The sequence below is a fragment of the Spermophilus citellus genome (genome assembly GCF_964194105.1).
Source record: "Spermophilus citellus genome assembly, chromosome: 2".
Taxonomy (NCBI): domain Eukaryota; kingdom Metazoa; phylum Chordata; class Mammalia; order Rodentia; family Sciuridae; genus Spermophilus; species Spermophilus citellus.
Window position 1 is genome coordinate 153,685,685 of NC_138183.1, and position 72,089 is coordinate 153,757,773.

The following is a 72,089-nucleotide window of genomic DNA, read 5'->3' on the forward strand; positions in this document are numbered from 1 at the left end:
AAGCGTTGGCCAATTAGCATTTGGCCTTGACGGTTGATCCAAAGGTTGGTAAGGAAAGCCCAGCAGAATACCGGACTGTGGGAAGGAAGGAGGCTTTCTCTTTTTCACTGGGGCTGTTAAAATGATGAGATCTATACTGGGGGCCACAACAGATTGCCTTGGTGCCGCATGGAGTAAGGACACCCGTGGTTAGTAAAGGGGAAGGAAGAGTGGAGAAACCTATACAATCACCTGATTTGCAGCTAATGCTCCAGCAAGGTTCAGAAGGGGAGATGATGTACTTTTGAACAGATGGTGCTGGGTTAACCACAGGATCATATGGGGAAGAGTGAACCTTCGCCTCTAACCCACGCCATTCACAAAACTACCACATGAAGGAACGTTGACCTAAACATGAAAACTAAACCAATCGAGTTTCTAGATAACAGAGGAGAATATATTCACTACTTGGGGATAGTCTTGGGTTTCCTTCAGCAGGATATATATGCACACACAGAAAACTAAGCAAGCAATAATATTAAGTTGGATTTTATTAATTATTTTATTTTATTAGTTAAGAACTTTGGTTCATAAAGATACTATTAAGAGAGAGAAGCAGTCAGCTATAGGCTAGAGAAAGCAGTTTCCACTGGTCTATCACAAAAGGAACCTTAATATTCAGAATATTACATAATGAACTACAAATTAGTAAGTAAAAGACAGGCAATTCAATTAAAAATGCAGGTAGGGATATAAGTTGGGAAACCTGCCTCGGGAAGCTCTTTGGAAGTACCACTAAGTCTAAGCATATATATACTCTATTTTCTGGCAATTCAACCCCTGGGTAGACATATCATATAGAAACCAGTTGCTTTTGTCTACCAAATATATACACAAATATGCTCATAGGTACTTTATTTAACATAGCCACAATTGGAAACTTAAAGTCATTGTGTTCATCAATAACAAGTTGTGGTGTGTTCATATAGTGGAAAATACACAGCCATGAAGAGAATAAAGTCTTGCTACACAGAAGAAGGATACATTTCACAGCTGTGACCTTGACTTTCAGCCATATGACAGTAGCACAGAGCTACCCTTAAGGGCTATGGTGGCACCAAAGGAAGACTTATGGGATGTGGAAATTCTCTATTTTGATCTGGATGGTGATTTTATGTGGCAAGATTCACTGAACCATGCACTTAAGATCTGTACATATCACTATATTAAATTATTCCACAACTTGATTAAAAAAGGATAATAAAGAGAAAGAAGGGACTGATTCTTGAGAATATCATCTGAGCACCTGGATCCAGCCATGCCTGAAGATAAACTCCTGGGCTTCTTAAGAGCCAGTGAATTGCTTTAATTTCTGTGCCTCATTTATTTCTCTTGAGTCAGTTTGTGCTGAGTATTTCTCACCTGCTGCTAACACTGCCTTGTGTCTACCATCCCCCAGCTTCTAGGTCAGTTTTCCTCCTTTAGCCCAAGTAGAGGGGAAAGTCCTACATTAAGATGGGACTTGAGGGAGGCAAGTTTCTCAGTCTCTCTAATTCCACTAGCAGTACACCTTCAGCAGGACTCCTGTGGGAATCCTTTGTGCCTCAGGTGATGTCAGTGCTTTCCTCACACAGCAGGTCAGGTCCCCTGTTGTGGAATCTCAATGCCTTCCACTCCTTTCTGGTCCTCATTTGATTCTTACTGGTGGCTGTGACAGCCTTCGACCAGTGTCTGTTCTGCTCACTACCATCTTTACTGTCAAGGTCATCTGGAGGGTGTATAAAGTCCTAGGAAGCTGTGTTGTGGAGCCCCTGTTTATAGAAACAGTTTAAGTTAAGGGTGGTCAGCTCATCAGTACCATCCTGGGGTCTGTGTTTCTTGGGACCCCATGAAAGAAACATGGCCACAACCAGAAGCAGCAGCAGGCTCCAGATTCCTGGGGGACATTCTGTAGGTGTGAGTTGTCTGAGAATCTGGTAGCCCTGGGAGTGTGTGTGTGTGAGTGTGTGTGTGTGTGCACACTGGGGCACATGCCTGGAGGTGGGGTGGGGAGAACCAGGGAGGGGTTTGTGTAAGGCTCAGGATTCCTGAACTGGCCAGCATGATTACCCTCCAGATGTCTCTTCCCCACTAGGACAAATTCCAAATTCCAGTGGGTACCAAGCACTAGAGAGGGACTTAAAAGGTCCCAGGAAGATGTCCAGAGCACGAGGGTCCCTTTTGCCCACTTCTAAGATCAAGACTACCTACCCTGCGCAGCATTCAACACGTGGGAAATAGTCAATTCATATCCCTCTGAATAAATGAGCCAATGAAAAGGTTTCCTGAGTAACCCACTTGAATCAAAGTGTGAAATATGATATATCAAGAACTATGTAATGTTTTGAACAACCAACAATAAAAAAAATGAACTTTACAATTAAAAAAAAAAAAAGAAAAGGTTTCCTGAGGATTATATAACACATGGCAAGTGCTCAACAATATGGGGTGGTTTATTATTATTCCTGAGAGGCAGGAATCCTTTTGGCTCCCGAGTCCCCTAATGCAAGGGAGTTGGGTAATGGGGTCTTGTGACGATGGCTTGCTTGGGTCAGCTTCTCATGGGGTCGGGTTTGGGAACAGTCCCCATTGTGGCCCTGTCATAGAGGATAGATTCCCAAGGAGGCACAAAGGGGCCTGGAAATCAGGTCAGGGAGAAAAAGACCCTTTTGGGGTTATTTAGCGCTTGTTAATTGGTCACCTCGTTAGCAGCCCATCTGCAGCCTGATGGCGGCGAGTGAGCGGGCGAGGGGAGGGGCCGCCCTGGCCGCCGCCGCTCCGCAGACTCGGTAATAAGGACGGAGCAATTACCGGAACTTCGAGAGCCAATTCCCGTCAGGAGCGCGCCAGGCCGGGCTTTGTCCTACGGAGAGAAGGAAAAGGTCAGCGAGCTCCGTAGGAGGAGAGAAAAGAGCCCTCCGCAGCGCAGGAGCCTGCCCGAGGGAGGGAGGCAAAGAAAAGGAGGGCTCCGTGGAGGTGAAAAACTAAAGAAAGAATGACATTTGGAAGTTTCTCCGAATGAGAGGAGGAGAATAATGAAATAAAATTACAAGGGAGAAGGAGCCGGCGAACAAACCAGGAGAGACCAGGGAAGAGCGTCCGAGGGGCAGGACCACAGGAAAACGGCCACCGAGCAGCTCCGCAGGGGCCCCGAGGTCCCACGCCCATCACAAACCTCTCGCCCCAGTTTCTCCATGTGTCCAGTGAGGTCTGACCCCCTGTGGGTCCCTGGCTCTATGCCCTGCAGGGGTGTGAGGGGGAAGGGGGACTCCGCTACTTTTCTCCATCCCCTCCCACCTGTTCTGCTCTTGTATGTTCCTCTGAATGTCCCAGCGGCTGGCACCAAGGTGGAGCCCTGTGGCCAGCTCTGGTCAACCGGCTGTGAACAGCTCAGGTGTCATTTCTAGGCTGAAGCACAGAAAAGCCAGCAGATTACCCTCCAGGGAGGAAAGGGGAGACTTCCCCAGCAAGTCCTGGGAATCCAGAGCTGTTCCCCAGGAGGACAAATTCCAAAGTCCAGATCCAAGTGACTGAGGGGAACAGAGGTCATTGCTGCCCCATCTGGGATGTGGATCATGAATGTGGTTTGTTAGACACTGAGATGTGGGCTGGCTTGCCCCTTAAAGCATACCTCATCTGCTGGCTTGCCCCTTAAGCACACCTCACCTGTCCTGCAGACAAAGCGAGTTGTGGGTCAGTAGCCATCCTATTGCAAAGGACCAAGGCTGAAATAGAAGTCCAGGGCTGGGCCATGTGCCTGAACCAGGCGTGGTCTCTGCCCGGCTTGGCTGTTCTTGCAGTTCCTGGGAGTCCCTCGCTTCCTTGATATCTATGTCCACTTGTTCAACACCCTCATTCACTAAGATGAAAGGACGCCTGTCTCCTTGATTGGGTGGAACCCAAGGAACTGAAAGAAACATCAGTCTTTGTGAGCTCTGCCTGTGGATCAGCTCTCTGGGCCTGAGCACCATGGGCTAAGGTGTGGGGTCCTTCTTAATCCAGGTGCAAATGTCTTTCATAATGTGTGGTCTGCCCTACCAGATGGAGGCCTTCAGGGAATAAGTGGAACTGTCAAGCCAGCATTCTCCCTTCCTAAATGCCTCAGAACCTGCTGGGCTTGGGATCTCTGATGGATGGAATGATTTCCTCTATATTTCTTGTCCCAGGCACCAAATCAGTCTCCCATATACTCTCTCCTTCCCTGGGAAGAAGCAAGACACCAACAATGATAAACTCAAACTCTATCCAGAAAGACCCTGGCTTCAAGGGGTACATTTTTACATAGAAACAGGAGCAATATGGAGGCCCCAGTGAGAGATATGGGGACCCATCAGCTCTCTTCCTCTCCTTTCCCGATAGCCTTCCTGCCTGCACTCCCAGATTGCCTCCCTTCAGTTCCCTCCTGATTGCTGAATCTGTTCCAAGGCTCCGAGCACTGTCCCCAGATCCTTTGCTCCTCAGTTTGCCTGGCTCCCCTCCACCCTTATCACCCACAGCAGTGGGTATTCATTATTTAAACAACCTGGGCCTCTGAAGTCTTATTTATCCAACATCTTTCCACAGCATATGTCAAAATTTACAGTAAGTGCATTCATCCCATAATAAACATTTGGCTTTGCTGGTCCACCAGCGGCAGGGCTAATTAGGGAGAGTGATTCCCTTGTTATCTGAAGGGAGGTCAGATACAGCAATTAGCATCCTCGAATAGCTTTCATAATTATGACTTGGAGGCTGGGCCCTTTGTTGCCAGGTGGGGAAGAGAAGTTGGCAGGGAGGAAAGGGGAGACTTCCCCAGCAAGTCCTGGGAATCCAGAGCTGTTCCATTCAAAGCAGGCAAGCTTTTTTTTTTTTTTTCTCATATTTAGATAAACCTGTTTCTTTTTCTTCTTCTTTTTTTTTATTAACTTACTCATCACCCTATTCTAGCTCTCCCTCCTGATCTTCCACTTCTGTCGGTTATATTACCATTTTTTTTTCAGGACTATCAATTATTCATTGGTTCATTTATTCCTTCACTCATTCATTCAAAACATGCGTGTTGATATTTGTCTTTGATATTGATGTTATGCTCAATGCCAGGGATAGAAGGAAACAGAAGACTCTTCTCACTTTCAAAGGACTTATATTTAAGTGAGGTAGCAACCAATTACATTAGATAAATAGCTAACATGGTTGGGTTGGCAAATGTACTAAGTTCTTGGTGGCTCAAGAGAAGCAGTGATGTGTTTTATCTATTCCTGCACCTCCCAATGCATCTTCACACTTGCCTTATTCTCCCCTGGAGGTCACTTCTACCTCCTCCCCTTCCTTTCTGTTCTTACTGCTGTGTGTTGAAGGATTGTGAACAGGTCAAATCCCAGGTTGGAGCTCACAATGACTGCCAGCGCTGTCCTCCAGGGCTGTGCTCAGGGCATTCCAAGGCTGTGTCTGGGTCGGTGAGACTTGATAACACTGCCTGTCGGAAGAGAATTAGGAAATCTGGGGCCGTTTACAGCCTGACCTACCACCTGTGCACATCCAGGGCTCAGACAAGATGTATGCCTTGGTCTCCACACCAAGCCCCGCCTGTGCACGCTGTCGCTCTGTCACACTCCATGAGTCACATCTGGGGGTGATTCTTCACTTGAAATAGTATAGGTACTAGACAGGAATTAGCCTTTGAGATCTCTGGTGTCCCCCTTGCCATCCCCAACCTGGGTTAACACATTAGTGCTAACTTGTTGACAGATAAGCCTTCTAGGTGATTTATGGAGGGTCAATGCATTGACAAAACCTTCCATGTGATGAAAGTCTTTGCCATGTTGCCCTGAAGTCCCTGAGGAGATGATATGAGGCTAATGAAGCACACCTGCTCTCTCGCCACCTCTCTGCTGCTTCACTCAGCCCCGTGTTACAGCAATACCCCTGCCTCTTCCCTCTGTGCAACACCAAGCAAAACAGCCAAGTGGATCTTGGAGGGCTCCCAGCGTGGGTGGGACCAGAGAGATGGAAGTGGAATTAAGTTGTGATGCTCCCGCTGTTAAAGCTGCCTTCAAAGAGATGAGAGCTCAGAGAGTAGTCTCTTTGTGAAGAGGGAGGATTGGGGGATCTTGGCGGGAACAGGGAGCTCCATAGAGAAGTCAAATGTAGAGAATTTGAGAGCCCTGATCATTCCACAGATCAGACCTCCTATGATCCAAGTACAGGAGAACTGAAAGAATCTCAGGAACAGGGAAATGTATAGTCTGGGCAAGAGCCTCTGGGAGCCAACCCTGGTGACAAAGACTGTGGCTATCCATTCCCTAGGAAAGTTGGAAGGGCTGACAAAGACTGGAAGGCCCTAGCTATGAAGATCTGGAAACAGGGTGCTCAAAACCGTGAAAAAGTGAATCCACAATGTTTGGAAACTAGCATTGAGGAAATGTTCAGTAGGCAGGGTTCGACGAGAAAGAAGGAAAGTGCTACTGAAAATTGTCGATGCACGAGGGCATCACACATTTCTTCAGGCACGTGATCTGAACAGCTGCTATGTACTAAGAATAGCATTAGGCACTGGAGACACAAAGAGAAATAAGTCACAGTCCTTGGTGTGGGGGCCACAGAAGCCAGTCAGGATTCTGAAGTGTAGGGGACAGGGCAAGGAGGGAGAGAAGACACAGACTTGGACAGGTCGACTGGGGTAGGCAATGAAGTACTTAGAACATGGTGCTGGAGATTTGGCTTTGCCCAGAGGCCCTGGGGAATTTTACTTATGGGAAAACATGTGTTTCTGAAGGCTCTGGAGGCAGCATGGAGGAGGCTTATAAGGAAGTGAGCTGAGCTGACATCATGGAAGCAACAAGAGGACAAGAGGAATTCAAGGGACATTTGGAGGAAGAATTGATTTGAGGAACACCCAGAAGGCTGTCCTGCACAAGGAACCGTTCTCACTGAAGGAAACCACTCAACCTTGGCAGGGTAGGGAAGCAAGAGAAACTAGCGAAGAAGAATACCAAACGAAATGGGGAACCCATTCCCTCACCTCCTGTGAACATCCACTGGTAGTAAGAGGCCAGAGAGAAAAGCGCTGCCGGTAAGTGGCTCTGGGCTCAGGAGCACAACTTTATATTTATTAGTTGTGCAAGATTGACACATCTCTTAACTTCCCAGAGACTCGATTTCTTTATCTTCAAAATGGGTTCAAATTCTGTCTGCCTGATCCGATGGTTTTGAGGATGAAACGAAGACTACAGGTGTAGCACTTAGCATATGTCTCAATGAAGCAAGGTCTCGACAACTGCCAGCTACTGTATTTGTTACTGGGGATTAGTGGACAACAAGAACATGCAGGGTTCTTTGACTTGGAAGGCTGGAAGGATGAAGCTGGAAGCAGCCTGGTCAGCTGAGGATTAGCCTGCCAGCAGTAATACAATCATCTTAGAATCTAAGAGCTGAGCACAGCTGAATGTAGAAGCAATTCCTGGGCCTTTGCCTGTGCTGAAGTTTGAATGTATCCCCTAACAGTTCCCGTGTTGGAAACTTAATCCCCACAGTCATACATTAAAGGCCACTGGAGGTGGGCCTTTGGGAAGTAATTAGAATAGATGAGGTCCTGAGGATGGGGCTCCATGGTGGCACTGATAGCTTTGCAAGAAGAGGAGGAGAGGCCCGAGCTAGCCGCTTACTCCGCCTCACCGTGTGATGCCCTCTACTACAGTAAGATACAGCAGGAGGGTCTATCAGATGCCAAGGAGGTGCTGAGTCATACTCTTGGACTTTCAGCCTCCGGAAATGTAAGCAAAATAAACTTCTATTCATATTAATTATCTAGTCTCAGGTATTTTAGCACCAGAAAATGGATGGAGATAACTTGTGTTGCAAATTTTTCTCCTCCAACTTCTCTGAGAGATTTCTGTGTTTCCTGTATTTCCAGAAGAAATATCATAGAACAAGAGAGGAGAAATTTCAATAAATCCAGTTTGTTGCCCTGACTTCATCCTGAATGACAACCTAAGGCACTGTATGAAGTGCCATGTTAGAAGTCCCATGTTAATCAGACCCAAGCCTCAGTCATTCTCTCTCACATGGAGGCTATCCCCTTATTGAGAGATAAAGGACAATTCTCTTAAGAGATATCTAGACCTTCTGTGGGCACCTTCTAAAGAGGACTAGGAAGTGGGTCAGAAGCTTACCAGGCTGCCCTTGGAATTTGCTTTCTTTACCCACCTGTCAACTTCTCTAAGACATCCTTGGACAGGGGAAGAACCCCAAGCCTCAGGTTTATCCATCATCGCTTGGAACTTCACTTTCACTGTGTGATTTCCTTATGCCTCCACTACGAAGTGACCGGGATCCTACATTTTTTTCTCCTTTTACTCTTTCTCCTCTTTCACTCTTCCATAATCTTCTGTTTACTGAGAGCTAACTATATGCTATATTCTCGTATCATATCTCATTTAATTCCTACACATCCCTGTGAGGAGGGAGAGAACCAAGATATGGAGAAGTGAATAAATTATCCAGGGTCATCTAGCTAAAGATTGGCAGTGTCAAGATTCACACTTATGGGCTGGGGTTGTAGCTCAGTGGTAGAGTGCTTACTTTGCATGTGTGAGGTACTGGGTTCAATCCTCAGAACCACTAAATAAATAAATAAATAAAATAAAGATAAAAAAAGATTTACACTTACTCTGTTAATTTAAAAGCATGTAATACAATCATCTTAAAATCCAAGAACTAAGCACACTTCTTCATCTTAAGGCCAGCAGTACTCAAAATATAGCTCATGGATGCCTGGGGTTCTCTAGATTCTTTATAGGGGTCTATGAGACCAAAAATATTTTCATGATGTTATTTGTCTTTTTTTAGTGTGTTGAATTTTGCACTGATGGTGCAAAGTGAATAGTGGGTAAAACTTCTGGAACCTTAGCCTAAAGCAAGTTAGTGATACTAAACTGTGCAATTAAATATGATATCCCTCACTAGAATGCATTTGCAGGGCGAAAATCCCACTTTTACTTGACAATGTGTTGATGAGGCAGTAAAAAAATATTAATTTCCTTAAATCTTGACATTTATATCCATGCCCATTTGATACTATGCAATAAAATGGGAAGTATGTAAAAAATAATTTATACTAAATCGTGTCTTAAGGAAAAGCAGACGTGTGAACTAGGACTGAATTCTTCAAAAAGTGCCCTTTGAAAGAATGGCTGATGGACAAATGATGACTGTCCAGGCTTGGGTATTTGAAAAACACTTTCTTGCAGATAAATGGAGTGAGACTATGGTTTCAAGGAAAGCAATTGACAGCATTGGTCATCATAGATAAAACTCATGCTCTAAAGCATATTAGAGTTTAGGCAATTCTGTATTCAGACTATGTCAGTCATGGTCTAGTCAGGAGAGAGAAACTACCTACCAATTTGAGTAGGGAAGGCTTAATACAAAGAATGAACTGTTTATGAGAATAGAGGAGAATAAAGAATACCCTAAGAGTAAAGAATAGTACCCAAAGAAGGAAGAAGGAAGAGAGTTGAGAGGACTATCTCCTTTAGGCTGGGATTCACATTCACTGGAGCAGATGTCTATGCAGCCCACTGAATGTGGAGAAGTTACTCTGGGTCAGAGCCCATTCAAGTTGGTGGGTCAAGTCTGGCAGGCAGGAAACTCCTGTGTAGTGTCAATGGAACTTGCCGGACACTGTGGTGAGGGAAAGTTGAACATTCTGGACCACAGAGCTCCCCAAGAATCTCCTCCTGGTTCTGGGGGCTTCCCTAGGAGAGGTACTGTAGCAGTGGGCAGATCTGCATTGGAGGTCTCTTTCTGAGATGCCAAGGGAAGCAGCTGACATGAGATGTCATTCAGTGTCCTCCGTGCTGCTGGCTGTCATGCACCAGAGGAGCAAGCTAGGAATCTAGAAGAAAAGCCTTTTCCTTCTCCAGTATCCTCCCACTGTTGTCTACGGTTGAAACTTCCACCTGGTAAGGATGAGATGTACCAGGATCCCGCAGGAATGAAGGTGGACTCAAGGCTGAGCAGTGATCATTTGATATCTGACACAGTCCACCCCTTTGCCTACTCAGCTTCTGCACATTCTTGAACTTCTGTGCAACGTTGAGACCATCCTCTTTTTACCTAGCAAGACACAACTGTCCTCTGAACAAGTGAAACTGTCACCCTCCACCAAACAAGGAAGGCACAGTCTCAACACATATTATATCAGTTGCTGGGTATATCAACATCTCTTTAAATTTAGTTATGGTACCACTAATTCCTAAACACTAAATTATGACGTTAATCTCCAACAGCTTGTATACAATCTGATAATGGGGACTCATCCCCAGCAACCTGCCATCTCCCCATAGCAGGCCTTCCAGGGAACTCCCCTGCATGGTGTAGCGCTTCTATGTGGGCAGCGCACCAGAAGGAAGCTTCCTGGTGAGTTCCGTAGATTCCCCAGCTGGCTTGCCAGTTTGCTCAACAACACCCCTGATGATGGCTTCCCTGCAAATTCCATCAGAATCCCTGCAGGGGTTTCCTGATTTCCAGTTCCCCGTTTCCCAATCTCAGCCTGACTGTGTTCTTGGTCCAGGGCTACCTCTCTGCCATCCCATGGGCTGCAACCACACCTTCTCCGGTGAAGTCTGAGTCCCAGGGGCACTTGCGCTGTGAACTCTATCGTTTAAAGGTTTTTCTAGTGCAATCATAGGTGGTATTAACTAGTGTGATTTTCCAATACTGTATCATGAAATAGATCAACATTTGCAAGATCTGCATAATTCAGTGAACCAGGATTTCTAAGTGATCAATTCATAATGTAAAATTCCATTCAAAGAGTGAGATAGATCAATGGATTTTAATGTGATGGCATATGAAAAAGTTTCAGATTCCAATCTGCAACTAACCCTTGAGAAACCACTATTTGTTGAGTCTTGATATAATTTTCATGAACATCAACAATGCTTGCAGATTGGAGAAAGTTTGAAAATACTCCTCCCTTTTCCAATTACATATTTGTAGGAGACTGTATTTTCTTCAGACACTTCAACAAAACGGCATATCACAACAGAATGTATCTAGAAGTAGCTATGGAATCCAGCTGTTTTCTATTAAGGAACACATTAAATAAATCTGTGAAAGTGGAAAACAAAGCCACTGTTCTAATTTTGTTTTGGAAAAAAAAATTTAAAACCCATATTTCACATATTAACATGTGATGTGTATCTTACTGTTATATTCAAAACAATTAATAAATGTTTTAAAATGTCTCACCTCTAGTTTCTGGTATGGTAAATATGGAATGGTATAACCTACACAGCACAAGCTCTTTGGGGCCTTGAAAATCTTTTTTTTTTTTTTTTAACTTTTTAATATTTATTTTTAGTTTTCGGCGGACACAACATCTTTGTTTATATGTGGTGTTGAGGATCGAACCCGGGCCGCACGCATGCCAAGCGAGCGCGCTACCGCTTGAGCCACATCCCCAGCCCGGGCCTTGATAATCTTAAGACCACAAATCATGGAAGCCGCCGTTCTAGACTTGAGTAACTTTCCTTCCCAATGTGAAGCCCCTGAACTTGCAAGTGAAGAGCAGGGAAGGTCTTGGGTCATTCTAGTCATGAGGATAACTTTGTGGCAGGGATTTAAAAATTCACAGATATTTACATTCAGTTGCCTAGAGATGCTTGGGAGAGACTCAGCCCATTCTATTGCCCTGAACTTGCCTTCTGGCATTTTCCTTCTGCTAATGTTTGATGCCTGTGCCCAACCTGAGCACTGGAGAGGAGGATCTTGTTGTTTAGAAGAAGATTGCTCTGAGAGAGAGTTGCTGATGACCTCGTGAGGAGGAACTTCAGTTGGCTGGGGGAGCAGTTCTAAGGACACCTAATGTGAGCCTTAGAACAGTCTTCTGCTCTGGTTAACATTTCTTCCCCCGTCCTCCTAGGCTTCCCATCTACCCAAGACAACCTGCTGCTACTGATCTGCACTCCCTTTTGTCTAAAAACATGCTGTTTTCACCTCTCCCCAGTTGAATGGAGTTATCTATGTACCTTTTTGGATTTCTTCATGCTAAACTTTAAGGGAGGATGCCAGAGATACCCTTGGCACAAGAGAAAGGAATGAAGACTTGGTCATTTGGTACTTTCAGACAGGTGCTCATCTACCTGACATGCCAGTGTAAAAGTCTGAGTACAAAGTCTTTGCATTGAAAGTAATGTACAGTGGCAGGTTGTCTCATCTTTGCTTGTTGTATCAAGGGCAGAAGCTGCTCTGGGAAGGGCTTTTTTTGTGAAACCTGTTGAAATGTGCCCCATCCAGCCATGTTGGAGATGACCACAGTCTTACTCCAGTGATTGGACAAACATCATGGCATCATTGAAGTCTCCTATAATTCTGCAGAAGTCTTCCTTACCTCATCTCAGGTCCCTTAAGGCCCAGAGCTACCAACAAAGGATGCCTATGAATCTGCAAGGAGGTGGCTCACCCAAACTTTAAGGAGAAATTCCCTACAGCCATACATAACTTCAATGGCAGTGAGTGACAGGTGGCAGTTTCCTTGAGAGCAGCCCCACATGGTACTTTCTGTTCCAGGTCTCGAGCTGCCTGTGAGCTCTGCCTCTGTGCCCCAGGGCAAGCTCACCCACTCAGCAGAGAGGAGAACAGAAAGGGGGGAAGCCTCCTCAGTCACCTTTGAGATAAAAAGAAAAAAAATAAGAGAGAAGGAGAAAGAGAGAGGAAAAAAGGAGAAAATCAAAGACTAATCCTAAAAATTCTCCTTTAATCTTAGAGCTTCCAGACCTGGTTTCTCTTTCATCTAGGACTTCGAAGTTATCTAGTTATTTTATGGGTAGAGAAACCACAAGGCGAAGAGAGGGTGGTGGGGGGAGATTAAATTAATGAGCAGGTAAGCAGGTTTATTATTTCGTCTGATCCTTCCTTCCTTCCCGCTAATTTCTCTGAGCCAATTTGGGAGGCAGAGCCTATCATGTTAACTCAGAGACAGACTATTGTATCCATGTTCTTTCTGAAGCCATTTATCTGAAGGATATTAAAGATCCAATTTACATAGACATTATGGCATTGTGACGGGGGTGTGTGCGTACATGCACAAACCAGAGAGGGAGGCGGGGAGGTAGGGAAGAGAGGGAGAGGAGGAGAGGAAGAAGAGCAAGCTTGGTACCATCCAAGGGGCCTGTGTTATGTGCATGCTCAATATGCACTGAGCTCTCTTGAGGCTCTCAAGGAAGTTTGTGATCACTCAGCAAGTTAGTTCTAGAGGTCACTGGGCCATGACAGATGACAGGCTCCAGACAATGGTGGATGCTTATTACATTTGTGTTTCAGACCTCGGGCTCCTGCATTTCCTTATCATTACCACTGCATTCACAGTGGAGGGAACAGGCCCTTCTGAGTTCCAGGGCTGCCTAATCAGATGCTGGATTGTATTGCCTGGCCCACATGGGAGAAGGCACGGATGATGGTGGGGACAGAGACTGGCTTCCCAGGTAATCTTCAGTACTGAGGTCTGGATGTGGATTGAGTGCGCCCGCCAATGGTTCATATGTCGGAAGCTTGGTTCCAGTGTGGGGATATTAAGAATGGTGGGAAGTCGTTAGGTCACTGGGCTCAGAAAGGATTACCACAGTAGTTCTCTTGGGACTCCAGTTAACTCCCACAAGACAGGCTGTTAGAAAGAGCAAGAGTGGCCACTCCCATTCTCTGGCTTCCTATTTTACCATGTGCTTCTACCATGATGCCATCTGCCATGCTGTGACACAGCCAAAGGGGTCACCTGACATTGGCCTTTCAGTCTCCAAAACTGTTAACTAAATAAACCTCTTTTCTTCAGAAAGTATCAAGCCTCACATATTTTGTTTTAGCATTGGAAAATGGTAATGCACTCAGCTCCCAAATGAACCCAACCTAGTGCATAGAGATTTTGGTTCCACACAAGGGAACCATCTTGGCAGAGGCAGGTAGTCATTTCAGGCATTCACAAAGCATAGTTAAATATGCCTATCATGTCTATTATTCTTGTTTTTTATGAACACGAAATGGGTATTTATGCCTAAAATTACTCTAACCAAAATTTAGTGGAAATGAGACAATAATACACCCAGCTATACTAGTTTTTTGTGAAGATTTTTTCAGTGACAGCGAGTTTCTCTTTGCTGATATTTATCTCACCACAGAACTTTCTGAGGAACAACTGGCCTCCTGAGAAGACTTGTTTACCAGCCTGGCCAATGTCCAGCACCACTGGTCCCACAGAAATGTTGCCACTGTGAAGGAATGTGGTGGCACCCACCTCTGATTCTCCAGTTCATTCAGTGATTCATTCAGTCAGTTGCCTTTCACTGATGGCTTCGTGTAATGGTTCATAGTTTTGTCTTTAGTTTAGATCACCTGGGTAATTATTTGGGGGGGAAAAAACACTTATGCCTTGGTTTGTCCTGAATAAATTCAGAGGCTCTGGGAATGACTCCAAGGGACTGGTATTTTTATAGAGCATTCTGGGCTGTTCTCATGAGAGCCAGGACTAAAGCCAATGACCTAGTACATGCCAGGCACTGTGCTTGTCCCCAGAAGGTACAGAGATGAGTAAAATGCTCTCAGCTCACAGGAAATCATCTCCACAGCTCTGACCACTCCTGGCAGACTTAGGGGATCACATTCCTGATTTTTCAAAGTCAAGGATGAGGTGGGACCCATACTCCCCGATGACCCTACTATAGGTCTTCCCTTCTACCCCTGGCTCATGAGCTCAGCCTGCAGACCTTATCACTTTAGAGCAAGAGGCACTGCCCAAGTCACAGGTGCCACTGGGAACAACATAGCCTCCCAGGGTGGCCTGTGTCTGGTCTGGTGGTCTGTGAGGTCGCTCTGCCTGTAGCACAGTTGATGAAGCTGGTTCGATGACTCTTGGTCTGTTCTCTCTCCAGGGTCTGAGCCAGTTCAGTCCTTCCAGAATCTTCCAGGAGACCATACACTCAAGAGCCGCCTACCTGCCTCATCCTTCTGTCCTCCAGAACCTCCCAGAAGACTGACACTTATTTTCCTTCTTGAAGCCTGGACTCCTATTGGAACTGCAACAAACTTTATGGTTTGTGAAATAATTAAGTTCCTTTAAAAAGTTGGGAAAGTGGCCATGTCCTTATCGGTGACTCCAGATCAGGTGATGAACTCCTGTTATGATTGGGCTGTTATGATTGGGTCAGTGACGCTTCCTGCAGGCAGGAGTCTGCCCCACACCATGCCTTTGTTCTGGAATCCTCCATGCCTTTGTTGGGTTTGCCTCCTGCATCATCCCAGCAGCCTGCACCCTGCCTTGTCTGTCTGGTACCCACTGTGAGTCAGGGAAGTGGTACCCGGCAGCTGAGGCCAGCATCTGGTGTTGGCTGGGAGAGGAGTCGGGCTTCCCCATCAATTGTTTCTTCCTTTACTCCCTCTTCAGAGCTGGCTGCTACAGTCAGATGAGATTGTGATATTTTATCATTCAAGTCTGTTAAGAATCTGTTTCTTTCTGCGATCAAAACTTTGTTCTCGTCTTCTCAGGGACTTAAAATACTGTCCTTGAACCAAGACAGGGCCTTTGCGCATTAAACACACTCGCAGCTTCAAAGCTGTGCGTGTGTTGCCGCCAAGGGTCCCCTGGGATCGTCAATAAGAGACGTGTGTTTGCTGTAGTACAAAGAGAAGCCTTGCTTCTTGATGGAGTTGATCTGAGGGGTGGGGGCGCTGGAGGGGTTTGCTGTCTGCCTCTAAAGGAGGGAGGATGAGGGGAGGAGAGGGCTAAACTCCGGGAGGAGTTGCTGGAATCTGCAGCTCCTTTTCCAAGGAGGATCATGGTCTCCTACTGGAGCAGGGGCGAGAGGCTGCTAACACCTCCGAGATTTCACTGTGCCAGCTGTTTCCACCCTTTGAATAATCATAAAACACCACCATTTGTACAGCACTTTTCCATGCTGTTCCACATCCGACTGTCTTGCCGGATGCTCACACTAGCCCTGTGCGTAGACAATGCCATTTTCACAATGGTCCACTGAAGAAATAGAGGCTCCGAGAGAAGACACTGCATGTCTGAGATCGCCTGGCCAATGATAGACCTATGTTCCTTTCTCTATCAAAGGTGGCAAGTAGGTTTTAAGACCTGACTGATTGCTGAAAAAATGAGGCTGTGGAGAGAAGTATTTTGAGATTGCATCTGGACTCAGTGGGAGAGAAGTCTGCAGTTGATGGGTAATACAAACTGATATTTTATCCTTCCAAATTTATTTATTGTGCCAGGATTGAGCCCAGGGATGCTAAACCACTGAGCCACACCTCCAGCCCCTTTTATATTTTATTTAGAGACAGGGTCTCATTAAGTTTCTTAGGGCCTTGCTAATTGCTGGGGCTGGCTTTGAACTCGTGATCTTCCTGCCTCAGCCTCCTGAGTCCCTGGGATTACAGGTGTGTACCACCACGTCTGGCCAAAATTTGGTCACTTTTTGAAAGTACAAAGCATGAAATTAATGGTTATGCCTCAATACTAAGTGTAAGCATGTACTGTCTTGGTCACCTGATTAAGTAGCCATCTGTGGTCTGGGTATCTGGTGGGGTGATGGGTAGGAATCGCCAGTATGTGACGAACCCCTCAGCTCTGAGTTATTTGTATGATTTCTCTGAGGACTTCTCTTCTTGTCCTACTCCCAAATGGATGAGCACAACCTTTCATAGCCTGAAAAACACTGAAGGGGGAGGTCACAGAGCAAAGGTCATGAATGTAAGGAATGGCGTATGATGCTGAATAGATCTTCTGTGACTGCTGCATCATGCCACCGCCATTCTTATCCTGCCCCAGCTGGATGATAGCTCAACATCTCTCTAAAAACTCACTCCTGTGTTATTTGACACACAACTGCTCATGGCTGGCATTCACTGCCAGACCCACATCAACTTGCTTCCACTAGTCCAGGCGCCTCATGGCTCCTAACTGCCTCCACTTCTGCCCAATCTGTTTCATGATGGCTGATATTTCTGAAATTTGGATCTGACTATACAACTTCCTAAAATTTTTCCTAAAAAAATCTTTTGTGGTTTTCCACATCTAAAACCATTAGGCTACAGGCTGAGGTCTTTTATGATCACTTTCCATTAGTTTCCCTACAGATTACACCCTGACTTTACTACCCTATTTACCACTTTCTTTTTTTTTTAAGAATTTTTCTAATATTTATCTTTCAGGTTTCAGTGGACACCTTTATTTTATTTTATGTGGTGCTGAGGATTGAACCCAGTGCCCTGTGCATGCCAGGCGAGCGCATTACCGCTTGAGCCACATATCCAGCCCCCTATTCGCCACTTTCTGAATACAGACATGACATAATTTTCATGCCTCTATACCTTTTGTAATGATGTTTTTTTTTATTGAAATGTCTTCTCTCATCTCCTTTTCTGCCTTTAAGGCCTACTTACCCCTTAAAACCCTACAATTCACAGGGTGTGGTGGTACAAGCCTGTAATCCCAGAAACTCGGGAGCTGAGGCAGGTGGATTCCAAGTTCAAGGCTTGCCTCCGTAGCTTAGCAAGGTCCTCAGCAACTTAAAAACACACACACACACAAAACCCTTCTCAAAATTAAAAACAAAAAGGGCTGGGATTGTGTCTCAGGGGGTAAGCACCCTTTGGTTCAATCTGATACCAAAAACAAAACAAAAACCCCACAACTCCTAAGAACCCTTCCCACTCCTCCCCAGACAGAACTAGTTTCTGCATGCACACCTCATGCCATTACTTTCGAACCTACCCTTCCTAATAGGTATGAGCTCCAAGAGGGAGGGGTCACAGAGTGCTCATTCCCAACATGGCGCCTGGCATGCCAACTGCCAAGTGATGTTTGAGAAATTCACCAATGAATAAATGACCCCTGGACAGAGCTTCATTCTTTTAAAGTGTTCAGGCCCATCAGAGAAATGCACTCATGGCTTGGCTTCTAGAGACTTCTCTGATTCAAAGACATGGAGAAGAATGAAATTGGCCATAAACTCCGAATAGATCTGCGGCTTTGCCTTTTGGCCTCTGGTGACTCACTTGAGGTAGAGGCTGGAAGGCAACATCAAGGAGCAGTGAGGCTGGAGAACTGCAAAGGGCTCTGTCATACTGACGGCCTACCTGACTTGCTACGAAAGCTCTGCTGAGAGTGGGGAGTGAGCTGGAACGTAAGCTTCTCTCTTTAGTGCCACATACCCTGTTCTCTACCTTAACCCTTCTCTTCTGCCCAGAAATGGCGTGGCCTTCTTTGCTTGCTCTTAGTGGCACTTTCTGTCCATCTTCTTCTTCCATGACCCTGGCCTTGCCATCTGGGGATACCCTTGGAGCTGGCTGTCTCTGATTTCCCCTCATTCTGCGGGTGGACAGGTACTTAGGGACACACCTCCCCATTCCTCCACAGTGGGGTCGGGGGAGAATGTGAACAGGACCTGGGACTGCAATAGGAAGTTCATTGGCTACCAGCACTTGTGAACTCCCCAGCCTCATTCTGAAACCACTTAATCCCCAGACCCTGGCTGGGGCAGGGGCTCTCCTGTCCCTTTCCCCTGTCCTCACCACTGACCCCATGCTGAAAAACTATGTGCCTTTCTCCATTTTGCCCCAGCACATTTTGGCAGCCCAATTAGTGCCTTGCAGATAGTTTTTTGAACCTGAGCAATCGTCCTAGCCAAACTTTGCTCTCCCAACTTCCCTTTCCTGCCCTCGTAGGAAGATGTTTGACAAGCTCTTTCCATTTCATCTTCAAGTAGCTGACGTGCTCAGAAGCTCTGCCACTGTCTTCCAAATGAAAAGCAGGTTAATTAAGGCAAATTTTCCAGCTTGTTCTTAAAAGGGAAAACAAAAGAGAGAGAACAGGTATCCTAGTTAATTGTTCCTAATTGTTTCTTTCCCAAAAAAATCTTCAGTGTAAAATAGCCTAATTGAGTACTTCCTAATCTTGCACTGAAGGATGGACCAGAGCTATTGCTGGTCTAGCAACCTAACTCCCTCTCATGCCTCCAGATCAGGCTCATGTTATCATGGACACATGCCCTCCCCTGGACTAGGTCAGGTGATTGTAGTGGATGCTGTGCTGTGCAAAAACCCAGAACCTTCTGAAGAACTGGAGAACTTCCTCTGCAAAAGGAGCTCTGAGAAACAGTCCTCAGCTGTCAGCCCTCCTTAGGAGTTGCTCTTGTGATGAAGGTCATCTTCCCCAAGTTCATGTCCCTTTCAGGGGTCATATTGCATGTGATGATTGGCCCATACAAAGGTGAGAGACCTGGACCCTCAAGGTTTAGCTTGATACAACTCTGAAATGGCATGTTAGTTTGGCATTGGCAGAGGCCATTGACGGACTCAATCTCAACTGCCTTCTTCCTCTGCCCAGTCCTGCCTATATTCCTGTGTGCTACTCTCCACTGAGGGGTCAGCTTGCTGGGGAACCTGACCTGTAACAGTGATCCTCCTTGGTGTAGTGTCCTTTCTAGCTGTGATCATCAGGGTGCAGTGGTATGTCAGATGCCAAGAGAGGCATGATAGGAGGGGTTTAATGCAACAGGCCATTTTCTTCCATTTAGCAGAGGTATGCTGGTTGGATCTTTGAAAACTTCTCTATATCTATTCTATCTATCTATCTATCTATCTATCTATCTATCTATCTATCTATCTATTTATCTATCTATCCCTGTATCTGCAGTAGATGCTGCCAGGACCCTGTCCAGATCCCCTTTCCTGGTGAATGCACCCATCTTCCAGCTGCTACAAGCAATTCATGCCTGCACCCTTTTCTGGAAAATTGCCCTTGGCCAGAGGGGAGCTGCTTCCCCTGGGAGGCTGTGCACCCACTTGCCTTCCTTGATTGTAGACCTCAGCCAATGACTGATGGCATGAGGCTAAAAGGGTAGCTCTCTTGCCTCAAGGTGGGACAAATACTGTGGAGCCACCCATGAGATCAGGATGGAGCTAGTTTTCATCCAGAGCACATTGTTGCTTAGCTTTCTTCCAAACCCTGTTGTACTTCCCTCAGTCTCCTTCTTCTGAGTATACTATCCAATAAATAGCTTGGAAAGAAGTTGTCATCTCAGGTTCTGCTTTTGGGGAAACTAACCTAAACATTTGGTATTGAGAGTCGTCCTAAAAAGCAAGCAAAACAAACAAACAAACAAACAAACAACAAAACAAGAACTAAGTGAGGGAGTCTAGAGTTGGGTTGCAATGAAGACCCCTTTGGTGGCAGCAGGTGGAAGGAACACTGAGAGTCCCTGGCAGGCTGCACCACTGTGACTGCTAAGACCTGTTCGTAGGTGAGCTGGGAAGGGGATCCAATAGCTGGTTCAATGCCTTGGACGTTTGGAAGGTGCATTAGTCTGGTAAGGCTGCCAGGATGAAATACACTGGTAAGGGTTTAAACAATGGAAGTTTCCTTCTCATAGTGCTAGAGACCAAAGTCCATGATCAAGGGGTCTGCAGGTTTACTTTCTCTTGAGGCCTCTCCATGGCTTGCAGACTGCCATGTCTTACTGTGTCATAACATGGCCTCTCCTCTGAGCAGGTGTGTCCCTGCTGTCTCTTTCCCCTTATGAGGACACCAGTCCTCTTGAAAAAGGGCCCACCCTTGTTTTACCCTAAGTATCTCTTTAAAGCCCCCATCTCCATATACCATCACATTGGGGGTTAGGGTTTCAACAAGTGACATTCCTGGGGACACAAAAATCAGTCCATAGCAGGAGGTTTGGGGAGGGAGAGAAGAATTGTGGGAATTGGGTGGTTTTTGCTAAGCACCAATGATTTGTTGAAGAGAGAAAATGGCAGGCTCAAATCTATAATTAACAATTTAAAATAAAGTGCCAGCATTTAGAGAGACCCTCCATTCCGCAGCCAGAGCAGACAGGCTGCAAGCCAGGTGCAGGGCTTAATGGTCAGAGTGGCAGAACTTCAAAAGGAGGACTTCTCAGCCTAGGTGAGTCATGTATGCTGAAGGCAGGACCCTGAGAGGGAAGGTGTGGGACCCTCACACTTGGAATGGGACTATCTGCCCAGAGATGGTAAACATCAAACCCCCGAGCTTCCCAATGTGGGCCTGCCCAGATGATCTACTTCTCCTTGTTAGAGGTCAGAGTCTCCTTTTTCTAAAGATGATGCAAAGGCTCAGATGGGGCCTTGTGACAGACCAATGCCCTCCCCAGATCTGTTCCCTCCTGGCCACCAGATCTTAAATTTGGGTGAAATCTCAGCTCAATCAGACTGGGGCATTTCTGGGCCTGCTCAGGGATTAGAGGATTACACCCAGAGCTGTAGGATATGGCTGGAGAGCCAGAGCCAGGAGTGGATCCAGAAGGGCCTGAGTGAGGGAGGGAGCCGGAACATAAAGCTGGATAAGGAGATTGTCAACATAAGGCACTCACCCATGACACCAAATATACCACCCTGGCAAGGACCCCAAGTGAGGGTTCTAATACCCTGCTGAGATGACTCTTGAAAGCTTGGAGAAAGAAATGGCTCATGTGAAACAGAATAGAGTTGCCAGAATTGCCACAGTAAACTGGGTAGGAAAAGATCAAAAGGCTTGGAGAAGCAGGCGTGTGGCAGTGGGTCTGCTTTATGATACCCACAGGTCTACTAGCCAACTGTTCCTCAGGAAGCCCTGGACAACACCCTGACTAACCAACTGCTCCTCAGGAAGCCCTGGAAAACACTCGAGGATAATGGGTTAGTGAGAGGCACCAACATCAATAATAGGACCAAAGGATGGTAACATCCCAGAATGTCAGAGGGCAGCTAGTAGCACCTAATGGCCAGAAGCAAGGTGGATATGGTACTATCATGGCCAGCAAGACTGGGAGGGCAGCCAGGAAAGTCTGGCCTGAGGGATGTCTGGAAATGGTGCATGGATCATGGCATTCCTAGAGGCAAAATACCTGGGCAGTCAGCAGGGATACTTCTTTATAGAATAAGAAGAGATCCAGGATAGATGAGCCTAAGGACACCTTCAGCCCTCCCCATAGTAAGTCAGGGTCCCTTGCCTGAGTGTTGGACCACATTCAGAACTCATTAAAGATGAGGTCAAGTTCCCCTGAAGAAGGAACCCGTAATACTATGGAAAACATGCACAATGGTGATTCCCTCAGTGTGTCCCCAAAGGACTGAGAGTTTTTTACTTGTACAACCAGCACTGGAAAAAGTGAATACCCAGAGCCCTCTCAGGTCTGTTGGAGGCAAGAGCTGAGGGGACACTGATCTCTGGAGACACAAAGTACAATTATGACATCCTGTGCCAGAGTTCAGAGGGGTCTAGTTAAGAGATGGAGTTTTGGCCTTGGTATGTCTCAAAATGGTTAACCTATTGGTCATTTCCCTGGTTCCTGAAATATAATTGGAATAGACATATTTAGCAGGACATTTAAATTTTATATCTGAACTTCAACCTATAGAATAAGAACTAGTATAGGAAAGGCCAGCAGAATGTCCTCAAAGCTCCCCCTCTCTACTAGGATAGTAATGTGATGTGTCACCTTCCAGGGATGATAGAAAAGATCAGTGATGTCCTAACTAATTTAAAAGATACTTAGGTGGTAGTTCCAATCATTATACAGGACAAGCGCTTCCTGTCCTATATAATTCATTAGTCATGCCTCTGCCAAACTCAGGTAGATCACGTCAGATGACAATGACTACAGCAAAGTTGGCCAAACAGTGGTCTCAGTTTTAGCAGCTATGCCCGTCATCATGTATTTTACTAGAGCGGATTAACATGGGCTTGGATCAATGGTATATGGCTATTGATCTGATGAATGTATTTTTTAATCCATCAACAAGAAAGATCAAACAAAGTTAGCATTAATATGGAATAGATAACAATATGCACTTGGTATCCTGTCTCAGGTAGAATGTTAATTCTCTGTTTATAATGCAGCCCAAAGTGTCCTAGACTCTCCAGACATCTGAATGTTAACTGGACCAAAGAGAAGTGACCAATATTCCAGGCGCCATGGTAAGGTATGTCCTTTCCAGAGGGATGGTAATAAACTCTAGAGGCTTAAGGTCTGCCACACCATTAAACTTTTATGGCAGCCATGACGTAGGGATGTCTCCTCCCAGGACAAGCTATGCTCCTTGTGCCCTCTGTCACTAAGAAAGCAGCATAGAGCTGCTAGGCTTCTTTGAGTTTGGGAGGCAGCATATTCCACACTTGGGAATTCTGCAACCAACTATTAATCAGGTGATGTTGGGCAGCTCCTAACTTTACACCAGGAGAGTCACTTGGACCAAAAGAAGGACTCTCACTAGATGTTGAGGATGTTGAGGTAGAAGAAAACCAGTGACGGTTTATGGCCCTGGGAACAAGCATCAGGCTGCAGTCCATCCTATTAACGCTCTGTGGTGGTTTGATAGGGTTTGAGTTTGTCCCTTGAGGATATTCATGTGTTGGGAGCTTGATCCTCAGTGTGTCACTGGTGAGGTGGTGAGACTTTTAAAAAGTGGGGATTAAGGCGTTTCTCATGGCACCCTGGTTAGGTTTCACAAGAGGCCAATTGTAAAAGCCTGAGCAGGCCCCACCTGCCTCTCTCTGGCTTCCTGTTTTGAGATGTGATCTCTTCCTTTTACCTGTGTTCCCACTATTGTAATGCCATCACTAGATGTGATGTCTTCACTAGAGCTGAATCAACCTGGTGACATGCTGTTGAAACTCCTGTGAGGTAAATAAACCCCATTACTTTATAAAGTTAGTCTTCCTCAGGTGTTTCATTATAGTAACGAAGAACACGATAGGAATTTGTCAATATCTTCAAGATTTTCTAGTTCATTGAAGTACAAATTTTCAAAATAGTATCTAATGATCCTCTGGACTTCAGAAGTATTTGAGGTGATATCTCCTTTTTCATCTCTCACCTTGTTGATTTGGGTCTTTTCTCTCTTGCTTTTGATTAGTTTGGCTAAGGATCAATATCTCTAACAATCAGAAAAATGCAAGCCAAAACTTCATTAAAATTTTCTCTCACTCTAGTCAGAATGGCAAGTATCAAGAATACAAATAATAATAAATTCTAGAGAGGATGTGGGGAAAAGTACACTCATACTTTGTTGGTGGGACTACAAGTTAGTACAACTACTGAAAACAGTATGGAGATTCCTCAAAAAACTAGGAATGCGGGCTGGGGTTGTGGCTCAGTGGTAGAGCGCTAGTGTAACATATTCAAGTCCCTGGATATGATCCTTCGCACCACATAAAAATAAATAAATAAAATAAAGGTATTATATTCAACTACAACTAAAAACAGAACAAAACAAAAAGCAAAACAACAACAAAAAAAAAAAAAAAAAAAAAACAAAACTAGGAATGGAACCACCATATGACCTAGCCACATCAAAGTTTATAGCAGCACAATTCACAACAGGCAAATTATTTTGGAACCAGCTCAGATGCCTGTCAACTGATGAATGGATTAAGAAAATGTGGTATATACACAATGAAGTTTTACTCAGTCATTAAGAAGAATGAAATTATGGCATTTCCTGGTAAATGGATGGAATTGGAGAAAATCATGCTAAATGACATAAACCAGACTCAGAAGATCAAGGTTGAATGAATGCTTTCTCTCATATGCAGAAACTATATCAAAATAAGGGAGGGGAGGGGATCTCAAGGAAATAAGAGAGAGATCAGTGGAACAGTGGAAGGGGATTAAGGGGAGGTAGGAAGGATGGGAAACGAGAGGAGTGGTGGAATGAAATTGACCAAACAGTCCTATGTTCTTGTATAAATATACCACAGAGAATTTCACCTTTATGTATATCCATAAAGCACTAATTTTAAAAACTACAAATAAGTAAAAGACCAGTAGAGGAAAGGAAATGGGAGATGGGAGGGAAAGGGGAAGTACTGGGGACTGATTGGAACAAATTATATTCCATGTTTGAATAATTAGGTAAAAATAAACTCCAATATTATGTATAACTATAATGCACTAATAAATATACACTGGTGTGTGTGTGTGTGTGTGTGTGTGTGTGTGTGTGTGCGCACATACCTTTCTTTCGTATGTCTCCCAGGAAATTGTGACCTACGAGCATTCTGGAGATGCTGTGTCTGGATGGAGTACACCTGGTGGTGTGAGGCATGTCCTGTAGCAGAGGCTCTTGGTGCCTGACTCAGATTCCCTTAACTCCCTGTGAGTTCTGGCCACCTGAACATGACTTGGGACAATACAGCCTTCAGACTCCAGGAGCTGACCTCAGCCAGTCACTGGCATGGAGGGTGGGGGACAAAGGTCCCGAAGCAGGAACTGGCTTTGTGGTAAATTTAGTGCTTTCAGTTAGCACTTGCCCGTTCAGTTGATCTAAAGCCACTTTCCAGTGAAGACCACATTTATACTCAGCTCCCAGCTTTCCTGCCATCTCCTGCCTCCATTACTCCTTGGAGCGCTTCCTCAATAAATCATGGCAGCAAGAATCCCTGCTCAGAACCTGCTTCTAGATAATATAAACATTTATGTGTGTGTTTGTTATCTTTTTGAGCACAATATCTCTTTCTTCAATGCCAGCACCCAGTACCTACCTCTCGAGCAGAGATGTCACATTTGCATCCCCTGGATCATGTTCATTGACTACGGAACTCACAGATATCCAAGCCCAATTTACCTTTCAGTTCTTCCTGTCTCAGTGAAGTAATTACTATCTACATGTCTTGAAGAATGGAGGATTTTGCACTAGTTCAAACTGAATTAGTAGGTGGAGTCAAATAGCATAATTGTACATCAACTTCCTGAGTTCAGTCAGAGGCGGGGTAGGGGGGTGGGGGGTTATTTATCTATTGTTCTCTCTTCCACAGCTCGAAATCAAAGAGAAAGAAAAGGAATTAATCTTTGGCTCTAAGACTTCTGAGAACCCAGCTTTGGGAGGTTTTTAAGGATTGTCAAGGAGCATTTTGACAATACCTATTTTTACCTTGTGTTTGCTTTTAAAGCAGACTCTCCTGCTTAAGGTAAAATTCAACTGTGATAAACTATTAAATTATTCTCTAACCTAGACTCTCCGTTTCAGATTAGGCTTCCCCCCTTTGGTCTGAATTAGTGAAGTTTGACTAAATGTGGACAGCAGATGAATTGCAAATTATATGTAAATGTGTATAAATTAGCACTAGTTATTAGAATAATTTGCATCTACAGCTCTATAATTAGGCAGCAACCTGGGAGAGCAGGGTAGTGGGCAGGGGACCCAGGAAGCTGGGAAGGCGGCCCAGAAGTCCTGGGGTCCCCACCTCTATGTTAATGAGGCTCAGTGTTCCCTTCCCAAGGCCCCTTAGCACAAGACTGTGGGATCTGAAATCCATACCCCGGCTTTTGGACTTCTGGTTCTTGCTAAGACTGAGGAATCTCGTTGGTGCTGCTCAGGGGATTTCGCTTTTCCTGTTCGCTGTAGCAAAGTGAGAGGTCATGCCATTTGGAACGAAGAAGTCTCAGATCTATTGCTTTCAGGGTGACTTCGGCCAAATCACTCACTGATCTTCAGTTTCCTCATCTAAAAAAAAAAAAGAAGTGGAATTTGCAACAAACACTTGCTCCCATATTATTTTCTAATCTAAGAGCTCAGATGAGATTATATGTGCGAATGGTGTCTTCTGCATGCATTCAGTTTTATTAAGATACCTGAGTTCATTTAGCTGACTTGTGGCAGATCCAGGACTTAAACTCAGTTGTCGGGCTGCACATTCCTCTCTATGGCCACCTCCCATTGCCTCAGCAGGAGGCAGGCACTGAGAACATTTATCGAAACACTGTCCACCCTCCCAACTCTGCTTGGCCTCCTGCCTCCTGTGTTTAAGGTCTCCTGAGGCCACCAACAGGCTTCTTCGTGCCTTCATCACACTTACTGGTAGAACTTTAGTAAGTGTCCAGATCTTGGGGTCCAGTGTGTCCCATGGGCTTACGTCACTTGTTTCTCCCTCCCTTTCCCTTTAGCCTGGAACCACAAGGGGAATGGCCCCAATCTTTCACCTCCTTGTCTGTGGCCATCCTTGGACAACCCTTGAGGCAAATGGAGGTGGCTACAGGGCCACAGGCCTCGGAAGGCGTCAGAGGAAAACAACCGCCTGCTTGGTGGTTGACTCAGATGAATTTTCTTTATAATGGATTTGCCATGAAAACACATGTCTGCTCTGAACCCAGCCTAGCAGTCAATCGGTGGCTGAAGGAACTCACCAAGGAGCATAAGTCATCCCTGGGCAGACATTCGAGCACCTGCATGGAAAGACGGAAAGGTGTGAGCTCAGACTCCGGTACAGGCTCCTGCCTGGGGAACTTGTAAGCCTTTTGGAGCCTCCTTGTATCCTTCACAGAGCAACTGTGAGGCTCAATTGGGATTTTAAGTGTAAATAGAATTTTCTGTTATTTCTTCATATCAAGGACATCTGGCTCAGACCAGTTGGATCTTCCTCTCCTGCCAGCACTGCCAATCCAACTTTGTACCTGCCCCGGCTCATCCTAAAACACACACAGTGGACACTAGCCATGGAGGACTAGTGGCCATCCCGTCTTTTCCTTTTATACTGCCATCTCTTCCCCCAATGACTTTTCCTTCCCCATTTGCTAGGCCAGTGTCTACTGATTAATTCATCCATTCAACAGATTGACGTTTATAGAGCATTTGTTATATGCCAATCACTATGGTATGCCCTAGGACACAACGATGAGCTGAAAGAAGATGGTCCCTTTCCTCGCAGAGCTTACATCTTCTCATCCATTTAACGCTCAGCTTGCATATTCCAGCCTCCCTAGACACCCCCCCTCTTAGATGGACACACCCCTCCCTCTGCACCCCGCCAGTGTCTAAAGCTCCTCCTTCTATCCTTATGCCTTTAACATTGCACAGAGTCTGCCCCTCATCTTTCCTTCCCCTCTCCCTCTCCCTCTTTGCCTCTCTTTCTTCTTCTTTCCCTCCCTTCTTCCTTCCTATTGGCAGCCATCTTCTGTGTCCTTCCTTGGAATTTATGAGGCCGATCCTTGAAATGAGAAGGTGACTACTTTCAGATAAAAGAAAGCCCTTCTTTTCCCAGCAGATAATTAATTTGTGTCACTTGCTGGTCATAGAATATAATTGAGGCCAAGGGCTTAAGAAGGCCCTGAGAAGGAATCAGACACGTAGTCACACCAGGGGGAACGTATCATTCACTCCGCTTCCCGGTCCCTGGAGGGCAAGGTTAGCAGGCCCTGCCCTGCGCTGGGGAGCCAAGAGCTTCTTGGCCTATTAAGAGGCCCGGGCCAGGCACAGTGTGCCCTGTCCACATAGTGATGGAGGTCCAATGCCTGCAGCAGGGGGTGGATGGAGAAAAGGCCTTGGGTTCGAGTCTCAGGCCTGTCATTTGACGAGCTGAGTGACTCAGACAGATTCCTTTATGTCTTGAAGCTCCTTGGAGCCAGAACTCCTGTGTGTTTCTCCTTCAGAGGCGCTGAGAGGCCTGGGGACCCGCAGCGAGTGAAACAGCTCAGCAAGCTGTAGACAGTGAAGGACTGAGTGCTCCATGCCCCGGTGCCCATTTTTGGTCATAGTGAAAGGGGGGACACTGCAGAAGAGCAGAGGTTGCCCTTAATGTCTGCAGCTGCTGACATCTATCCTAGCTCGACAGACCATCTTGCAGGTGTACGGTAATATCAGGAGAGATCTTGGGAGCCAACGTGACCTCAGCATCCTGAGGCCCAGGCCTGCACCTTGGGGAATGCCAGGGGAAGTCAGGTAAATACTGCATGATACATATAGAGACCCGAGTGCAGATCTGCACACTGCAGCTCCTGAAAATCCCGCCAGGCGGGGAACAGTTTTGGTTGAAGCTGATTTGGCCTACATTTTGCAGACCCCCTATTAATGACCCATGGATATTGATGCTCCCTTGGCGGGGATGTGGTAAAGCAGGGTCTTGGGTTGTGACCTGTGAGACATTTCCTGCCTCCATAAAATTCATGCAGCAGCAACTCCACACAAACTGGGGAGGGAAGTGGGGTGTCCACGGTCACAGCAATAATTGCCCAGTGGTCCAGGCTGTGCTGCTTTGGAATGTCCGATTGAATCTGTCTGTGATCCCCATCTTCCTGATTATGCCTCATTAGGGTAGGTGACATTCATCCAGATTTCCTGGGGCAGGGATGGGTGGCTTGGGACCCAAGTGAGCGGCACAAGTGAGTGGCCCAAGTGAGTAACTGGGAGTGCACTGCAGGGGGGGATGTTGCACATGTTGCAAACCAGGTCTGTGCCACCCCACGTAAGTGCCATCTCAGGGCAGTGGGTGTGTTAGCCTGTTCATTCTCCCCCTAGAAAGACAGCAAGGACAGCAAAACCGTGCAGTGCCACTAAACACGGCTACACACACACAAAAGCATAAGTACTTAGCCTGAGCCAGGCTTTGTGTTGACTCCTGAAAACACAGAGATGACTTAGACACAATCCCTGCCCATGAGGTGCTCTCAGGCCAGGGGGAGGGAGTAAACAGAAAACAATATTGACAAGAAATAGCACCTGTTCTCAAGCATTGGCCTGCAGTATCGCCTGGGAAGTTTGCTAAAAATTCAGAACTTGGTGTGGTTTGTTGTTGTTGTTTTTAGATATACATGACAACAATGTATTTGGGCACATAATACGCACATGGAGTACAACTGATTCTAGTTAGGATCCCATTCTTGTGGTTGAACATGATGTGGAGTTTTACTGGTTGTGTATTCATATATGAACATAGGAAAGTGATGTCTGATTCTTTCTACTGTCTTTCCTATTCCCCTACCCCTTGCGTTCCCCTAATTTCTCTTTGTCTAATTCAATGGGCTCCTGTTCTTCTTCTTCCCATCCTCCCTTGTTATAGGTTAGCATCCACATATCAAAGAGAACATTTAGCCTTTGTTTTTTGAGGACTGGCTTATTTCACGTAGCATGATACTCTTCAGTGCCATCCATTTACCAGCAAATGCCATTATTTCATTCTTTTTTTATGACCGAGTAATATTCCATTATGTGTGTATGCTGCATTTACTTTTCCATTCATCTGTTGAAGGGCATTTAGGTTGGTTCCACAGCTTGGTTACTGTGAATTGACCTGCTATAAACATTGATGTGGCTGTGCCACTGTAGTAGGATAATAAAAATTCTGAACTTGGATGCTTGGCCTCTATTCCCAATCTTCAGGATCAGAATCATTTGAGTGTGGCCCACACCCCTGTATATTATGACATAGGATTAGACTGGGGAATTACTGAGTTACTGTCACAGGTCTATTGGGACAGGCACCAAGAGCATCAGGTGGACCGCGCTGCCCTCCCAGGGTCTGTGTTGAAGATGCTCATATGCTGGTGGGAGGAGTTGGGTCAGAACACCACGTGCGAGGCCCCTAGAACAGAAGAGGAGTGTTGACCATTCTCGGCAGATTTATTAAAATGAAGTAAAAACATGGACGACAGAACAATTATCCACCCAAGTCCACCATCCCAGGCCTCACTTCAGAGGACAGGGAGGAGCCAGGGTTTGTGCAGGCCTGGGACCAGCTGTGCAGGGGATTTCTGAGAACATCCTGACAGGACCAAGAGGCACCACTTAGATGCAGAGGTTGACTTAAGCCACACAGTTCAGTGCTCTTGACAAGGAGGACTTTGGGGGCTTCCAAGGTTCTGCAGAATTGCATGGCTCTTTAGCCAAGATCCAAATTCCTTGTTACAGCAGCTCCTTTGGACTCATTCACACTAAACCATTCACTTTCTTACAGACTTTATTAATTTCCCGTGGGCATGCCTTATTCTTCTCGAACTGGACATGACACCTCCTCCGTCCCTGCCCTTGTGCAGTGTGAACAATAGATGCTCAACAAAACCTGTGGCTAATTGCTAATTGATCTGCTGCAGTGGGGAGGGCAGATGCCAGCTGTGGCTGTTTTGTCCTCAGTTTGGGTTCATTTCCACCTTTAAAGAGCTTGTGCATTATTATATTATCATATTATGCAAACCAAATATCCTAAAAAGACAGATAGTTAACAAACAGACTAGTAGATTAGGGATTGCCTGTGGGAATCATCCTAATCAACCAGCCTACTTATCTGCCTGTGATCAGGGCCCCGAATCTTTATCACTCAGCTGAGTGAGGCAACCAGGTTCCCCAAGGAGTAGAGTGGGATTTCAATTACATATCCATTTTTTTTTATCACATCACTGAAATAACAGGGGCTCCCTGGCTCTAAATTGCTAAAAACCAGTTTAAGTTAAGGAGACAAATAGATACTAATTACAGAGCAAAGTGGAAAGTGGAGTCCAAAGCATCAAGGCAATTGGCTGAGATGCCTCCGTCACCGCCTCCCATGGGAAACCAGGAGAAACCTCCTTTCCAGCCTCTCCACTCTCTGCAACCTCGGGGTGTGGGGGGGTAGGAGTGTGTGTGGGGGGTCCAAGAGCCATCTGTGGAGAGAAGTTTGGAGGCTCCTCTTTTAGCCCTGGCAGGCTACTAGCTTGAAGACCACATCATCTGCTTCTCTTGCATGATCATCTGTGCTGTCGAGTGCATTCTCGTCTATTTAGAAGCACCCTGTAAATTCTAATCAGCATTGCAGCTTCTCAGTGAAAAGAGTAGTCATACTAAATGCGTAGGTGGCAGGTGACCTGACTCTCACCAGTTCCAGGACCAGCTGGTTATGTGACTTTGGTCAACTCAGTTTGCCTCTGGTTTATCAATTTCCGTTTCTTCTGGATGACGAGATCCAGTAGTGTATGGGTGAACTTTTAACCTGATCTACAAGGACAAAGGCAGTGGTTTGTAGCTTCTGCCAATTTCCCTGGTGTAAATACTCTCATCAGGGCTGACTTCAAAACTTCCAACCTGATGATATCAAATGTGAAGCTGGGTACAAACACCCACCATCAGTTCTTTTGAGTTGGTAGGAGATAGTACCAGTGCACCATAGCTAAGATCTCTTCCAGTTCTTATTATCAAATGATAACGTGATGCTGTACAGAGCTCATCCAATCTCTTCCCCATCAGGGTACATACATATCTCCAGTTTTTAAAGTTGGTTGACAAGAAATAAAACAAACAAGAAAATCACCTGGTTTCTGTCCTTCTTGGTGGAGGAGAAAGGAGTTAAAAAAAACCCAGTCTTTTCAACATGCCATAAAAATGCAACATTTTGTTCATGATCATATATGTTTTTAATGAATATATAATAACATTTATTAATAATATTAATTATGTCCCCATTTCCAACGTGCTTCCCTGGCTCCTTAGCAGACCCTTACCTGTCTTCTCTGGCACCTCTTTCTTTTTTTCGCTGAATTGGAGGCGAGTGTCTCGTGGCACTTGCCTTATCCTACCCCACTACAGCCACTGAAGAGCTTATCCTACCCCAACGAGATGGTGAGCATCTTGAAGGCAGCAGTTCGAGCTTATTAACCATTTTTAAAAATTTTCTGCAGGGTGCTTAATATGTACTTTTAAAATTTTAATTGAATTTGTATGACTAGAAGGTGATATAGTCCCTTAATTCTTTCAAACATGAGTTCCAAAGTTACAGTCTATTGAAGAGTAGGTAGGATAACGTTAGCCCTAAAGGTTGGTGTGGAGAGACGTCGACATCAAAATTCACAGCGTGCTTTGTGCAACCCCAAACACACCCGCACCTCCCATACAGCGGCCGGCTTAACATTTTGACTGTTTGCTCACTTCCAAGAAAGCATCCACCCATATGTGCATTAATTTTATAACTGAAATTAATTGAATTAGAGTGTCCAATATGGTCTAAGCACATGGGACACTGCTAGATGCCACAGACACACAGAAGGCACAGCCTCTGCCATAAAGGAGCTCGGAGTGGGGCAAGATGAATACACTGGAATCTAAATAACTGGTGCAGGGATGGTTAGGGCCTACTCACCCGAGCCTTGGCAGCTGCAGCAGGACTGAGATAAAAAGAGCAGAGAGAAAAGAAGAGGGAAATAGAGACACATAGGGAAAGAGGCAGAGGAAGAAAAAATGAAGAGGAGAAAGAAGCTTCTGTGGGCAGCGGAGGGAAAGCTAGAATGGGGGCGAGCGCTGCCCTGAGGTAATTGCTGAGCCCCCACCGGCCCATGTGGGACATCATATTATGGGTTATCTGAGAACCTAAAGAAGGAAGGCCCTGAGCCCCTGCTGAGTCTGGACTCTGTCGGATAACCACCAGGAAGCCACTACCAACTTTGGAACAAAGAGGTGGAATGAGGACAGATGCTGGGACCAACCACTGTAGCCAGAGAGAGCACGCAGCTGAGCTCAAAGCCCATTGATAGCGGGGAGGACAGGGGGTCCTGGGTTCCAGGACCACGTGGTGGCAAGAGGATGGGGTGGAAGGGATAGGGTCCAGAAGGAAGAATCAGGATAGCTTGGGTGGGGGTCAAGGTACTTGACAGTGAGAAGTGGAAGGTGGTGGGTGGTGGGTGGGTAGCCGTGAAGGGATCATGGGAATTAGAGCTGGACCTAGATGTCAGCGAGAGACCAGGGGGACCCCTGGGCCAGCTCCTCTTTCTCTTCCTCTGTTGGGCCCTAGGTTGGTCTCTCTGGCTCCCAGATGGACCCTTCTCCCTCCGCAGCACCTCAGCTCCCCCCTCGCCCACTGTCTTTTTGTGCCTTTCCCTCTCCTTCAGCTTTTCCAAGGCAGCCATGACCTTGAGCCCACCCACACCCAGTGTCTCCATTGCCCACTCTTCACATCTTCCCACCTCCACGTGAGGGGATCCGATGGCCTCCGATGGCGCACCTGGCATTGCAGCAACAGCCGGCTTGTCCTGGCTGGTCTTGGCTCAGGTGGTGGTGATGGGGTGCAACCAGAACCTGGCTCACATGACAGGAAGCCTCAGAGCCCAGGTAATATAGGCAGTGCCTTAGCAAAGGCTGTCGTTGAGACGGCACCTGAGGATTATCTCTACAGAGGTTTTGGATTTAGCAGGTAGAGACGATATGGATCAAATATGACTAAATAGTCACAGAACTGGCTAACTGGAAAAGTGGGAGTGACAGTGACAGGAAAACAGGGAATGTAGCAGGAGACTGGGTCGGGAGCGGAGAACGATGCACTCATTTAGGGGCAAGTGGGCTTCACGGACTCACTTAGCAAGTATTGACTGACCACCTCCACATGCCAGGGCCTGGGCTAGGTGGGTACCAGGACACGCGTGGACTTCAGCATTGAAGATGATAATTGAATAGCCAAAAAAATAACAGTGACAGCTCTCGTCTATGAAGCTTCCAGAATCTCCAATGTGCCTTTGATGTACTATCTCCTTTAGCCCTTTACAATTATCTGTGAAAGTCAATCTTATTATTTTTCTTTTGCAGTTGAGGAAACTAAGGCTAAGGAGATTAGAACTGGAGTCTGTTAGGGTCTGTAAACAAGTCAAGATGGCGCCTGGCATTTTGCCAGAGGGAGTGGTTTGTGAAGTAACGCCAGCGAGCCATTAAGTGTGGAGATTCCTTATTGGTTGACTGCTGTATCTAGTTTATGTTAATTAAGATAAGCTGTGTGGAATGTATATATACCCCTCCTGTCCCACAATAAACGGCTCCCACTCCTGCTGTATCGATCTACACAAGTTGCTCGTCACCCCCTGGTTATTTTGCCCAGCCAGCAGGGCTGCAGCAGGAGTCTATCTGGGGACACATCTCAGGTACTGCTCACCGTGTTATATGAGGACACTGAGTCTGGAGCTCCGGAGAGGCAGGGCTGTGGATGGATATTTGGAATCTGTCTTCGTAAAGGTGTGAGCCACAGCTAGGAGGGGGAATTACCTTCATTAAAGAAGAAACACAGATTTTTCCTTTGAAGAAAACTCATGTTTAATGGCAGAAAGAGGACAAAGAGGTCAAGATTAAGATTCGAGAGCAGTAAAGGACTTAGGAAATGAGGATAATGTGGAGCTGCTGAGAAGGAACGAGAAGCTGCTGGTGGAAATGTCAGGGAGATTAAGGAGACTGGAGACAGAGGGCAAAGGCTCCAGGTCGGGACTCCGGTGCCCTCACTGGTTACACGAGTCACTGAGGACACATCTGAGCTGGCCAGTGACTGCTGTGTGGGGAGATGAGTGGGCATCTTTACGGATGCCATGGAAGGGATGATCTCAGGGTGGTTGCCAAAGTGTGGTGCCCCGCGTTGACGCCACCAGGAAACCTGCTGGAAGTGACAACTCTGCAGTGGAGCCTTGTTAAACAAGGCATGGCTTCACAAGCCCTCCAGGCTCTGATCACCTCCGGGTTGAGAAGCCCAGGTCTAGGAAGACACAGCCCATCACCGCACCTGGAATGTCATGTCGCTCTACGCATAGAGAGAGAGGGTACGAAGAACCTCTACTGTGCATTCAGAAGGGAGGAAGGAAGGTGTATGGAAAGAATGCCTGCAGGGTGCTCAGCCTTCAGTGGAGGAGCCACAGCTCCTTCAGATACGTACTGAGTGAGTCAAACACTGGGCTTGGCACAGGAGAATAACAATGAGCAAGACACAGTCCCTGCCTTTATGCAGGTTGCATACCAGTGGAGAGAGACATATAAACAAACAAGAAAACTTCAGGTGGGCACAGCAGTGCAGCGTGAGGAAGCAGGGAGGGCTGGAGGTCTATTCTAGTCAAGGAAGGTCCCATCAAGTAAGGTGTTTGAAAGAAGTCTGAATGCCAACAAAAGATCAAGCATAAGAAGGAACAACAGGTAGAAGATGGGTCTTGGTAGAAGGAGATGTAAGTGCAAAGGCCCTGGGATAGAAACAGACTTAGCTTGTTCAAGGCAGGAACAGAAATTCAGTGTGACTGGCAGCTGGTCAGAGAGGGGAGAATGGTCAAAAGTGAGGCTGGAACTTAGATAGGCAGGACCATCCAAGTTAGGATCCTAGGCAGTGTGTTTAGATTTCACTGTAATTTCAAGATAAGAAGTTTGTGCAGGGTTTTAAGAAGAAAGACATAATCAAATTTCTATTTTCAAAAAATTTCTCTGAGGACCCAATCAGAAACTTTACACATCTGTTCTTAGCAGCACCATTCTCAATAGCCAAAAGATGGAAACGACCCAAATGTCCGTTAACAGCAAATGGATAATCAGAATGTTATACATGCACAACAAAATGGTCTCCAGCCACAGGAAGAAATAAGCCTGTGATAGAGGCTAAACATAGGCAAACCTTGCAAACATGGTGCTAATTGAGACAAACCAGACACAAAAGGACAAACACTGTATACTTCCATGAATGAGTTCCCTAGAGTAGTCCAATTCACAGACAAAAATTAGATCAGAGGTTACCAGCGGCGGAGGAGAGAGGGATGGGAAGTCATTGTTTGTTACATGGATGTAAAACTTTTTGGGGGGTAACTTCAAGTTCTGGTGAAACAACATTGGGAATGTACTTCATGAGTTGTTTACTTAAAAGTAGTTCAAATGGTAAATGTTGGTTTGAATATGAGGGGTCCCCCAAAGACTCAGGTGAAACGATGAGACTATGAGAGCTCCAATATAATAAATGGATTAATCCATTTGGTGGATTAATAATTCGAATGGATTGATGGGTGTGAACTGTGGGCAGGTAGGGTGTGGCTGGAGGGGGAGGTTACGGGGCGTAGCCTAGGGAATGACGTCACCCCTAGACCCCAGCCCTCAAGCTGTCTCTGCCTGGTCTCAGGGCATCTCCACCTTGCCCCTCCGCCATGCCCTTCTGCCTCACCTCGGGCCCAGGGCTATGGAATCTGCTGACCATGGACTGAACCTGTGAAATCGAGAGCCAGAACAAACTTTTCCTCCTCTAAGTTGTTTTTGCTGGGTCTTTAGGTCACAGTGACAAAAAGCGGACTAAAACAATATCTTACCACCATAAAAGCATAACACAAACAGAGGATTAACTGTGGCTGCTGCGTGATTGGATTGTGGGATGACATGGGTGACAGAAGCATAATGCCAACGGGGTTTGTCGTGGCCCTGTTCAGAGGGTGTGCCTGGGCCCCACGGGTGCCTGCAGAGAGTGAGGAACAGGGCTGAATTGGAGGCGAGGAGCTGATTGGGAGTTAAGCGTGAAGGAGGTGAGGAAGGAGGGTCTTGTGGACAGACATTGACTTGCGGCACAGGCACATGGTGGTGTCCTGAGACTTTAGGGAGAAATAGCTGAAGTGCTGTCAGAGGGAAGGACTGGCTTAGCGCCATCCAAGGGGCAGGTGGGATGGTAAGGAGACAGGTTTGAGTTCAATTAAAAAAAAAAAAAGTAAACAAAAGCAATTTTTTCTAACAGAACCTCTGAGCCCAAATGAGGGCATGTGGGGGCTGGGCTGAGGCTGCCATAAGAAGACACAGGTGAGGTGATCTCCAGGAGCCCCAAGTCCTCAGGTTCCCCCACCCAAGTCTTTGGGGGCCTTTGGAAATGGGATCCCATGGCAAGTTGACAAAGGTGTCAGATTTTTATCTTGTTTTTTATTTTTTGGTTACTAGGGATTGAATTTAGGGGCACTCGACCACTCAGTCACATCCACAGCCCTATACTGTATTTTATTTAGAGACGGGCTCTCACAGAGTTGCTTAGTGACATGCTGTTGCTGAGGCTGGCTTTGAAATCACAATCCTCCTGCCTCAGCCTCCAGAGCTGCTGGGATTATAGGCATGGGTCACTGCATCCAGCAAAGATGTTAGATTATAGAAATTGGCAAATAGTCAGTTGATGGACACCTCACATTTGAGACCATTACCAAGAAGACCATATCGAGGGAAGTCAGTGGGGTCAAAGAGGGGTTTTCTGTTTTCTGTTTCTTCCTCCTTCCCTTCCTATTCTCCCCTCCCTCCTTCCCCACCCCACAATCCTCCTCTTCTTCTTCCCTTCCCTCCTTTCCTTTTATCTGAGATGGGAAAAAATCATCCCCTACTGTGTGTCCTCTAAGAGGGCCCAGGAGCCAGGTGACCCAGGCTGGCTGGTCATTTTAGGTTGGAATTGGAACCTAAGGAACAGGTCCCTCCCTAAAAGCCGGGGCCCAGCTCCAGGATCCTGCAGCCGCACAGTGATGCCCTGACATATCACAGACAGCCTCGTGGCTCAAATCACTTCCTGCTGTGCACCCATAACACACAGATTGGAGGTAACTTTACTCCAGAGAACCAATTAGCACAGACCCAGGCTGGGTAATTACAGTTTGATAAGATCCTAGCAGCCGATATCCAGGGCAGATAAAGCACCAGGAAGCCATTTCTCAGCAGGACTTGGGGGACAGGAACACAAGTCGCTTCTCCTGCTTTTCTCTGCCCTTGGCCCTCCCACCCTCACCTCTTCCAAATTTTAAACTGGCCCCAGAGAAAAAGATGGTAGAGGGGATTAGAGAGGAAAGTTGCTCAGGGACCGGGAAAGGGCAGAGGCTCCTCTGCCAGGCCTAGGCCTTCATGTGGACCAGGAAGTGCTGCTGTTCAGAGCCGGGCAGATGGGCCAGCTGGCCAGAGGAGCTCCAGGGTTCTCACCTGAGTGCACAGATAAGCTCAGGACCACACACCCTGCGCCCTAGACAGGCAGATGCCATACAGCTCTGCTTGCAGTGGTCTCTGGCCTGGAGTCTCCCTCCACAGACCCTCAGACCCTCCAGGGTTTCCAAACTCCATTCTTCCCATTGCCCTTGGATTTGTGCTTCTGCTGAGTGTGAAGTGGTTCCTCTTCATGGTCCTGCTTGAAGTCACCCTTTCACCTGTGCAGACCTCCCCAACCACCCCGCACTGGCCTCCCCTGGTGGCTTGAGTTTGCCTAATCCACTAGATACACAGCACTAGCACTTGAAGGGACTGTTTTAAAATGCACATTGGGTGTGCCACTCCCTTGCTTCAACCCTCAGTGGCTCCCCACTACCGGATGAATACAATACTGTCACACTCAGAACACAGTTCCCTCACCCCCAACTCTCCTGTGCTGCCTCTTCGTAGCCACACTGTTCCCCTCTCCTAGTCCCTAATGTGCATGGGTCTGTTCTCTACACCTACATCTTTCTCTTAAAGATTGATGAAGTATGCAGCCTTTGAGATCAACTCAGGTTGTTGCGTGGATCAGTAGTCTCTCCTTTTTATGGCTGAGTAGTAGTCCATTGCCTGGGTAGAACATGCACTAGAAATCCCTTTGTTGATCCACTATTCTGGTGAAATGGCTCCTTTGTCTCCTGATATCTTGTAGAAACTCTTTGCTCTCCTCCTTTTTACCTGCCAAACTTCTCATCCTTCTCATCTCTTTCCTAAGAGATCCCCTCAGACTCTAGACACAGTTAATTCTCCCATTCTCGGTGCTGTCGCCCACCCAGAACTTGTTCCTTCCACTTTGGTGTGGTCTTTGTTAAATCACCTGACTTCTCCATCATTCATCATTTTTTGCTTTGTTTTGTTGTGTTGTGGTGCTGGGGATTGAACCCAGGGCCTTGTGCCTTCGAGGCAAGCACTCTACCAACTGAGTTAGATCCCCAGCAACCCCCTTGCTATGTTTTGATCACAAGGCAAATCCTGATAAATGTCTTTTGAACGTGGGCAGATGATTATAGCTCAGTGGTTAAGCACTTGCCCAGCAGTTATGAGGCCCTGGGTTCAATCCCCTGAACCACAAAAGATAAAAAATTTTAAAAATTATTGAATGAAAGTATGTTAGATTTTCTTTGTATCCCCAGAGCCTAGTAGTGCATTCAACTTTTAGTAAATCACAAGTGATGTCTGGGTGAGTTAATGAAGAACCTTTTTCTGGTGTCATCTCTCAGCAGAGATGCATGCATTCATTTTGGATTCGCCTACACTGCTCGGGCCACTCTGCCAATACTTCCTAGTGTTCTGAGTCACCAGCTTCCTTTTTTTTTTTCCAGTAACAAAAAGAAATTGAGATGGTTTATAATAATGACACTCTACAATAAGATAGAAATATAGATAAATGGTCAGGTTGAAGTGGAATAGCAGAGGAATAGAAAAAGGAGACCCAACAAGAAGCTAGAACACAAAAGTTCATGCCATAAAGTCTGAGCTTCCTAGCAACCAAGACCAAAGGAGAAGACGGCTGTAGAAATGTCGCATTGTCTATTAGTGACAATTATATCTGTTTCCCTGGAGAAGCTGGAGCTAAGGGAAATTCCCCACGTGGAACTTCAAAACAGGGCCCAGAGATCTAACAGGCACTTTTTAAAGTATCATTCTGACGTTAAATGCAATAGATACACTCACATAGATTTTCCTTAAAGGATCGCTTCAGTGCAAACTTAAAACACTATGCCTAAACACAAGTCAGTAAATCTGCTTCTACAAGGAGCAAAAACCATTTGGTCCAGATACACAGCTCTGATTGTCTGGCTTGAGCTGGGGATAAAATCTAGTATACCTATAGGAGTAGATGAGCTGCGTGTCCTTCAGATAATCCTTCATGAATATTATTTCTTGCTCCTGGGCTTTCCATGACAGCCAGCAGCAGACAATTTGAGTTTGTTTCCTTTCCTGGTGAGGGTGTAGAGTGTTGGCATTCTGTATTGTCAACACGGGGTAGCTCCACATCCTTCATAAATCAGTCAGGGGGCTGCAGGGTTGGCATCCTCCTGTGAGATCCAGCTGCCTAACCAAGGATCTCACCTGAGCCGGTTGTTATCACCCCCACCCCTGCCCCATGCTCATGGGGGCCACCTTCAAGAAAAAGGTCAGGAAAGAGAAAAGGTCCCTTTTGTGCCTCAGGAACATGCAAGACTGGGGAAGACCCTTTTGGAGATTTGGGTTAGTTTCAGGAAGATTTGAAAGAGAGAACTGTAGAGAACCCCAGATTCTGAGATTAAATATGCCAAACAGAATGAGAGCACCAGCTAATATTGGGGTGCAGAATGCATTCCCATATAACAGGGTCTTCTTATTGTGCTCACAGATGTTGAGCTGGGCAAGGCCCACCTGTGTACGTTTTACAGATGACACGAAGAGGCTTGCAAAACTAACTGGTTTGTCTGCTATCACCAGGCATAACAGGTCAGAGCCGAGATCAGTTTTTTTTTTTTTTTCAAATCCTGTGTTCTTTGCAATTCCCATATAAGACACCAACATATTAGACTGCTACATGCTAATACAGTATAATGATTTCCTAGAAAAATAACAGAGGCAACCTTTCTCTTTGGGTTGAGAAGGAAGATTTGGAGATATTTCTGCCAGGGAGAGTGATGAGTCATGAGGACAGATATTGAGGAAGACTTTGGAATTTTCTTACTTATGATTCTTAAAAATGTGAGTGCCACTCTTGATCTGGGTGCAATTTGGGGGATGTCCATTCAGATTTATCTGGGTCTCCCTGGAGACGTAGGAATGAACTTCCTTTTGCCTTCCTCCCTGGCCTTCGGTGGTCAAGCCTGGGCATGTGAGCAGCGTCGGCCTGGGGACCTGCCATTTATTTGTTCCCTCTTTTAACAACACTTGTTGTATCAGAGCACAGAAGCATCAGAGTCTCAGTGGGAGATATTTTTCACCTCAAAGAGTGCAGATGAAGGGCTCTAAGAAAGGGACACATGACAGAGGTGTGAGCCGGCTTAGGGAACCAACAGGACGGGATGAAGGATCAGAGCCCAGAAATATCAGGACAGCCCAAAGAAACAGAGCACCGGAGCTCCTGAAGGCTGGAACTGTGCGAGACAGGAGGCTGTCTGGCCAGAGCTCTAGGAGAAGAGGGACCCTCCTGACAGACATCTAGAGTCAAAGCAGCCACCTCTCTTTCTGTCTTTGATCTCTCTCTGATGCCTGCCTTGGCCCCACCCTAAAAGAAGCCCTGGTCAAGAGAGCCTGGCAGGTGCAATAGCCAGAGTTGGCCTCCTGAGAGCAGAGCAGGGTGGAGAAGGTGGAGAAAGGACCAGCGTGGGCAGAGGGCAACTGGACTGTATCCAAAACCCTTGGGTCTCTGTTCTGTTCCTTGTAATAGGGAGGCCAGACAATGGATGCATAAATGAGAAGATCATGGCACAGCGACTAGTAAAGAATGAGGGGAGAAAAATAGAGGAGTTAGAAGTGGGAAGGGAAGCTGTTTTAAACACTGTGATCAGGGAGGCTCTGAGGAGGTGACACAGAGCAGGGACCTGAATGAAGCTCAGTGGTTGCCAATCAAGGGCCCAGCAGCCTGATTCTAGTGAGGGGAGGGATGACCTCATCTGGGAAAAGTGAGGGGGACCAAAGTGAAGGCTGGTTCCACCATGTCCCCCATTCCGGCTGGGTGTCCCCTGCACCCAAACGCCCTGCTCCACTGAGCAACACTCGCCTGGGAGAAGCACCCGAGATCCCCACCCCGCTCACTGGGCCAGAGCTCCCGTCCCAGCGTCCAGAAGGCCCGCTGGCAGCCGCAGGCTGAGCCCCGCACAACCATGGCAACAGGCTCGCACTGAATGAGGCGGAAACGTGTCAGCGCTGTGCGGGGGCTGCAGAGCTTACTCAGCGAGAGACAAGCGTGGGGAAGGAAGGCCGCTGTCACCAATTGCTAGGCAGTGACCCAGAAAATGCTTCAGACTCCCATGGCTTCTCCCCAAGAGTTGGAAGAGAGTGGCAGCTGGTGGACAGGTGGCGGAGCACCCACACTCAGCTCTGGTTGTTCTCCACGGTGGTCTTGGGGCTCAGGAGTCGGTTATAAATGGTATCTCGAGGGATTTACACCCACTTCCCCAGCTCATAGTGTCTCTGTCTACCCCCCCCCACCACACACATACACACACACACACACACAACACACGCATGGGCATGGAGCAGAAACATAAAACTAACCTACAGTGAGTCCTGGAAGACTCTCTGGAAGAAGCAACATTTAGGCTGAGACCAGAAGACAGAGGAGGAGTTAGCTGAGGGAGGAGAGTGCAGACACCCCAGGCAGAGGGACAGTGTGGAAGGCACAGGGGGAAGAGCTCAAGCTCACCTGGGACCAGGACCTGAGAGAAGTGCAGGACAGAGGACAGGAAGTGGGAGACATCCAGGAACAGGGTTGTGGCAGGTGGCTTTGGTGAGGATGCCTGGGAGATCCACATTCTCCTCTACTCCCTTCCCATGAGCTCTCCACAGGGAGACAATCTCTTTTCTTTTGTGAGTGCCTTACCCGCCTTGATGACTGTTTCCATGGGTTTCTGGGTCAGAATTATGAGGGACAGTAGGGCTGGAATGGAGGCTCCATGATATTCAGAAATTTGTTTGGGGATTCATAGTCGAGGGCCAAGACTGATGTATGGCTCATCCCTTGGTGGTGGCACACTCAGCTAGCTCAGTGACAGTGCCACCTGCACACCTACAGCCACCGGTCTGCAGCCTGGACGGACCCCAGTAGAGTGAAGAACTGAAGCCCTTGGCCTTGGACCTGTGCCCCGGGCCCCTGTGTGGGAGTACACGTGCTCGGCTGCCCAGGACCCTGCCTGGCACCAGGACCTGGGGCAGAGGCCTTGGATCTGGAGTCCCCCCCTCCCCCAGTTGGACCGTGGCTCCCCAGACAGGCCCGCAGTGCTGTCTCCAGGGTGCTCTTTCTCCTCCTAAGATGACAAGAGGTTGTAATTTCTCAAGTTTGAAAATCTTGTTTTGTGGTTGATTTGCTCTTGGATTTCCCAGCTCTCCGGATGGCTTTTTATGTGCATTTTTCTTCACGCTTGTGTCTTCTCTCTCATGCTCCTTCCTTCCTTGTTTTGGGGGCCTTCTGATCTGGCCTGAGCTCTCTTTTCTCAAACTCTGTCTTCTTTCCTTACTTTCTTTGCCTCTCTGCTCCTCCTGCTCTCCTCTCTTGATCTCCATCCCCTCCCATCATCCTCTCATCTCCACAGCAACAGCTCTCCAGGGAGAGGAGCCTCGGACCCCAGGGGAGCTGGCTTGAGGGCTCCGACTTGCCCTGTCTGTGCCTCAGGAGTCAGAAGGGTGAGGTGGCCCCACCACTCACCTGCCTGGGAACACAGGAGGGGGAGAGGACAACGGAGATGCAGACTCTGAAGGAAAGAGCAGCGATTAGACACCAGAGGGAGAAGAGAAAGGAATTGGTCAAACAGCAGGTGGTCCAGGAGAGCTCACACAGCCCAAATCAGGCCTGAATTTAATAAGGGAACAGGAATTAGAGGCAGGCAGGGGAAGGCCTTGCTGCTGGCCCTGCTTCCCCCCGACCCCAGCCCAAGGGGGAATTCTAGGGAAACCGCACCTTCCAGGGGCCTTTGCACCTGGTGCTTGTCTTTCCTCCAATTCACAGACTAGAGAGACAGACAGACAGACACACTCCAATGATTCCACCCAGTGGACCAGCACATAAAAAATCAATCCCTGCCAAGTCCTTTGGTGGCCCAGCTCTGCCTAGAGGGCTAGGAGAGCTACACAGAGCATGGCCTCCAAGGAACTCAGGAAGGAGGGAGAGCTGGCTGTCAGGCAGGGGAAGGAGGAGCCCAGCAGGAGGAGACCACTCACTGCCCTGTACCCCTGGTGGGGTGGTGTTGGGGGAATGAGGGCATGGGAGGGCTCTGGTGACAAGAAGCAGCAGATGGAGCACTCCGAGGCTCCCAGATTCTGGGATGAAGGAATTGTACTCTTTCCCTACGCTGGTGGATGTGACTAAGCCACCCACCCCAGGGGAAGCTTCCAGAGAAGGAAGGGCACCAGGAGGCTTCTGTTTAAGAGGCCTTAGAAGAGTCTAGGTTTTTGGAAGGTGGCGGGTGTGTACATCTCAATCTAATGGACAGCCCCCCAACCTTGCTTTTAAAGCAAGATCATGGAAGATCATTGACTTCCCAGCCCCCTCAGTTCCTCAGATCCTCCTGTTCATTTCCACTCAACTATAAAGCCCACAGGCTGGAGTCCACTGGCTCCCTGCCAACTCTCCCGCCATCCCTCTAGGCAGAAATGGGACTAGAGCCCCCAGGAAGCTCGAGGAAAAAATCAAATCAAAAAACATTTAGAATCAGTTTTCTCATACATGAGTCTAATTTGGAAAGCAACTTGGGAAACGTTATCAAGAGTGTGGGTAAAACCCCTGACCACTCCCACCACCTTAAAGATGGAATGCAAACGCCTTGGCGTGGTGCACAGGCTGCCCTTCCTGTGCTCTGTCTCGTCTGCCATCTTTATCTTCTCAAAACCAACCATTTCTGCCCCCACATCTACGTCCCCACATCATCAAGTCACAGCAATTCCTAGAATACATTCTGTTTTCCTCTCTGTTCTGATTTCAGCCTTGCTATTTTCTCTGTCTGGAGTTTCCTTCCCCACTTTGTCTACCAGGCTAACATTTCCTAAGCTTTTTTACAATTCAGCCTTATTCTGGCATGGCTTGCTTGACCATGCCCCTCCTCCTCTGCTCGGTAAGACCCTGGGGCCTCCGCAGCACAGTCTGTTCCACAGCTGGAATGTTTCTTAAACTACATCACTTGCTCATCCTTGTCCCTGCTAGACTGTGAGCCTCGGGTTGGCAGAAACTAGCCTCTGTATCCTCAGTGTCAGACTCCAGCACAGAGCAGGTGTTCAATAAATATTTTGTGAAAGCATGGATGAGTCATTAAAGATTATTAGATCCTCTGACCCACTGAGGTGAATTCTGTGAATTTATCCTAAAGAAATATTACAAAAGAAGGAAAAAAGACGTGCGTGCAGAGGCTCAATGGAGGATTATCTTCATTAGCAGAAAACTAGAAACAATCTAAATGCCAGCAATAGGAAATTGTTAAGTGAGTTACAGACTGTTGTAGTAACATTAAAAAAGAATAAGTACTGAGACTATGAGAGTATGTAACAAGGTAGAAAATGTTTCCCGTACAATCTATGGTTTAAGAAAATGGTATACAAGTTGTATGTTCACTCTGATTATAATTACGTAAAACTAAGAGCAAGAACTACAAGAGAATATACACAAAGAAAATTAGTTGTTGGACCAGGTTTAGTCAACTAAAGTGATTTATTTTTCTTTCTTTAAATTTCCTTTTAATGCTATTATGATAATACGTACACAAGGAAAGGAAATAGCAATTCAACTCATGAGCCATGCAACTCAGGGCTCTGTCTCTAAGAGGGATTTTGAGGAATATATTGTCCTTTTGTGTAACAGTCTCAAAAATCTATAGATAACCCTCAAATGCTCTGGCTTTTCCCACTGTGGCCTGTGAACCATAACATATTCAGACATCCTTTCTTTCTAATACCTTTATTTTGTTTATCTATTTTTACGTGTGCTGAGGATTGAACCCAGTGCCTCACACCTGCAAGGCAAGGGCTCTACCACTGAGCCCCCATATTCAGACATTCTTAATGCTTCTGTGTTTTAAGCTCATGATGGTTTAGAGTCGAGTAATATCTACTTTTTGCTTCTTCTATGCCAGGCCTATAAAGGCTTGTCTTTGATAAATCTGCTTGGGGTGCTTCCTACTCCCATCCCCTATCACTTTAATCACCCTGTGATTCTTTCCAGGAGCTGCTCCTTATCTGTGGCAGTACTTGCATGGTAACTATTTACCAAATGCCTACCACACGCCAGGTAGAATGGCCAAACATCCCTGTTTGCCTGGAATTATTCTGGTTTTAGAATTGAAAATCTGTCTTGGAAAGTCATTGGGTCTCAGGCAAATTGGCTTTGTCGATCACCCTAGTACCAGGCTTCACTTTATAGGCTGGAGATAAAATTGTCAACTAAATGGGCAAGTTTCTGCCTTCAAAAAGCTTATATTTTAAAATTTGGGAAATGACCCCGGAAAGCAAGAAGTAATTTGAACATGCTGCCACCAAGGTTGGCACCAACTACTAGGAATGCATAGAATAAAAGTAATGATTTTTGCACACATGTGCACATGTGTATGTATGTGTGCCTGAGTGTGTGCATGTGTTTGAGGCAACAGATGATCCACAGGGCAGATGGCATTTGAACTGGGCATTGAAAGAAATGTTGGTGTTCTTCAAACAGATAAGAGAGGTTGCTCCCAGGTGCTATCTAGTGTCTCGGGTGTGGTTCTGCATAGCATTTGCTGTGTGGTTGTTCAGTTACTTTTCCAAGGAAAGACAATGTTCCTCCTTTGTGTTCAACACCCTTCTCTGTGTGATCCAGAAGTTGGACTTTTCTATCATTTGTTCACTGTGTTCTAGATTTTTGGAACAAAGAGGAGTGTCCAGGCATGAGCCCCTGTTCTTGCTCATATTTGCCATACATGTACATAACTCAGAAAACAAGTCTGCCTTCTTCTTGCTCCTATTGGCATCTTCTATGCTTTTTCATATTAAATGCCTGCACCGCCCTTCAATATGAGATGCATGAGGAGTAGAGGCTGTTATGGACTGTAGCATATCCTTCCAAATCTCTGTGTTGAAGCCCTCAGTCCCAGTGTGATTGCATTTGGAAATTGGGCATATAAGGAGGTAATGATCGTTAAGTGAGGGCAAAAGGGTGGGGCCTGCTAGGGGCTCATGCACAGAGGGAAATCATTGTGGAAAAATCAGGGAGGAAGGGTCTCCTACAAGCCAGGAAGAGAACTCTCACCAGGAACAGAGTTTTCCAGTCCCTTGGTCTTAGACTTAGACCTCCAGAAAATAAATTTCTATTAAGCCACCCAGGCTGAGGTATTGTGTTAAGGCAGCCTAAGAAGACCAAGACAGGGATGCTTTAATATTTCCCAACCACTGTCTTCCCTAACAAATTGCAGCACTTAGGAGCAAGGACTCAATCTTAGGCCATGGGTCTTGCATTGGGCTAAGTATGGAGCTGAGTGTGATATAGAGAAACAATAAAAACCTATTCATTTGTTGAGAAAGAAACAGGAAAGAAGAAACCTTAGGTATACGAGGAAGGATCTAGGGTCCTCCTTAGGAAACACCCATCAATTATTAAGCCTATGTCTGAAGGAGAAGGTGAGACCCATTTCCCCTTTCTCCTCAGATGTTTCTCCTCCCCAAGAGCCAAGGTGTAAACCATGCTTTGGTGATGTTCTGAACATTTGTTGTAACTGAAGGTCAGAGTCTGGAGACCTCCCATGCTCCAGAATCCATGGATCTTTTCTTGGTCATTTGATAAACATATTGGAGTGGAAACTATTTCATATAGCATTCCATTTGATTCTTACAACCAGGCTTGGCTGTAGGGACCTTGCATGGATCCTTACTTTACAGGTGAGAAAACCCAGGCTCAGAAGTCAAGGACCTGTGCAAGGTCACAGAGCTACTAAAAGAGACTCTGCCCTCAAATATAGTTTTGTTTCCTTCCCAAGCCTGTGATTTTTCCACCTTGTGCTCTAGGGACAAGGACACATCATTTGGGTCAGCTTAACACAGCCTGCCCCTTTGCACGGCTCCTGCAGGAGTCCCTTCTCATTCCTGTCCTGTGGTCCGGGAGCACATGTCCTCCGGTGAGAGGAAAGCCTGGAGCTATTCATTCGACAATTGCTCCTTTTAGTCCAGATTTGTTTTTTGATTTGTTTTCTGTTTGTCTTTTCTTCTGGAGAAGGAGGGAGACGTGGGGGAGCCTCAGCCCTTTCTGAGAGCTCTGTGTTGATTTCTCTTTCTGTTGTGTAGGGATTTTAAATGGTGAGGCTTTGATTTTCCTGCCTCCTTGGGAGACTTGTGCGATTTTTTAAAAGCACACTGGCACTGGTAGCATATTTCTGCTCGATTTTGCCTGCTGTGGAACCCCAAGGCCTCAAGGCCGAATCTTGACGGTCTGTTTCCCTTCTCTACACCTTACACAGGGTGTGTGGAAGGCATTGGCTCAGGTGGTTCTCTAAAGGTGGGTGAGAGCAAGAGGGAGTGTGATGGAGAAAGCCTCAGAATAAAGGACATCTCTAGACAACATGTCTCAGACAGTTTGCATTGGACAGCTGAAGCTTGAACACATGAGTGTGCCCCCCCCAGGGCCATGAGAAACCACTCTGTGGTCAGATGAGGAGGTGGGCGAACACTTGCTTTTGTTCAAGTGCATACACCTGAGGGAGCAGACGCCGAACACAATTAATGTATGCTCAAGCAGGTGGGGTGAGGAGGCGTAGGTCAGTCACACGTATGTGAATGTGTTCCCATGTCTGTGTGAGATTCAGGTGTGCAGCCCTCCATGAGGTACATATGATTGACTTCCTGTGACCAGGTATGTACATGTGCCAAAAAGATGTCAGGTGAAACTGAACACACACGTCCACCCATAAAAACACGTATGGAACCTGGAGTGAGCATGAAGAGATGCAAGTTCAAGTCTTCATCCCTCTGACTACAGTAGTAGGTATTTTTAAGCATATGTAAGAATGAGCCAAGATACATGTGCATACATTTGCATTTCTCTGTGTGTGGGCATATGCACACACCAGGGTGTGTGTCTTTGCGTTGGTGTGGGTGCACGTTTCTGAGTGTGTGTGTATGTGTGTGTGTGTGTGTGTGTGTGTGGTGAGTTTGGGGGGGGTTCCTGAGCACATGTTCCGAGGGACCGTGGAAAGAGAGCAGCCTGAATGTGCATGTGAGACTGTAAGGGCACCTTTGCAAGGTGCTCCCCTGTGTTTGGGTTTGCTGTGTTCGCAGCCCTGGAGAATTTAAAACAACAACAGCGACAACAACAAAGAGGAATGGAAAATGGTGTAACCCCGCATACATTTCCGGAACCTCAGGAACAGTCCCCATGCTAGCTCTGGTTCCAGCAGTGTCCGTTACCATGGCTATTGCTAAAAAGATGCTGCTGGCTCCTCTGTTTATTTTTAAATCCCCATCCCTGTGACACCCTGTTCTGAAACTCAAACCCCATTCCCTCGGTGCTTCCTTCCCTCTCAGATCAGAAAATGAGAAATTCCCTGCCAGGCTCCAGGGGGGACTTAGAAGGACATCCTCAGCCAACCCATCATTTCAACCTACCCATCCTGCCCTCCCCCAATTCAGGTGCATCCAGGGATTACTTAGGACCCTGAGGCTTTTGGAAAATCTGAAAGCTCACTGAAGATGCTTGATTTCCCTCTTGCCTTCAGTTGTGACCTCCTGGCCCAGGCTGAGATTAGGTGACTGCCTGCCAGGGTCCGGAAGGGGAAGGAGATGACAGAGTAGAAGCTGCTGATTTCATGAGAGCTTAGCCCACCCACCCAGGCAGAGGAAATGGGAGGTGGAGGGAGCTGCAGACAACAGGGCTTGGCCCCAGCCTTGGGTGAGCCTTTGTGCCATCTCAAGCACCCACTTTGTTCCTTTGTTCAATATGTGACTAAGTGAGAAGGAGGCTGGAGGTACTGAGAATTGCCACGAGAGAGCAGGAAGGCTGGGCAAGACTGGTTTGGAGGAGTGTCTTCTCTTACAGGGGTCTGGCTTGCTAGCTCAGGCCTTTAAAGGCAGTTGCTCAATGAGTTAAATGCTCACCCGATTAGGAGCACTGAGCTGAGAGCCCACAAACCTGAGTGCTTCCGCACAAGATGCTCACTGTGTGCAGGCAGTTGGTTACCTTTTCTCCGCATTGCTTTCTTCATCTAAAAAATGAGGAGCTGAGATTGAATTATCTCTACATATCCTGCACTGACATTTCATGAGTCTATTAACTAATTGAATTGGATGGACATTATGGAGAATGTTGAACAACAGGCTAATTTTTCTTTTAACATTAACCAGATTCCCTGGCTGTGTCAGAGTCAGGTCAGCAGAAAGGAAAATATAAACAATTTTACCCTTTTCTCCTTTCAGAGGTGAACAGATTAACCAAGTCATTCCTGAAATCTGCAAAGGAGAATGTGGAGGTGTCTCCTCAGTCTGTTTGTGTGTTTCCTGGAGGTTGGAATGCTTTGGTCACTGGCTGGTCCTTTAAACTAAGATGGCCATGAACGCCCTCCATCTGAAATGTGGAGGTCAGTTGCTGCAGCTGCTCTGTCCCTTCTGTTTCAGGCAAGAGAAATTAAGGGGCTACAGCAAAGATCCAAGTTTGTGAAGCAAGTCCTAGATCCTCCAATAGAAGCAAATAACCAGGATGCATCTTTGTGGGAGACAAGGGGCCTGGGCACTAGAATTTTCTCCCTAACTGCTAGCTTCCTGGATCACTCTCTTGATAGGCTTATATTTCTTTCTGATTGACAAGTGTTATGGGTTGAATTGTTCTACCCTAAAATTCACAAGTTGATGTCCTAATCCTCTGTACCTCAGATGTAACCTTATTTGGAAACAGTGTGTACAGATGTGATCAGTCAAGGCAAGCTCATGCTGGAGTAGGGTGGGCCTGTAATCCTATACTATTTGAGTTCTCTTGTACAGAGAAAAATTTGAATGCAGACATTCACAGAGGGAGAACACCATGTAGACATGAAGGCAGAGTCAGGGTGATGCTTCTTCAAACCAAGGAGCGCCAAAGATTGTCAGAAAGCCATCAGAAGCTTGAGGAGAAACATAGGACAGTTTTCTCACCAGCCCTGCCAATGCCTTGATCACAGGTTTCCAGCCTCCAGAACTGTGGGGTGATAAACTGCTATTGTTTCACCCAGTCTGTGGGTTTTGTTACTGCGGCTATAGCAAACTCATACAATAAGAGATACCTCCTGCTGGAGAAAACCTGGAATCTCAGCCATCTCCTGTTCTACATGCCCTTCATAACCCATCCCTGCCCAAGACACCATCCCAAAGTCTTAGGTGGAGGCACTGTAACAGCAGGTAAATATCCTCAAAGAAAGCAACATTTCCAGCTCACTTTGGCTTCATAGCTACTACTATCCATTAGGAGGGCCTTTCTTCTATCCCACCTAGATCCCACCTACTGCAGCTCTAGCCCATTGTGCCTTATATTGCCCTCAAAAGAGACAATGATCAACCAGAACTCCCACCTCCAGAAAGCAATCCTTTGTTGTCTAAAAATCACACGTGGAATCTCCTTTCCATGACAGCTGACAGCGCCCGCCCTCTTGTTCAAGGTAAACCTTCCACTCTTGGCCCCACCCCACGCCCAGCCTCTCATCCTCCCAACATCCCTGTGTAATGACCTTTTCTCTGACATCCCACAGCGGGCTGGGCAGGATCTGTCCCCCTTCCCCACCCCTGGCCCTCGCCTCATCCCTCCCCATCCCCGGGGCCCCCAACACAGTCCTTCCAAAAAGACAGCACTTGTTTGTGCGCTGCCTACGCCCTGTCTCCAAACACAGCGGGGAAACAGTCACGAGGACTGAGCTGCAGCGCTGGGAATCGCAGTGACCGATGAGAGGGCCTGATGGCTTGTGCACAGCTGCTGAAAGGGGTCTTGACACTTTAAGTGCTCGTCAGAGTGAGGAATGACAGCGGCAGACAATGAGACACTTCCTCTTTGCCTTTCGCTGGCTATTAATAAGTGTTTCTGATTCTGCAGATGTGGGAGAGATTCTGGGCCACTGGCTTGGGTGTGCTGTGTTGCGGTTTTTTCCTCACTTTGTCTTTCTCGGGGCTCTGCTTCCCATTCTCTCCCCTGCTTCCCCCTCCACCACTGCCTGTCTCCTTCTCTCCTAGGCGCTGCTGGCTGTTTGTCTTGGAGTTGGATTTGTTGGTGCCCAGGAAATGGCATTAGGCAGCTGGTCTCAGACCTGCTCTTGGCTCTCGGCTGGAATTGTATTCCCAGCCTGGACCAACTGCCAAATCCCACTCACCTCCCTGGGGTAGGAGAAGGGAGATGTAGGGGCTGGGAGAGACGTGGGGAGGAGTGTAAGGCTAGAAGTGGGGAAGGGGCTGCCAGGAAAGGCAGCTGTAGGGCCCTTAAGACAGTGCCAGCTGGGACAAAGGAGTCAGGCCTTGCTTGGGGACAAACTCAGCGGGAACTAGGAGGTAGATTCCTGCTCCTTCCTTCCCAGCCTATCTTCTTCCCTTCTGTCAGCCTTGATTTCAGGGAAGACACCAGCGGCTGGCTGCAAGCTCCTCCACAGCCCCTGCTGGGCCTTGAGAAGAATGCGTGACCATGTCTTCGAGAGGTCATTTGGCGTCCCACGCCCCCTGCCTGGTTCCCTAGTTTCACTGATCTGAAATCCACTCTCTTCCCAAATCAGGGTGACCCATCATCCTGACGGTCCAGAATCGAGTGGTTTCCCAAGTGAAGGAGGGAGTAGAATCATCCTGCTCCAATCACACCTCTGACCCCTGATCTGGCTTCTGATGTCCCTTCTCAAGAGTCACCTTCTCAGCTGTAAATTCAGTCTGTAGGAACAGGCAGTAGGCAGTGAAGTGATGTAGAGGGTGGCTGGAGGGGACACGGGGAAGAATCCTCAGACCGAGTGGCTCAGCGGCCTCATCCCAGCCAAAGAGAAAAAGAAGATGCCCAGCCTAGAGATGCCCTCAACCTGCCAGACCTCTGGCTCTACGGGTATAATCAAGACTTGGAAGGGCCACGGGAAACTAGGAGCAGCCTGCTGCTCTCAGGACCCACCTGGCACTCTGCTTCCTGTGCCCTCTTCCCTCCCTCCTTCCTCCCTCCCTTCCTCGGGCGCTCCCCCTCCAGCCAGGCTTCATTGGAGTCCAGTTCCAAAGCCTTATCCCAAGCCCACAGCCTTTGGATCTCTTTATTCTGATTCAATTACATACACAATATGAGCCCTGCAAACAGAAAATTACACGCTGCAATAATTGAATTCTTTCTTGGACTTGAAGCCTGCTTGGCTATGGTGGGGAGCAGATCCCAGACACCCGGCCTTGGCCCAGGGTCCCGCCTCCACTTAGAAAACTCATAACTAATATTTAAGCATCATTTTATAGTTACTGGTGCTTTTACCATCTCTCTTGAATTTCACAACTAGGTGAAATAAGATATATAGCTGGCCCTCCACATCTGTGGGTTCCACGGCCAGAGGTCCCACATCCATGGGTTCAACTAACCACTGATGGAAAATGTTCAGAAGAAAAAAAAAAACACATCTTTACTGAACATGTGCAGATTTTTTTCTTGTCATTATTCCCTAAACAATACAGTGTAACTACGATTTACATAGCATGTACATTGTATTAGTTATTATAAGTAACCTAGAAATGATTTAAAGTATATGGGAGGATGTGTTCAGGTCATATGCAAATACTATACCATTTTACACAGCATCTGTGCATGTGGGTATTCACAGGGGATCCTAGAACCAATTCCCTGTGAATTTCAAAGGACACACACACACTCCATTATTGTTATCATTTCCTTTTTACAATTGAGGAAACTGAGACACAGAATAATTATGAATGTTCAAAGTGGCATAACAAATAATTGTTCCACAGCCAAGAACTAAGCTCAGGTTTCCTGAAACAGATTTCACGGTTCCAAGTCCAGCTTGATCCCCATTTCCTGCCAGCCTGATTAGCACAGGGGCTGTCTTTGTCCCCCATGGTTTGAGGGTAGGAGATGATTACTTTTCTCCCACAGACACAGGCTGATGAGTGTCAAGAGCTATGGGCACACTTGATTCTGACTCCAACTACAAACCAAAGCCACTGTTTCAAAGCCTGGGAGAAACACTGACAAATGAAGATGACTGTTAGGCACCCTAAACAGGATTTTTCCCCTCATTGGTTTACCACAACTTTCCCCTCTAGGACCAGCAAAGCGACTCCTTTCCTTTCACTTCCTCTGCCCTTCCTTTAAAATAAAGCTGAACGCTGATTCCTTAGATATCTGCAGTAACTAAGGCTGGGACTCTGTGGTTCTTGCTGGTATTCTCCCCACCAGTTATTTGTTCTCTCCTTGGACTCTCACTATAGATTCAAGAACTAGGAACGGTGGCTTTTTTTTTAGAGATGGGGAGCTGCAAGTTAGGGCAGCAAAAAGGTTCACCCAAGTCCCCACTTCCAATACAGATGTTTTAGTCAGTTTTTTCACTGCTGTGACTAAAAGACCTGACAAGAACAATTTTAGAGGAGGAAGGGTTTGTTTGGGGGATCATGGTTTCAGAGGTCTCAGTCCACAGACAGATTTCTCCATTCCTTGTGGCTCCAGGTGAGGCAGAGCATCATGGCGGAAGAGTGTGGTAGAGGAAAGACACTCACATAATGATCAGGAAGAGGAGGGGTGGGGGGGACTACACTCACCAGATACAAAATGTATACCCCAAAGGAATGCCCCCAATGCCCAACTCCTCCAGCCACACCCTTCCTGCCTTGAGTTACCACTCAGTTAACCCCATCAGGGGAGTAATTCACTGATTGGGTGAAGGCTCTCATACTCCAATCTTTTCACCTCTGAATGTTCTTGCACTGTTTCACACATGAGTTTTTGGGGGATACCTCACATCCAAACCATAATGCCAGACTAAAACTGTGTCTACCACCTGCAGGACCTGGACTCTTAGCCACCACCATACTGCATGGCTGGTAGGGGTGTGGCCTCTCCCTTCCACCCTACTTCAGACCAACCTCATCTTTGAACAGGATTGTGGTTGAATTCTCTCCTCAATGATCTCCTTGGTTTTGGTCTTCTGTTCATTAAATACATTCTCCATACTCAGCTATAAAGGTATTTAATAAAGATCTCTGACAAAGCCAGGCCCAGGCTCCAAGAATAACTCAATCACTCCCACTACTTACAGGAAAGTACCTGGACCAGGTACTCACTCTGTGGTCCCTACTTTCCTGATCTTCTGCCTCTTTCTTCCTTCCATTATACTCTATAGTTATGTTCAAATGCTTACAATTCCTTTGCTGCCAATATCAAGAGATTTTATTTTCCACTGTTTTTAGATAGACTTCTTCCTAGACTGCCCTTTCTATTTTCTGGGATTCATTTTATTTCTTCATCAGGGCTCAGGCTAAGCATTATCCTCTTCAGAAATCCTGCACCAGCGGTGACGCACACTTGTAATCCCAGTGTGGCTTGGGAGGCCGAAGAAGGAGGATTGCAAGTTCAAAGCCAGCCTCAGCAAAAGCGAATTGCTACGCAACTCATGAGACCCTGTCTCTAAATAAAATACAAAATTGGGCCGGAGATGTTGCTCAGTGGCTGAGTGCCCTTGAATTCAACTTCTAGTATCCAAAAAAGAAAAAAATTCTGTGTGAAACCTCAGGTCTTCCAGGTTCTCTTTGCTAGGGTTCTATGACCCCCTGTATATAGCTCTTTGAGGATAGTTAGTTGTTCCTGTGTCTGCAACTCCTAGCTCTGACTTCCAATCCTTGACCACTATACAAAAACTGTCTCATTCTGTGACCCAGCAGCTAGCAGTTTCTGGCTCATGGCAATCACTAGTGAGATATTTGTTGAAAGACCTTTAGTTACCATGTTTAGCTGGATGATATTACAAACATGATCATATCCTCCCAAACACCTAGTCTCAGAAGACTTTTTGTGGGTCCTGACACTCTCAATACAAAAGGAAGCACTTGTCCCTGTAGCCTTCAGTTGTAGGCACCAAAGAAAACTGTTTCTTAGAGCTGCAAAATAATCTTAGAACAAGAAAATCTTTTATTTATTTATTTTTTTAACACATCACCAGCTTGTCACTGATTTCCTAGAGGGTCCAAGAAAATAGGAAGGAAAGTTTGAGATGAGTGTAAAGTTCTCCTGTCAGTCAAGTCGACCCAACACACAGGTAGAGAAACCAATGTCCTCTCTCCCAGAACCTGACAAGTGTTCCAGTCATAAAGGAAAACCTGGACAAATGAAGACATTTACTACAATCCCGATTTAAAAAGGTTCAATATTGCAAAGATGTCAATTCTCTGCAAATGAATCTATAAATATTAAATGTCCTCCCTATCAAAATCCCAACAAGATTTTTCATAGAACCTGACAAGCTAATTTTGAATCCACAGTGAAAAGTAAATATCAAGAAAATCAAGATAATTAAAAGAAAGAAAATGGAAGAGGGACTTGCTCTGTCAGATATCAGAGCATACCATAAATGTATGGTATTTAAACAGTAAAATTCTGTGATAGTGATTTGGAAATAGACCAACAAGGTCGATAGACTAGAATACCAAGTCCAGAAATAAATACATATAGTTTCCAGGCACATAATACATATTTGTTGAGTAAATACATGTGGCATTTCATATCAGTGGCACATAAATTAGAGTGGGGAAACTATCTTTATAGAAAAAATATATATTATTTATCTACTATCAGTTACAGAAATCAATTCCAAGAACTTATTAACCTAAATATTCAAATATCCCAAATGTTTAGAAAAGAGCGGCTTAGCAGTGGACCACTCACCTAGCACGTGTGAGGCCCTGGGTTTGATCCTCAGCACCACATACACAAATAAATAAAATAAAGGTATTGTATCCAACTACAATTGAAGAACAAATATTTTTTAAAAATATTGAATAATTTGCTTATGACCACAAGGCAGGGGGACCTCCTTATACAGATGAAAATAAGTCAAAGATAGAGACAGGGGTTGGCCGTTATTGTGCGGAGCCAAAGCAGACCCATCTTATTTTTTTTTTTTTTGTGGCAAGAAAAAAAAAGCCCACAAAGTTTTGCTGGAACTCAACCCATCCACTTTCTCCTTTATTGTCTGTGGCTCTTTTTGTGCTGTAACAGTAGAGTCAAGTAATTGTTGACACAGACTGTGTAACTTGCAAAGCCAAAAATATTTGCAATCTGCCCACTCATATAAAGTGCAGTGACCCCAGAAGAGAGTTAAAAGATTGACAAATATAACTACATCAAAAAATTAAAACACTGTAGTCACAAAGATGCTATGGCCGGAGGTTCAAAAGGCAACACACAGACTGGAAGGAAATATTTACAAGACATATAGCAGACAGTGGATTATAATTGAGGTTATGTGAAGACCACCTACAAATCAGGGAGTTACTGACACAAAAGAGATAATAACCCCAGAGGAGAGTGGGCAGAAGATCTGGACAGGAAATTCACAGAAAGCATTAATACAGCCAATACAAACCTGATGGTATAGTCAGCCTCACTGGATATATTACTCCAGGCCCAGCAGAAAAGGAGGATGAAACTAGGAAATTTGAAAAAGGTTTAATGAAGGAACTACTTATAAAGATGTAAACTGGAGCCAGGCATGGTGGCCACACCTGTCATCCCAGCAACTCAGGAGGCTAAAGCAGAAGTATCACAAGTTCAAGGCCAGCCTCAGCAATTTAGCAATACCATGTCTCAATACAAAAAATAAAAAGGACTAGGGATGTTGCTTAGTGGTAGAGCACCCCTGGGTTCAAAGGGATGATACAGCACCCTGAGGCTAAAATATCACAAACTGCCCCCTGAAGGCATTAATAAGTGGACTGTATGATGTTCAAAATATTTAAATATAAAGAGAGAGGTTAAAAACAGAAGACATACAACTGTGAAGTATAAGCATAAGAAAGCTGGGGTTATTATATTTCTTCCAGGAAAAAAAGTAGATTTCAAGACTAGAAATATTATTAGAAATAAAAAAGTTATTATATAATGGCACAATCCATTTTTTAAAAACCTCAATAGTCTTAAATGTCTATGCACCTAATAACAGGGCTTCAAATATAGAAAGTAAACTAAAGGAAAGGTTCACAAATAAAATGTTTATTTTAACAACTTCTTCTCAATAATTAACAGAACAAATAGCAAAATGTCAACCAAGATATAAATGATTTGATAAAAAGGGAGCTGTTACCACCACAACAGTGAAGATGCAAGAAGAGTAGTAGATGCCTAGAATAACTATATGGAGAGGACCATCTGAGGGTATCTGTGGCTTTTGTATAAATTTACATTCACATAGATGTTTTACTTATATAAAAATATATGACTGTTTTGCATGTTTTACATAAATAAAATACTATTTACACTGTTATACAACTTCCATTTTTATTCAGTAATATTGTTGGAGAGAAGATGGTCGATTATTTTTTATAAGAATATATTGATTTATTATTTGTGAAATAAAAATTCACTACCATCTACATCAATAACAATAAAATAATCAAACAAAAAAACCATTTCTGCTGGTAATTCCAGTGGCTCAGGAGACCAAGGCAAGAGGATTGCGAATTCAAAGCCAGCCTCAGCAATTTAGTAAGGCTCTAAGCAAGTCAATGAGACCCTGCCTCTAAATAAAATTTTTGAAAAAGGGCTGGGAGGTGGCTCAGTGGTTGAGTGCCCCTGAGTTCAATCCCTAGTACCAAAAACAACAACAAAAAACAATTCCCCATACCATCTGTTCTAGTTTGTGTTGTAGTTGCTCTGATACTCGAGTTCATTGATTCTATAGCTACTTTCCCTTTTGGATTATAAACACCTTAAGACCAGGAAATGTTTTTTTTTTCTTTTTCTTTTTTTTTTTTTTTTTTTACCAAGGATTGAACTCAGGGGTGCTTAATCACTGAGCCAAATCTGCAACCCTTTTTATTTTTTGAGAAAGGGTCTGGTTAAGTTGCCTAGACCCTCACAAATTGCTGAGAGTGGCTTTGAACTTGGGATCCTCTTACATCTGCTTCCCTAGCAGCTGGGAATTATAGGTATGTGCCACTGTGCTTAGCACCAACTGTGCTTTTGTAGTGGAATTTCTTTGCTTTGTTTTCCAATCTTTATTCCTTCCTGGTAATTGCCCTGACTTAGGTCCAATCTGTGAGTTATAGCAGTGCACTCTGGGGACCTTACTTGTGGGTAGAGTACATGGGCAAATGACCCACATTGGACCAATTGGTGTGTCTTCTTGGAAAATGAGAAACTGGTTGTAGAGAAGGCAGTCCTGCAATATCAATTGCCATGTTTCCATTTTGAGGACAGGAGAAGCAGAGAAAGGTGGTGCTGGAGAGCAGGACAGAGAAGAATGGAAAGATTTTCAGAAAGGAAGAAAGAAATGCATCCTGGTGGTCTTTGAGAACCTGATTCTGATTTGCTTCAGCCACAGCCTTGTACCTTTGTATTAATTAAGTCATCTCTGCATCTTTGTAATAAATGCCTATGTGTTTACCAACAGCTCCAGCTGGTTTCTGTTGTTTATAACTATAAGGGTTCTGACCAATAGGGAAGAGTTGTTCACTTTTGCATGTCCTACTGTACCTACCTCATAGCAAGGCCTGTTTCCTAGTAAATGCTCAACAAATGTTAGCTAGATTGGACCAAATGCGGCCATCCTTCCTCTCCAGCACCCCTGCGGGTGCTTGCCCCGTCTCTATTGGATAGGTCAGTGTTTCTAGTTCATTGCCTTGCAAGACACCCACCCCACTGATGAGCAGCCCAGGCTGCTCCACAGTGGCTCTGGTAGCCCCCTCTTTTCCGTGGCAACTCTGCAAAGACGTGAAGTCTCTCTCCTGAGCTAAACACCCCCAGGTTCATCGTTTTTTTTCCCCCAAAAGACACTATTTCCAGATGTTCATTTCCCTGATGACACTCCTCAAGCAAACTCCCGTTTGTCAGTGTCTCTCTTGGAATGAAGTGCCCCAAATGGACTCTTCAACCCTGGAACTTCTGTGGCCTGTGAGGGATGGGCAGGCCTGGGAGAGGTCCCAGACAGACTCCGGAGGGCTGAGGATTGATGAGGGGCTGTATTATTTTTCTGAGTATTTAAAAGAGAATTATTATCTGTAGGGAACAGCTTGAAAATTACCCCCATATATGAACTCTTGGCTATTAAAGGTGTGTGAGTATGAAATTTGATAATACCTGTAATTTGGTTTGCCGATGTGAAGCCCTAAGTACAAAGTATTACTATAGCACAAAGCACACATCTCCCCAATCAATCCCACAGTCCCTCCGTGACTATGAATCACTCACACTCAAGGGGCAGCTGGCATCCCTCTAACTTGGAATTGAACTGCAGACTTTGCAAAGTCAAGTGGAAAGTAAGACTGTCAGAGCACCCTGGAGCTGGGAGGATACCTTAGAAGGGATCATCTAATCTAATCCTCTCATTTTACAGATAAGCCACCTTAAATCCGTTCTGGAACAAGTGGGGCATTAATAAATAAATAAAACAAAGTAAATTTTACCTACGAGGAAGCTGAGACTCAAAAAAGTGAAGTGGCCGGCCCAAGAGCATGGGATAGGTTGGAAGTGGAGCCAAGACCTGCCTGTACAGTCTACAGGGTTTTTGCCCTGCAACCAACCCATTGCTAGAGGAAGTCACACTGTAGGGGCAGCCCCTAGGTGCTAAGAAGCTTCTCATCTTCTCTCTGAGAACAGCAGGCACCAACTAAGGGCCATTTGCTAAAAGCCAGAAATCTAGAAGCAACTGAACTAATCAAAACTTGCAATTAGAGAGCATACATCAGCCAGGCTGCCTACCCGGAACTGGTTTCCCGACCAACCCTGTTCCCCAAGGGCACCCAGGAAGTTAAATCAATATTGAAGTTAAATTCTCCCCTCTTCTTAAAGGTTGGACCTGTGAAACCGTAAGGGACAGCAATTGATCTGAACACAGTCTGGGCTTTATGTGCCTTGTAGACCTCTTCGCTTCTCTATTCGCCCTGACTCTCACTTTCTCCTGTCTTAAGACTTTAGGAGACTGAAAAGTTGTCTCTCAATGCAAGGAGCAGACAGAACGTGCTTCACCCCTATCAGGTGACTTCCCCAAGTTCTAGCATCTCTTGTTTGTGGAAGAGAATTCATGTATTTTATATAGGGAACAACCAAAGCCTTCCCCCTCTGTCATTGCTCATTGTCCAGGGATGCCACCAAAGCTGCAGCACCAGCAGCTCTGTGATGTGGCGTGGAGCCTGCAGAGAAGCCCCAGCTCCCCAGAGGCATTCAAGAGTAACAGAGACCAGGGGTCCCTGGAGCTGAGCTTAGATCCTTCCAGAATTGCAAGGATCTGAAACTTCATTTCTAGCTGAGAACTGAGCGGAAAGAGGGACATTGCTGGGGTTTTGGAGAACAACACGCGTAAATTCCATGATTTACAAAGTCCACAAAGGAAATAACCAAGAAGAAAAGAGATGACTGCAAGAATGTCAGAGAGATCTAGACGACTGGACAGCAGTTCAAGCCTGAAGAATTCGACCTCCCAGAAGAGCCGCCACTCCAGCCCACACCAGCCTTGAACCTCCCCATTGTCCCACCAGCATCTTTTCCAAATAGAATACCTCTTTAGCTGGTGGCTTTGCTCGGATGCCCAGTTTCCGATGTCTTTCAGAAATAACGTTTATCTGGCTTTGAAGGTCTTATTCTGGGGACATTTCTTATTTTCCTTCTTTCTTCTTTCAAAAAGAAAGAAAGAAAGAAAAAACAGCAGCTTTGACTAGTCTGAGGGTGACACGAAACGCCTGATTTTTATGCAATGTTGCAAGTGCCTTTCAGCAACACAATGGCAGGTTCTTTGACAATGTCATGCGTCTATTCAAAACAACCGGCATGCCAGTCAGAGGCCTGGGCGTTTGCACAGTGCTTGTTCTCCGTAGTGATAAGGCATGTTAGATTTTCCCATTCTATTTGAGAAATAATTCTGCTCTTTTTTAAGTCCCCTGCTTTTTTGATTATTTTTTTTCTTGCCTCTTTGCTGAACAATAGGACCTGTCCCCGTTTGATTCCTTACGTGATGCCTGTGTGGTAACAACTTGAGAAAGAGAGAAAAGAGAGTGGGGATGGGCCAGGGAGAATGTGATGGCTTAACAGCCCCTGCCAGGTGCTGGCCAGGAGAGGGAAGGTATTAGGGAGGGACTGGGAGATTAGCACTGATAATTCCATTGGGTTGATTTGTGTAGCTCCGTTTGTTGGAAGCCTGGGCGTTCAGGAGGATGGGTTAATTATGGGGCCTCCTGTTTCTGGTCCCTGCGGCCCTCCCTCTCTGCCTTTAGCAGGTTTGCAGCACCAAGCATAGGTGCTTCCTGTCCCTGCTGGAAGCATCATGGATAAAAAGAGAGCAAAAGAGAGCAGAGACTGGAAGAAGGGTTGGGGTGGTGTAAACCCATCCAGTTTTACAAATGGAGACAAAAAGAAAAGCCCCACTAACTTCCATGCCTGGCAGGCAACCCAGCTGGGATTTGCTGGTTCGAATTCTGACGTCTCCATGTTGTTAGTTTTAGTTGTACAACAAGCCAGCCCCAAAATTTAGTGGCTTAAAACACCCATTGATTTAAATTGTGGTTCTGGGTAGCTCTGGGCTCGCTGGGCTGGGCTAGGTTGACTTTAGCCTGATTTGTTGGTGCACAGGTGGGGAAAGAGGGCTGAGTGGCCAGCCCAGGTGGCCACACTCACACATCTAGTGGATGCTGAAATGAAGAGGGTGGCTGGCTACGAGTCTCACGCTCAGCAGTCGGTTGGGGTGTCTGGGTTACGAAAGCAGCAAGAGGAAAACACCAAAATGACATGAGCATTTCAAACCCCTGATTCACCATATTTGTTAATGCTCCATTGGCCAAGGAAAGTCATATGGCCAGCTAGGTTCAAGGAGTGGAGAAACAGACTCCTGGACTCCACCTCTGCATCAGAGGCTGGAGGAGAAGCAGTGGTGGCCAACTTTTCAATCATTTGCTACAACTTGAATGACCTCTTGCCCACAAAGTCCACTGGTTGCTGATTCACATACTGGGCCTGAGCTTCAGGACAGTGTCCTTCTTACAATTAGCACCAAATGGCCCTTGAGTTGTCTGGGCTCTCTGATTTCTACTACACTGGGCCTGCTGTTCCTTTGCTTGACACCTTCATTGTGAGGCAGAGTGTCAGAGCTAGCCTAGCTCCTCATTTTGTAGATGAGGAAATCGAGGTCCAGAGAAGTAATATGATATGGGTAACATTGCCCGTCTAGTTGGTGGGGTACCTATGGCCCCAGAGCCCAACTTGGAGTCTGGGCTGCTTGCTCCTGGGTCAGACACCTCGTGAAGTTATTACTGCTTTCTTCTACTACACAAAATAAAATGGAAAATGCCTCAAAATTGGTGTTTTGTGCCTTACCTATCACCCAAAAAGGATTCCAAGTGATTCTTACACTAAAACACAAAAATATACGGAGACTATGGAAGGAATGCAGAAACTTGATGTTCTCAGACTACAGAAAGGAGTACATTACACCGTTGGGCTGATTTACTCTTGAGTTCTGGAAGCTGAGGCAAAAGAGGGATATTCATTAAATTACATAGATCTTGATTTTTTCTAACAAAAGAAAGTATACAAACTCATCTGTTGAGACACTTTAGTTTTGCTGGCACAAAACTCAGTAGACATTTGCTGGACATAACTCTCTCTATGGAACATTGAGCAGCATTTTGGACAGCATTCCCTTTCATAGCTCTAGAAGAACATTTATTTGCTGTGCCCCTTACCCCCTACCCCACAGTGCCTGGCATGGTATGCTGCCCACAGTAGGTGCTCAATCAATGCTTTGGGCTGATTGGTAAGTGGCATCAGCTGTTTTGACTTCTCACCGGGAGTCAAGGCTGTATCCCTGGGTGAGTGGACAGGGCTATTTGGAAGGCTAAATTAATTGATTTACTATTGATTGGACTACAAATAAACCTCTGTCCAATATCTCTAGAATCCACAACTCGCTCAGTTGAAGCGCCCTTCAAATTCCATCTGGGTTTTAACTAAGCAACTCGGCTTTGTAAATCACTGCAGACCAGACCAGAGTTCCAGCAGCTAGAGCCGCACTGAGCAGATACTTTCATTTTTCTGAAGACCCTCCTGACTTCTCCCCTCTGAAGGTACTTTGAGGATCAATTGATATAATATAGGCACAACTTTTACTGTAGGTATAAAAAAAAATCTTATTACAGTTTTGAGTATGCTTTACCCAAAATTTTTGGAACAAGAAGTCTCAGATTTCCAGTTATTTTGGATTTTATTTTCATATATATAATAAGATATCTTGGGGATAGGACCAAAGTCTAAACATGAAATTTGCATATACACCTTATCAATATAGCCTAAAAGTCATTTTACATAGTATTTTTAGTGTGTCAGTGGCTTTTTTGGAGGGGAGGGGGTATCAGGTATTGAACCCTGGGCTCTTAACCACTGAGCCACATCCCCAGACCCCTTTCCTTTTTATATATTTTATCTAGAGACAGGGTCTTGTTAAGTTGCTTAGGGTCTTGCTAAGTTGCTGAGGCTGGCTTTGAATTCACTATCCTCCTGCCTCAGCCTCCCTAGCGCTGAGATTATAGGCACACACCACCTCACCCAGCTAGTGTACCCATGTTTTGATACATACGGTCAACTGGTGAGAGGTAGAATTTTCCATTTTGGGCATTATATTAAATGCTCAAAAATTTCAGACTTTGGGCTGGGGATGTGGCTCAAGCGGTAGCGCGCTCGCCTGGCATGCGTGCGGCCCGGGTTCGATCCTCAGCACCACATACAAAGATGTTGTGTCCGCCGAGAACTAAAAAATAAAAAAAAAATATTAAAAAAAAAAAAAAAAGAATACTGGCCTCACTGGCCCATCTTGGAAATTCTGTTTATAGCTCCCCTCTGGCCTGAGGCCTTTAAAAAAAAAAAAATTTCAGACTTTGGAGCATTTTAGGTTTGGAATTTTTGGACTAGGGGTGCTGGATCTTAGGCTCTTAGTGCAGAACTCTGGTTAAACTTGATCTTTAATCTTGGGTCTTGATTATCCAATTCTACCAAACTGAGTGCCTTGTGGTAACATGTGCTAGAGAAAAAAGGAAAAGCAGCTGAAGAGTCTCCACATGAATAAACTAATACTAGGGTGCTGCTATCCTCCCGGCAGTATGGCGGCTTCCTGCTCTGCTGCAGCCTGTGTTCTCCAACATCCAGGTCCAGGGCTGTGCATCCCAAACTATGATTCTGGTTGGACAGGTCTAGGGTAGGGATGGATTATCTCTAAGAAATTCCCGTGCACATAGATACTGCAGGTCCGGGGGCCAATCCTGAGTACCACTGGTGGTCTCAGAACCTGGTACCATGCTGATAACTGGGATTCCTTATGTGGCCCCAGTGTGCCCAGCTCCAGAAGTTCTGACTGAGCAAGGAATGCAGCTCTGAGGGTCCCATATAACCTTGACCTTCACAGCAGGTAGATTAAAGGGAGGGCTGGAGAGTGGAGGCGAGCGTTAATTCTTTTATCTCTGCCCTAAACAAAGGTGCCTTCTGGAATTCAGAGTGTGATGAGGGTTAGAATTCTACATTCTGCCCTGGCTGGTTCCCACGTGGTGTCTGAAGGGGGCGGGTTGTTAAGCAGCCGGGCTTCTCACCATTTAACTTTTTTCTTTAATATTTAAATTTTAAATTTAATTTATTTTTAACTGATACATAAGAATATAAAAATTGTACATATTAATGAGGTACCATGGGAAGTTTTAAGACATGGCATACATTGTATAATATTTAAATTCGATTTGCCCATCTATCTCCTCGAACATTTATCATTTCATTGTGATGAAAACTTTCTAAAAGTTTCTTCTAGCTTTTTGAAATTTACAGTACACCGTTGCTTTCCACTATTTTAAATCAAAAAATTAAATTAACCAACCCAAGGATGTACTCTTAACTAAGTGCCTTCAGACATTGGCTTGGTACAACCCAGAAGGGTGGACAGTTTTGCTAATCCCTTTGTACAGATGAAAAAGGCAGAATCACAGAGAGGTCAAGTACATGTCCTGAGGTGATTCAGCCCATAAAGGCAAGTCAAACTCAAACTCAGATTCAGATCTCCAAAATCTACATCTTTCTAGGACACTGTGTGAGTATAAATATCAATAAACCAGAGAACAGCCCAGTAAGGAGCCCTTATTATAGGGCCCAGCAGGCTCCAGTAGCCAGGGGAAAAATCTATCACCCCACTGAGAGGAGAAAGGACAGGAAGCCTCTCTTTTCCTCACATTTCCCAAGGAGCCACCTGGTCTACTGCAAGCCTGTGGCACACCTTGAGTCAACAGGGACAGAGCAGGGAGCTCACTGAGATGATAATCAATGACTTAGGAAACTGACAGTATGGGGTTTTCACTTAAAAACAAGTTAAAATATGTCACTAGCTTTTTATTATTTTTTAAGAGTGCAGTTAGACATGGGGACTTTAGCATGAATAACCTCAGATTTATGTGCAGATCAGATGGATCCTTAAACTTCCTAAGTGCTTAAAGTGTACACATTTTAACTTGAAAAATTACCAGGTTTGTCTAAAGAAAAATTTTCAAACATAAAACACGGAGCTCATTTGAAGGGAGAAATTCTCCAATGGAGTGAACCCAGCCTGTCATAAAAAAGTTAAACCAGGCATAAAGGAAAATGTCAGATGTGTGGGAGAACCAGCTGCCTCTCCCCTCTCTCTTTCTTTATTTTTATAACCTAGATCAGATTATAGGAGAATATATGAACGTGTGAGCCCAGGCATCAGGAGGGCCAGGAGGGAGTGAACCTCAGTCCCCTGGTGACGCGAGCGCTCTCCTGGAGAACACATTCTTTTAAAAACTTCTAAATAAAGCCCTCTAGAGTGGCACATTTATAACCAGCAAAGAATTACTCAAATAAGAGATGCTGTCAGCTATTTATTTTAAAAGCTTTTTGTTTTTTTCCTGAAGGAGAAGGAAAAAAAAAAAAACCAAAAACAATCTCTCCTCTCTTCACACTCCTTCAAAAGAGTTGTGTGTGAATTCTTTCCTGGCTTTCATCTCCTCCTTAGAAGGCGAGCCTGTCTCCTGGTCCCAGGATGAGTTCTGCTCCTCATGCTCCTTCTTCTCCACCCCAGCTGAGCCATCTGTCCACCTTCCAGACGACAACAAAGGGGACCTGAGGTTCTGGCCCTTGAGAGTGTGTTGGAGGTGAAGCAGGATGGAGTATAGGCTGCAGGGTGCCCAGGGCTTTGTAACCACCTCCAGACACAGTGCCCACTGTGGTGAAGGCCTGGTCCCAGCCCCTGGTGCTAAAGGAAAGGGATAACACCTTTAGGATGTAGGGCCCAGGGGAAGGAAGTTAGGTCACTAAGACAAGCTCCTGAAGTGGGTACTGGAACCCTGGCCCCTCCCTGCTCTCTCTCTCTCTTTGCTTCCAGCCACCATGAGATGGACAGGCCTCCTCTACCACCTATTCTGCCACGATGCACTGAGCTACTACAGGCCCAAAGGAAAAGGGTCAAGTGACCTTGGACTGAAATCTGAATCTGTGAGCTAAAATCAATGTTTCCTCATTATATGTTTATTATTTGGGGCATTTTGTCACTTCCCTGAAAAGCTGACTAGCAGAGAAAAAGGAAGACAGCAAGCAAGAGGAAGTCAGCTGAAGAGGAAAGGTTGGGACGGGAGAAGCGCAGAGGAGCCCCTGGTCTATGGGGCAACGTGGGACTAAGGGCTGCGCCCAGGCTCTGACTCATGGTCTTAGGATTTTTTTTTTTTTAATTTGAGTTGTAGATGGACACAATACCTTTATTTAATTTATTTTTTTTAATGTGGTGCTGAGGATCAAACCTAGTGCCTCACATGTGCTAGGTGAGCGCTCTGCCACTGAGCCGAAACCCCAACCCCTCATGGTCTTTTTTAGAAAATCATTTTTGGTCCCATTTCTAGTCATGTCCAAGTTGTAAACTCAAAGCCAAGAGAGCATTAAGCTGTCAGAACTCCAGTAGTATTAGTTCCACCCTTCCCTTTGTAGAAAAACGTGGAACTGGGTAAGAATGGGTCTTCACACTGCGTCCCAATGAAAAGTTAACAGGGATGAGGTTTTAGTCATAAATATGATGAAGAAATTTACTTTAAAAATATATTTTTATTCAACTCTTTTCCATGCTGGGAATCAAACCCAAGGCCCAGCGCATCCTGAGCAAGCACTCTACCACGGATCTACATCCTCAGCTCCTGGAAGGATCTTCACCAGGAATAGAATGGGGAATTAATACTATGCTAAAATGTCAGTGATAGTTTGACTTCATTTTCTTCTTAGCAAGTGTCACCTGGGGTGAACTGGACACCTGATGGGCTAATGCTCAACCGGCTTTAGTGAGAACGCTGCCCCGACCTGCTGTGACCTTCTGTTAGAATCCTGCCCATTCCTCCAGCACCACCTCAGGTCCCTCCTCCACCAGGGACCCCTTCCAGCTACGACCCATCTTCCTCTAAGCATTTACTTGCACCTCAGAAACAGCCCTTGTCTCCTTCTAGGCTGCGTTAGTTATTTGATGCACACCCAAGGCCAGGATGAGGCCTGGTTCACATTCATGGTGCCCACAGTGTCTGGGGCAGGGTAGGTAGGTGTTCCACAGAAAGCTTTGGGAAGTTCCTAATCTAGCTGGTGCACTGGGTACCGTGGGACAGCAGGCATGCTCCAAGCCCTCCACCTGTGTTTGTTCAGATCTTCTATAAGGCGATGCTATAGTGGTCCACGTTGTAGAGATGAGTCATCTGAAGTGCAGGTTGAACCAGCTTGTCCAAGCTCACACAGCGTGTAGGTTGCAGAGGTGGAGTTTGAACACAGGTGTCTGTGGCTGGAGCTTGCTTATTCAATCATGATACCAAGTCCCTTAAATCCTCACTTGCTAATCAGAGTCTGGTTGGAACAATTAAGTCAATATTTTTATCATGTTCAATAGTCCAAATATAAGACCTAAGACCATTTATTAGCTTTAAAATGATATTTGTTTGTTTCTGCCACATTTATTCTGTGTTTATTGCACGCCCCCTTCTCCTCAGCCCACCTGGAATTGCATGACATGCCAGACCTCGAAGAATCAAACGTGGGACTGAGAGGCCAATCCCCTTTACTCTTTCTACCATGTCACCTGGACGCATAGTCAGAACAGCTCAGAAAAAAAAAACAGAGTTCCAATCCTTTTTTTTTTTTTTTTTTGGTGGTGCTGGGGATTGGACCCAGGGCCTTGTGCATGCCCAGCAAGCCCTCTACCAACTGAGCTATATCCCCAGCCCCCAATCCTTTTACTTATCTGTCCTGCAGGATTATTATTAAGAGTCCAACTGGATGATGGTATAACATACCTACAGTAGGGCTGGCACAACACCATTCAGGATGGGGACAATAGTATGTGAATCATAGGCCATATTATTAGCATCTGAGACCCGGCCAGCACTCAAGCTTCCCTCTCTCCACGGAGCCCCCTGTGAATGCTCCAACCCCAGAACACCTCGCTTTCTGTGCACCTGCCAATTCAGCTTCCTCTCCTGATAGATGGGGATGTGGTTGCTCTTGTCCCCAGGACAGGATTGCTGCGAGGGTGAGGGGAGCTGGCACTTTTAAGTGGCCAAATTCAGGACCTGCAGTCGCAAGAGCTCAATATGTCAATTATTATTTTTTGAGCCTGATCGGAGGGGAAGGCACAGAGGAGGCATTCAACAGATGTTCATTGACTGGTGAGTTGCTCCCCTAGGAAGCCTGGACTGTGGCTCTTCCTCCACTTGAACAAGCCAACTTTCCTGAAGCAGTAGGTGGACTGGAGCCCTTTACCTAGGCCCAGGGAAGCCAGCGGGGACAGACAGCACTGAGAGACGGGACCGTCAAAGGCTGCACTGCCCTGGCTCAGGCTGGGAGGAAGCTCTCCCAAGGACAGGGCATCCCACGCCCAGCTCCGCTTGTCCCTGCTCTATGCCCACCCGATGAGCCGCAAACACAGGAGCAGGTGTCATCCTCGCTGCTCCAAATGCACCTGCCCCTCCTCCGCCAGGTGAGCCTCTCTGGCATCAGCATTCCTGGCCTGGCCCCTCCCTGTCCATCCACCTCATCAACCAGGAGAGGCAGAGGACCATTTGCAGCAATGGAAATAGTCCTGGCCAGGGAGTCAGGTGACTTGAATCCTGGTCTGGTTCCAGAACTGTGTCCTTGAGCATTCACAGCTTCCCTGCGGGACAATAGCTGGCTGATTCTCCTTTTGCCTGGTGAGGTCGCTAGAGATCTCCATCAGGATGACATGGAAGAAATTTAAAAGGTATGGAGCTGCCCCCTTTTTATCTGCAGGAGATTGATTCCAGGACCCCCGTGGATACCCAAATCCGCAGATGCTCAAGTCCCTTATGAAAAATGGGGCAGTATTTGCACAGAGCCTACACATATCCTCCCATATACTTTAAATCATCTCTAGATTACTTATGATACCTAATACTATGTAAATTCTGTGCAAATAGTTGTTAGACTGCATTGTTGAGGGAATAATGACAAGAAAAAGGAGTCTGTACATATTCAATACAGATGCATTTTTTTCCAAATCCCTTCAAACCATGGTTGGTTGAGTCTGCAGACGCACAACCTGTGGATTCAGAGGGCTGACTGTATTGAGCTTTCCAAAAATGAATGCAAAGGATTATTGTCTAACAATTATTAATTTATTACTATACCCAACACTGTGGGCTTACACTGCTCATGAGCTGCCCAGATGCCTCTCTGATAAGAGTACATGTAAACTGACATAAAAAGGCTTACAGTGGCTGTCATTGTGAAAAACAAAAAGAAGTATCCTCGGCAGAGGGAGAAGTATGTGCAAAGGGACTGTGTCGGGAGGATCTTTGAATGTCCTAAGAATTAGCCCAAGACTACTGTGGCTGAAACACAGTGAATAGGGCAGCTGGGGAGAGAAGTGATATATGGCCAAAGCTCAATAACATCCGATACGTGAACTAATGAGTTGGTGAGTGAAGGGGGCTTCCACGGGGGTCTTAGAATCCTGTTCCTCTGACCCTTTTCTAGGGGTGCACATCTCTGTAGCATCACCGAATGCCTCTGGTTCCTTCATCCTGAACTCTCTGGAGTTTCTTGTTCCTCTGGCAGAGACACACCCCTCCCAACTCCACCAGCTCACCTGGAGATCAGATGCCAGCCAGAAGCTCTGGCATTTACACTCGGCTGACCCTGTCCACCGCCCACTCTGAGCCCCATCCTTTCCTCCTGTCTGGATCCCCAGGGGGACCATTGCCATGTTTATGAAAACTGAATATGTCATTCAAACCAGCACCTCTGGCCTCACAATGATGCTGAGGATCAGGAGCCACTATTTTTACCACCCCTTCCTGTCACTGGACTGCACTAGCAAAGGCCGGTCTCCCCCTTGGCTGTTCCCAGAACCTCACAGACAGTAATGAGTCCGAGGTTGGTGTTAAGCTCAGATGTCAAACAGAGTGGCCAGGGCCTCCCGAAACGCCGAGAGAGCCGCGAGCTTCTCCCTCTACAAGGTCAGCTTGTGTGTAACACTTCATTAAATTGCTCAAACACTGAGCCGTGTCTTTAACCAATACCTTTAATGTCATTTTCTGCAGACTTAATAGAGGAGCATTAGCATACCTGTCAAGTCTTCCCATTTAAACTTCGAAGCAAGTGGAGTTTAAAGTGCCGCCCTCAGCCCACAGTGGATTTAGCTTCAAACTTTGGTTTAAGAAAAAGAAAGAAAAAAAAAATGAGAGAAGGAGGGGAAATCCTCCATGGGTCTGTGACGAAGCAGGGG